At 42.1% G+C, this 72,089-nt stretch overlaps 1 protein-coding gene across 3 annotated transcripts; it reads right to left on the bottom strand.

Moving 5' to 3' along the window:
• Positions 1–24,140: 24,140 nt before the first annotated feature.
• Positions 24,141–71,641, bottom strand: LOC108047641 (B-cell lymphoma/leukemia 11A). Of its 3 annotated transcripts, XM_017127920.2 has the most exons (5): positions 70,455–71,641; positions 47,907–48,020; positions 31,782–32,207; positions 31,132–31,437; positions 24,141–27,202 (listed from the first exon to the last, which is right to left on the bottom strand). In XM_017127920.2, the coding sequence occupies exons 1-5, from the start codon at positions 70,489–70,491 to the stop codon at positions 24,306–24,308; spliced, it is 3,780 nt and encodes a 1,259-aa protein (XP_016983409.1). In that variant the 5' UTR covers positions 70,492–71,641; the 3' UTR covers positions 24,141–24,305. The 3 variants fall into 3 exon arrangements, with proteins under 3 accessions (XP_016983409.1, XP_016983411.1, XP_016983410.1); XM_017127922.2 differs by lacking the exon at positions 47,907–48,020; XM_017127921.2 differs by lacking the exons at positions 47,907–48,020; positions 70,455–71,641 and adding an exon at positions 37,754–38,292.
• Between the last annotated feature and the right edge of the window lie 448 nt (positions 71,642–72,089).

The following is a 72,089-nucleotide window of genomic DNA, read 5'->3' as shown; positions in this document are numbered from 1 at the left end:
ACACATAGCGCACATAGCACACATCACACGTACACACACATGCGCAGACACATCCACACATCCTGCAGGACTTTTGAGCTCCTGAGCTCCGGACTCCCGGTGGTTGCCACTCGTTAAGACGTAAAAAACTATGCAACATTTTTTAGCTGTCAGTACAGTAACCCAACGGATTGTCCTTAAATGTCCTGGAGAATAGAGTGAGTGAGAGCGAGTCCTGTCGCTGGGGGAATTTACTGTTATTAATTAGTGCAAAACGGCCCTTGGGGGCCCCTTTGGGTTTTCTTTCGCTCTGCCATCGGTTTCCTCGGTTTTTGGCTTAGGTTTCGGGTGGCAGTTAGAGATCTTGGCCCAAACCCGTGTCCTGTGGGTTTCCTGATTAAGGACGCAGGAGGTAAAATGATTTTGCGGAATGTCTAGCCGGTCAACGGGGGATATGTGCTGATTCATTCGCGAGGGTTATCTATCCACTTTAGTTGGAGTGCGTCTTGAGCAGATGGGTTCGGCAAATGGCTTGGAAAGTATCGTAACTTATGATAGTTTAATGACAATTTTTAGCCACTTACAGTTTTTTTTAAGCATAATAGAGTTTTTGCCTTTAAAATTATTTAACTGAATTTTTTATGAACTAATTTCTAAGCACGGGAATGCTAAATTTCGCTAAGCAATTTTACACTTTTATAAGTTAATCTTTTGTTAATAATTTTTTTGTATATTTTGTTCGTTAACTTCTAAGGGGGTTTGCCTTAAATATTAATGTCTGCATCAATACAAAAGTTAAAAAATATGTGTAAGGTCAAAATGCTTAAAATAACAATTCAAATGAATAGAGAATAGAGTTTGCCTGTTCTTTTACTTATTAAATTTTATGTTGTATGTTTCATTTGGCTTTTTTGTTCTTATGTTTATTTTATATACGCATTTGACCCATCCTCTCATTAGATTCGACACAAAATCATTTTAGCGTCACTTTCACTTCACTCTCCTTGCCTAAACCCATTCCCCTTCCTCCCCGCTCCTGTTGATTCAGTTCCGTTTGTATTGCGGTGAGTTGAACCAACAAAAAAAAAGCAGAGAATTATTTTAAAAAATTGCCCACCGCCCAGTGACAGGATAAAAGGGAAAAGGACACAGGACACAGGCCAAATGGCAAACAGAGCGCGTAAATTCAATAGGCAGACAACGGGATATCAGTCCGCAGATACATGCCCTTTCACACTCATCCTCGTCCTCGTCCTCCTTTTCGTCCTGAAATCCATCCTGCATCCCTGCACCTCAACTCGCGGATTTTCCGATTTTCCGATTTCCCGACTTTCCCTCGGCACATTAGATCATAAATAAAATTAGAGCGCAGTGTCCATTAGGAGCGCATCGATATCAGATACGCCTGGTGTGCGTGTATCTCTCGAATGGGTTGTGTAATATTGATTAAATTGGTGAAACACTTTTTTTCTCTTTTAAATTACTGTAAAATTTCGCACACTCACTGGGACAGGAGTGGTGGAAATTCGACGGCCATGTATTCTGCACAGCAAGAAAAAAATGCCGGAAAATGTATTTCTGCCTTAGAAACTACTCTATAATTAATTAAACATTTGTTTGGTTGGGATATTATAACAATAAACTTATTTTATGCAAGTTGAAATACTATTTATTTTAAAATACTATTCTTATTTTGTGAATTTAAATTTTAAATATTTAATTAGTCTTTCTTTCATTGAAATAAATTGAATTGTAGTGGGCCGATTTTGTAGAAGGTGGGAAACAAATTTTGACCTATTTGTATTGTTTTCTAAAAACCCCTGTAATGGAAAAATATATATATATTTATACAGACCTAGGGGGACCACTATCTTTTCCCAGTGTATTTTGTAACCCAGTGCCCTGTCACCCTTTCGGCCATTATCCTTTCCATTGCTTGCTTCGGCTGCTGCTAATAATATTGACACAAAGGATACTCTCTGGTCGCGCACTCCACGCAAAAGGTAGGGCGCAAAAAAAAATCGAAAGGACGAAGGACGAAAATGCAGCAGAGCCAGAGGCAGGACGGCTTTGATCGGCGAAGTCAATTGTAACACATCGAATTGTTCGCATTGATAGATTTTGATTTATTTGCAGTTATTTATAGGCTGTGTGCTGGGATTGGTATTGCTATTGGGATTGGGATGGCGATGACGATGACTCGCCGTGAGTGGCAGGATACTTGCGACATTAGATTATCCGTTCTTATCCTCGATTTTCGGTTTGCCTCGGTTTTTACCCATTACCCATTACCCATTACACATTACACATTGGCCCTTCAAGATTCGCACAGTTGCAGTTGGCAGGATGAACGTGCAGAAAGGCTGCAAAAAAGGTTGACAGGACTCGCAGGACTCGCCAAGGTGGTCCACGGTCCACAGATGCTACGTGCTGCACACGGTCCACATGACATCTGCATATATCTCCCTCACATTCTCACATCCCCACATCCTCGTCCTTTTTTCCTTTCTTTCCATATTCCGCATCAACTGCAACTCATTCCATGCACATGACTCGACGTCAGCGAGGGCAGCTCAAAGTTTTTGAATATTTCAGGAAATTATGCAAATATCGTTTCAAATTTTGTGTAAATATTATTTTAATTATCTTTTCAGATTATTAACAATGCAAGCACTGTAAATCAGTTAAAACTATTGAAAGTTACAGACCGAATGTTATCAATATCTTTCAAATAAATTAAACTAATATATGGTTTTCATAACAAACTATTTAATAAATTTGTAATCAGTTTTTGTGGACCTTTTATTCTAATTATGTTAAAACTAACAGGGTGAAATGGTTTAATTTAAAACAACATACAAAATACAACATATTTCGATTGAATTAATTGGATATATACGGTAATAAACATGACGTATTTAAAAATATGAAAAACTTTATTTATCTTTGTTTTCAAAGTATAAAAATACCTAAAATTAAAGTTCCAGTCACAGTGTGCTCAATCTACTTGAACTAACTAGAACATAATTACATAAAATATTTAATGTAATGTTTTGAAAATGGTATTTGTCATTTTGTTTTGTAGGAGTACTAAATGCAGTGCACTTATTTCAGTTGTAGGTAAATGGCCCTCGTTCGGCCTCCGCGTTGTCTGCACTAATTGAAAATGCTCGTGCAGCGCTCAGCGCGGTATCTGTATCTGTGAGATACTTTTTCTGCATCCGTATCTCGCGTATCTTTGTGGCTCCGGCCTTTCATTCAGAGAACCCACCCACAGCCCAGACCCACCGCCCCTTCGGCTGACTTTTACGACTGACTGCTGGGCATGCAATGGGCCAGGATGGCAAGAAGGAAACCAGGGATGTGGAGATGTGGAGATGCGGTGGATCCGGATGGGCTGCAGATGGCAATGGCGATGGTGGATGGGTCGTCGCCTGTCCAGCCTTAAAATGGGTTGCTCCGCCGACGCTGGTTATCTCCACACATCATTCCCAGTTTCCAGCTCCTTGTCTGTATACGTATGTGTGTGTGTGTGTGCTTATTGCATATCCTTAAGGTAATCACATTCACAATATAATAAAACCATGTGGTGGCGTTTCTTTTGCGTTTCAGCTGCCTTTAGCCAGGCGTATCAGTCCGGCAGACATCTCAGCACCCTGCTTTTGGCCAAAGCCATTTGAATAACTCATTTGGATAGTGTAGCTCACATTCTTTCTAATATACTTAAAATATATAACATTTTTAGGCCTGGCCTTTAAAAATATATTTTTAAAGGTTTAAAAAAACCGTAAGATAATGTTTTGAATCTTCAGCATAAAAATCACTTGTGGAAAACCATTGCAATTACTAAGTCAGGTAAGTAAGACATATTTTAAATTTAAGAGGTAGATTTGTCTTAGTTTATTGGAGTTTGTGCTTTGATTAAGGCCTTTTCATAACTTAAATGAAATGCTAAAAAGATGTTCCTCAAAATGATACCGTTGTCATAACTTCAATTAAATGCTAAAAAGATGTTCCTCAAAATGATACCAAATCCAAAAAAAGGACAATGTTATTTCTAAAAAATATATTTTAAATCACAATTTTCACAATTTTTTTTTTGGTCAAGGAAGAGCATCCGCAGGATTCAACCTGGCCGAATGTCCTGGCTGCGCTCCTGGCGACTTCGCATTCTCTTCTGCGTTTCGTTTATTTTTTGAAAAACTTTGTTGGTATCCAGCTACAAGTCCCTTGGGCAGCATTTACCACCCCATTCGCAGGCGGTCCTCGAAGACAACCCACACACGCACAACCGCACACCTCGTTGGAAATTCCTCTTCAAAATGGACATATGGCCACTGGCCCACACTCACACCCCCTTCGCACACCCACACATCCATCAGCATGAGTGTGTGTATGTGTGTGGGTTTTAAAACCTTAAACAATTTTGGCAACGGCTTGCGAATAGACTGTAAATTGGGAAATTAATGGCCCTGTTACAGCTCGTGTATTGTTTTTTAAAGGGTTTTCATTTTTTTTGTCTGTTCTTTGTTTTTTTTTTTTGTGGGTAGTGGGTGGAAAATTGCGGGAGGGATGCATTCCTGTGGCTTCCATTTGAAAATGGGTTTTCTTCTGAACAGACTGTTTTTTATTCAGGCTAAATCATTTCATAGATTTGGCTTCTTCGATTTGTCAAAAGAAATCGTATCCTTTTTAACTTTATATAGCCAACGAAAAGGTTTTTAACAAAACAAAACTATTTTTAAATAAGATATATAATCAAATGTATGTCCATATAAAGATATTTCATACTATTATTTGTATGGCTTAACAACTTATATAGCTTAGCCGCCAGTATGCATAGTTTTTATAAATTTAGTGCAAAATTATTTCTTTTAAATCGAATATTAGAAACATATAATTATATATTTTTTATAGAGATTTTTCCAATTCAAATAAATGCAAATAAATATTCCCAATGACCAAATAAATAAATACAACAAATTTATAAGAACTAAATCATAACTTTCAGATGGGATCTGCATTTTAAAATATCTAAATTGATTTGTGAACCAACACAAACAAATTTCGACTAAACAATGACCAGAAATAACACCTCCGCAAAGGCCAAGAAGCTGTCCGACGAAAAAGTAAGGCCAAAATGGCGATAGCGCAAACAGGAAGGGGCAGACCATATGCAAAAGACAAGCAAAAAACAGAGGACAGTAAAATACGGGAAAAAAAGAAATACAACCGAAAACAGAAATTTAAAATAATAACAACCCAAAGGAAAACAACATTTGCAGATGCGGTGATGTTGGGTTGGAAAACTCTCATTGTGCGGGGTGCGGGGTGCGGGGGGTGGTGGAGAGCCGGAAAAAAGGGGGAAAAGGCGGAAAAGGCCGGACAGGACAGCACAGGACACAGGACACACGCAAACACTAACGCCAACCGAGCGACAAGCAAACAAACAAACGAATGAACAGATATCCCAGCCCCAATACCATAACATTGGCAACATACAAGGCCATAAACTCACCCACACACAAGCACACACACACACACACACACACCCAAAGGACTCCAGGACTATAGATCCTGTCGGGCGATACATATTCGGATGCCCATTTTTGGACCTTCGGGGGGTTGGAAGTTGGAACTTGGAACTCGCCGCCGCGCAGGACGATGCAGGACCTTTTATATTTACATGTCTTAAAATTTTAAAAAGGACTCGCTGGGTAGGGCCCTAGCCGACTGGCGAAGGACCTTGGCATCTACTTTGCATATGTACACCGGGAGAAAAAATATGTTTAGTTACTTACTAAAAAAATTGAGTTCGAGTAGAAACATTCATATTTATTCGTTATTATTATGCTAAGTGTGATTTTTTTTTTAAATGCTTTACATTACGTGCCTAATATTTTATTTATAAATAAGAATAAATTGAACTATATTTCTAGTGAACCAAAGAAACAATATACTTTACATAGTTATAGAGCTGATATTGTATAACAAATAAACATAAATGTATTTCTGTATGGCTGACAATTTCTTGCAGTGTATGCGTGTGGGTTGCCTTTTTTGGGTGTAGTTTTGACAACCAAATTGTTGCTGTTTTTGTTGTTGCCGTGGGCATTGTGTATGCATGTGTTTTGTGGTCCTTTTGGGCGCCGCGTTCCAAAGAGTGTCCCTGGGTTCCATGGTGCCCGGTTCCTGGTTCTCCCTGCCCCCTGCTTCCCGCTCCCCGCTCCCCGCTCCCTACTCCTTTGCTCCTTTCCCGACTCTCGGTTCCGTTTCATTAGTCGGACTCCCATTTGGTTTCGTTTCGTCCTACCTTTCCACACACACATGCATGGGGATCCTTGGATCCTTGGACCCTATATGCCGCCCAATGCCGAATTGGATTTATACGTGTATAATAAAAGTACTTGACGGGAGGGCCAAAACACTAAATGACTATAAAAAGCACTTTGAAGAGGGTCAAATGGAGATAAATTTGTATGTGTGCTGCTTGTGTTGTTGGCAAAGGACATGCGACTGCGGAAAGGATATTTGCTTGTATCTAATGTGTTTTTATTCTTGAGCTCGTTTTCGTCTTACATTTTTACGATTCGGCCGGTCACTTCGGACGGTTTGGACGAGGGATAGACCCGTGAACATATATTTGTACATACATATATAGAGAGGGTTGCTTTGTCACTTCTGGTGGTTGGGGTTCCCTGCGAACATGGGGTATTTTATGGCCACTGTTAAGGCTTTTTGCGGCAACAAGCATTTTTCGGCCTACCACCGCCCACCCCCTGCGCTGTTTGATGTCCCCCCCCACACTCTATGCCATATATACGTATATCCTCCCCCCATCCATCATTCACTTATTTGAATAGTCCCTGCCCCACGTCCATTTCCAATTTTGGGTCTATTCCCGCATATGTCTGGGGGAGATTGAGATTCCAGGCCATTGAATGCCCTAACGGGGTAGCCGGGATATTGGGCTCATTTTGTGATTAACTGAAATTCGATATACGCATTTCAGTTGGCTAACAAGCAGATGTAGCGAAAGTGAATTGATTTCCAGCAAGTGAGATTTACTTTTCATTTTTCTAAAAAAAATACAAAGAATTGTCTTGGCAGGTTTGGATTGTTTAATCTATTTACATTTTTTAATACATTTTATAGGCAATGAAAAAATACATTGCCTTAAAATAATTTTTTGAAAGGATTTTACGGAAAAGTATTTTAAAAAAAGCAAATTAAAATAAACGTTTTCTAATACTTGGGGGCTTTTGATTGATATTTTTTAAAACATTTTATTTAATGCCAATAGGATGTAATATACAAACATTTGCAGTCGAAAGCTATTTTTGCTGTTTTTGACTTTTCAATATCAATTATCCCAAAACCTAATTGAATATTTGAGGAGTCGGTGTCCAAACATCAACCAGCGCTTTGGAAATCCCGGAGGGATCGTTCCCTGACATCCTTAAACTGACCCAGCACTTGGCCCATCCAATTGCTTTTACCAGAAGCCATAAGCCAAATCGACTTTAGCTTTTTGCAACTGTTTTCCAGTTGAGTCCACTCACCCCTAAATAAAAGGTGCAAATTTCTTGTCATTTTTTCCTTCAAATGTAACTCGATACTTTTTGCTACATTGGCCACTGGGCTCTTTGCATCGATTTCTAATTGCGATCTGTCAATTACTGGGAGAGTTATGGCCCAGGAAAGTTTGGGCCCGAACTCCCGGCGGGAATTCGCGGACGTCAAGTGGCCCATCTGGCAAATGGGCAGCCTGCGAATGTGCAATTTCGATGCTTTTTTATGGCTTATAAAAAAGCAATAACAACACTGACAGCAATGGAAACCAGACACCACCGCCTCGTACACTGCCTCCTTTCGAGTCCTTTCTCGTCCTTTCTCGTCCTGCCAAGTCCTTTCGCATTCTGCTCGGCAAGGTCGCGGTGCTGTGAAAGTTTTCCACTTTTGACTGACAAACATGATTAATTTCAGCGCTGATTTCGCTGTCAGTTGTCTTTGGTTTTTCCGAGGCGAATGCGATCAATCATTTTTAAGCATTTTCCGACACTAATGAAAAGCCTAATTGGGGTTCTGACACTTTGACCATTGGTCAACTGGCGGACTGCCGACTGCTATCTCAAGGACCTTCAAGAAGGACCCTCAAGGACCCTCGAACAACCCGTTTCATCGCCTTTCCGAAGCAAGGGTTGCTGGTCGCTGGTCATCTTGGCCCTTGGTCAAGATCCTGGGTCGAGATCTCTGCCACACTGGTCATCTTGATTGCCAGCGACACAGGGTTCAAATTGATTAAGGCGTTGATGGGATAAGAAAATAGGGGTTAACATGGGGTGGCATCTTGTAAAAATAACTGAACGACTTGACCAATGTCAAAAGGAAAATATTCAATTTACATTAACAAATGCCTAAGAAAGATTGTGCTGCCTTGCATATTAATAAGAGTTAATTTTTTTATTGCCAAAGCAAATTCATTTATTTTATTTAATTATATCAAAATAAATATTTCTTGATTCAGCAATTTATAAAAGTAATTCCATGTAAATCAAGAAATCGTTCTCCTTTTTTTTTTCTTCCACCAAATAAATTCATTTATGTTTAGTTTAATGAATATATAATTTATATCACTTATAACACAAGCTTAGAAATGTTGAATTCCAACCATTTTTTAATGTAAATAGTATTAATAGTACACAATTTAAGAATTCGTTTTAAAGGTGTCTCAAAAATGTAGTCCAAAGTTTGGTTATTGCAAAATGGTATTGCATTTAAATAATAGTTACAAATGGAACTTTGTATTCTCAAAAACTTTTTCAGAAATTAACATGATCCAATGAGGTAAATTTATATTACAGAACCAGTTATGATTTCACAAAATGAACCAACAACCGTTTGAATTTGGCGATCCTTGCTTTCCGAATTTTGTATGAAAGAGAACTGCTGACGAAGCAGCTGCTTAGTCCTTCGAGGGAATGTCTACAACTGATGGAGGAACCTAGAGTGCCGAATTCCTGCACGAATCCTTTTTCACAGTCACGTCCCGAATATTGTTCCCTATCCCGCAACTAAAGGTCATACAGAAGTCAACTCCCCGATCTGATCAGAATTTTCAGCGGCCAATCGCTCGTGCTTCCCTAAAAGTTAGGGGTTGCTAGCGATCTTTAGGGCAGATCAACCCCTAGTTTTATAAATTAAAGGAGTAGCACCCAGTTGATGAAGGGAGATGACCATATAGCCGTAGGGGTTGGAAAGGGAAAAAAAATCAGAGTCCATGTAACTTATAGATCTGTAATATAGACAGCAGAAACGTGAGCTTGTTGGTTTATTTACATAATCGGATTAAGTTTCAGCAAGCTTTTCATTTCTGTTTAACAAAAGAATCTGAATCACAGTCTCAAATTTACATTTTGAATTGTTACAACTGTTTTTTGGAGATTGCATCAAAGGGTTAAGTATTCGTTACTTTATAGTTATATGCAGAAAGTACAGATAAATGAATTGAATAGTTTACATGTAGCAGTTCGTAGTTTATTCTTGTGATGTAACCAGTTTTTTTTTAATTTGAATAAATTACAAAAATATCATGTGTTACAAAGATTTTGGTTGTGATGTCTACTTCCTGTTACTTTAAAAACAATTAATTGCTAGAGTAGTTTCTACAGTTGTCGCCACCCTGCTGTTATTATCATAAATGCTCTTAAAAACTTAAAAAATCCAAATATAATATGTTTTTTATTGAGGTAATCATTTATATATTTCCGAGTTAAATCAATAATATTAATGGTTTTATTTTATGTTTGCCTTGCGATTCAGGTAATGAAATTTCAATGCGATACAGTCGGATTTGCTTGATTAGCAAAATTCCATAGCCTACTTTTCAGGGGCGAACAACAGCATTCTCCGTCAAAGAATGTGGCATCAAGAGAAAGTAGTTTCCCAATCCTGCGAGAACCCACCATATTTGACTATCCTTGAAGAGGGCCCATGCCGGGGCATCAAAGTGATTTGAAGTGGATGGGGCAGATGAAATGGGTTGATGGGTTGTCCTGGGATAGAGAGGAAATGGCAAATGTTGTCTAGACCTAAAACAATGAATGAGAAATATCTGTTTGTGATTTGTTTGGAATACTTTTTCCCTCCACCAACACAAACACGAAAACACATACACATGCGTTATTTAAATATTTTTCAAGTAGTCTTAAATTAATTTACACCCACTGCACACACATACAGGCCCCACACACACACACACACATGCCATCAAGTGACAATTAGAAGGCAAAAAAGCCACGCACTCATGAAAGGATGCGCAGGATGTTTCCACCCGTACACACACATACGATATATGGAGACGAAGGATGGCTGGGAAAACAAAAGGTTAAATTCGCTTTCAAATGGTCAGAATCTTTTAATGAGTGTGGGTCCTTTCCTTGGCTTTAACCCCCTGCCGGCCACGAGCCCTTGCGATGGCGGACAGGCAGGCGCACTGAGTGGGTGACCCACACAAAGGCAGCGACTTCTCTATGTGTGCTCGTGAGCTGGAAAAGGGTTAATGCTGCTGGCAAGTAAACACCACCGGCTATGGCCATCCTTCGTGGACAAACGGACACACGGACACACGGACACACGGACACAGCGATACACGGACACACGGACAAAAGGGATATGCGGACACAAGGACTCACGGACAGCGGACCGTCGAGCCGTAAATCCAGAAATCCACCCGCTGCCGCCATTATGCTCCGTCTCACTCTACCGCCTCTTGCCTCTCGCTTCCGCTCACCGAGTTCACCCACTATCCCAGTTGAATGCGTTCCAAGATGTCCGTTGGCCTCGGGATTACCAATAATTAGAAAGCGACTTAGCCACGCCGGCTTGCGATGTACGCATCTCATTTGGGGGCTTACGAGGCAATTGTTCCGATTATATAATCAATTAATAGCCTTGGCTTTTCCTCCTGATGATCCGGAAAGAGCTGGGAAAAATCTTGTGTTTCTCAAACAAATTTGGGATCATGGTAAATCGGGAATTAAAACGTTTAGCAAAATTTTGACCTTGTTCAAAAATGGTATTAGTAACTAAAATGTTAAATTAATTTCAAAACCTTTTTTTTAAGTTGTTTTTTATTAGAAGTTCAGCGATGTATTATATTTCATAATTGAATTTCACAATTCCTTTGCATTGTTATTCAATCAATAATCACGCAAAATCAAAACACGCAAAATCAAAAAGGTCTTGCTTGGCAATATTTTTAAAGTATTTTTTCGAGGTAATTTGGCCAAAATGGTACCCACAACTGAAAAACTGACTATTTTGTAAGTCAGAGGCCCAAGCAGTCGCTTCCTGTTTGATTTGGAGATATATTTTTTTATAGGCAATTTTTGATTTCTTTTACATCATTTTTCGAAACATACAATTTTTTAGCTGTGAATGCCACTCCATTGAACATTTTATAACGAACTCAACAAGGTATGGCATTCCTAGATTCGACCACTATTTCTCTGGGTTTTGATTAAAACAGCGAAAAATCTAGTTAATTTTTACCGGAATTTGGCCATGATTTTTTTGAAAAATAAAAATTATTTAGCTGTGGATGCCACTCGATAGGAAATTATATAACGAATTCAACGAGGTATGACATTCCAACAATTGACTATTATTTGACAGGGTTATGATCAAAAAACGGAAATCAAAGTTAATTCTTTCCGGCGTGTGAATTTTAGGCATTATTAACAGAGTTTAACAACAATAACATTTTTTATAAGGGTTTGGTTGCTTAACTACTTAAATGAACAAATTTTGAAACACAATTCTGTAAGCACGGGTGAAAGAATTTGTTTAAAACTATATTAAAATCTACACATTGCTTAACATTTAATCATATAACAAAATATACTAGTTATTATGTTATAGCTTATAATACTAATTTTTACTGCGTAAGATTATTCTTTCACTATGTTTTGTATTTTAAATCATATTTTATATATTTTTTAGCAATTTGTTATATACTTTTTTTTTCAGTTAAGCTTATTTCATAGAAATAAAAAATAAATTAATTTTGTGACATTGTATTTTTGGGGTTATGAGAAGACACTGATAATCAAAATTAAAAGATAAATTATAAAATATTGTGTTTATTTCCAAAATATAGATTGCAAAAGTAAAACTTATTTCTTCATTATTTTATGTATTGACTTTCAATAATACGTTTAATTTTGTATTACTATCTAGTATTTATTACTTCAAATGAAAACTTAATATGTAAGCAAACAAGTCGCAAGAATTCTTTGGCTATTTGTAAATTATTTAATTCGACGCATTAGGAAAACGAAATAGTTTGGGATTTGAAATCGCAGTTGTTGCCGGGGTTGAATTGCCGAACTTTATAATGAGAGCAAGGAACACACGCGTGCCTCAAAATATTTACACACAACGGGCCAAGGAAGCGCTGGGCGTGGGGTGGTGTCCTGCCCTGTCCTGTCCTGGTTCCGGTGTAGTCCTTTTCGTCCTGGCGGTTCCACGGCAGTTCCAGGGGGTGGTGGGTTGGCCGCTGGTCATCCGCCATGTTGGCCTTTGGTAATTTGCTGAGCTTCAGCTTCAGCTTCAGCTTTGCATTCGACGGCAGGACATTCGACGCTTTTGCAACCCCCGGAGGAAACTCGTTTCTCTAAAAAAAACCCCCCTACCCCCACACACAATATGAAAATTTGAAGGGAGTACTGAGTCTGTCATGGCGGATTCTCGATTGTTTCGAAAACATTTCACGTCTTCAGCTGCCTCGCTACAAATCGGCCTGAAAAAGGACTCGCGATCGGAACAGGAACTTGGGCAAATCGGGCAACTCGGCCACCAAAAAACTGGGAGGCACGCACGCAGAGATTAAAGGTTACCACTCGCGACCTTGCCCAAAAATACAACAAAAATCGGAGGCAAAAAACACGAAATCCGGGAAGCAGCTTGTGGCATGTACGTGCTCGTTGGCCGGAGCCTCGGAATCGCATCGTAAATCATTATGAGCTGCATAAATGCCTACAAAATGTTTCAATGTTTTCGATTATAGTCCGCCGCATCGCGATAAATATTTCGATGAACTTTGATCGCCCAGGGGCAGCTTAGATTTCAAAGATATATATTTTTGCAGAAAAATAAATAAGAAAAACTCGCTTTAAATGGTACCCACTAATCGCACATTTAATTTTGGTCTGTTTTTATTTTAAATTCATAAATATTTAATCATTTCTTCTTAGACTTCATTCCTGCAGTATTTTATATTTACATCAGATCAAAGATTTGTAATAAAATCTGGTTCCATTTTGTTTCTAATAGCAAATGATTATTTGTGTTAACTCGGAGTTCGAAGTTCTGGCGAAATTCATGAATATTCATTAAATTGTTAAAAAAGAAAATTACAAGTAAATGTTTAAAAATCCTTAATTGTTTAACTTGTATTTAGTCACTTTATCTCCGTGTTTTTAAATGCTGCCTGTCTTACAATAGTTTTTCATTAAAATACCATATAGATTTTCTTCTGATAAGTTTTTACTCTAGAAGATGGCCTAAAATTCAGATAGAAATAATTTAATAACAAGGCCATTTTCACCAAGATGAAATTAAATATTGTCCACTCTTATCCTTTAATTGCTATTAAAAATGTTGTATAAAATATTTTTAATTCTTTACTATAGACAGCCATATTGTAGTTTTAAAATAGCTTGAAATTAAGAGCATCTGCTTTAGTGCTCTTGCCTTGTAAGAAATAACTACTCATTTAAATTAATTAAATTGTATTCCCTACTTTTTTCTTCACTTTCTTAATTGTTTATTGTATTATCAACCAATTTTAATTGGCGGACAAGTTCTCAAGCTTAAAGCCGCCAATGGGTCTCACTTTTACGTAACTAAATATATATTTTTTAGCATCTACCGAATTTTCCAATTTCCGTCTGGCCAAGTGTGAGTGCATGTGTGAAAGGGTATTGGGTGTGAGAGTGTGTGGTTCGTCTGGCTGTGTTGGTGAGTGTGGGTTAGTGTGTGTGCTTGTGCCTAGGGGCGCATCGCAGACCTAGTCAAATAAAACACTTTCTAAAATTTGACTTGGGCAGAAACCGCATTCATTACTCTTAGCCAGGAGCCGGCAGCCCTCAGCCAGGAATTTGTCGTTTTTAATCTCATTTCAAAAGTCCCTTCCACACACACACACACACTCACCAACACACATAAGGATGGCACAAGGATGTGTAAATATGAGCATTGGTCCAAAAACTTGGTGATGGAAAAATAAGTTCTGGGCTGTTCGCCGGGGGAGAGATTGAAAATGATGGTCCGACAGATTTTGAAAATTACCAGGCAGCCAGCCGGCGGGCGAATTGCATGTTGCCCGGAGGCCAAGGAACAGGACATCTCCACATCCGCATCCGCATCCACATCCGCATTCGCGTCTGGTTGGCGGAGAGGCAACCGCAGGACCTGAGCCTTGAGCTGGGTAAATATTTGTGGTTACCGAAAGGATACTTTTAGCTATGCGTAAATTCAAAAAGGCAAATTGGCAACTTCTGAGCTCTTTTCCTATGTGGGTGAGTGTGTGTGTGGGCAGGGGCAGGGGCGTTTGGAAAGGGGTGGGACTATGGCGGACACCTCAAGAAAACATGGTAAATATTTAATAATATGTTGAAAAAAAATGTTGTCTCAATTTTAGGAAATACATTTAGTGACTTTTTACTAAAAGCATAAAAACTATTAAAAACATTTTATTTAATTAATTGAGTAGACCCTTTAAATTAAGGGTCATTACTTTTTTTTTTAATAGTTGGTACTATGAACTAATTTTATTAATGAATTTTATTCCTAAAAAGTCAAAATTAATTTTTATACAAATAGACAATTTTAAACAGAATAAAGACTGCAAAAAGCCAAAGCAGCTATAACCTTAAGTTTTCAGTTTGTAAATAGAAATGATTGAACATTTTGGAAAATGGTTCACAAAATTATATCGAATATACCTAAACCTTGTAATTTAATTAATATTTCAAGGGCAGACACTGTTTAAAGTTTATGTTGTAAAATTACATTACCACTATATAACTAATATATTTCTTCTTACACAAGCATACTGCCTTCCCTTTAAAATTACAAATGGACCCCCTTGAAGGACAACCTGCTTATGCCACTGTGTGTGGGTGTGTGGTTTGCCCGAGCGTGTGTATTAATAGGTGTGTGTGTGTGTGAAGATACAATATCTCAGGGCAGTGCGATTGCGTGAGGAATACAAACAAACGGGAGACACATGGGGCATATATGCCCCCTGGGCAGCCCAAAAAAGCAGATTGAAATGGCTTCCGAAATCCGAAATCCACAAAAATCCCCCCTTTTTGCCCTGCTGATTTCATTAAGACGGTGACCAAATAAAATTTATTAATCCTAAGGCTAATAAATAGTGCGACATTAGCACAAAAAGGCATCCAACCGCAGCAGAGAACCGGTCTATGTAGGTCCTTTGGTCCTTTTGGTCCTTTTGGTTCTTTTGGTCCTTTCGGTCCTTCATCCTGCTCCAGGGGTTGCTGCTGTGGCTCATTTGAATGTACTCTGGCTTTTAATGGGGAAAGTGGCAGATTTTTGTAGCTATTTTCTGGTTTTTTTTTCACAGCATATAGCATCCTCATCTCGCAAAAAATAAAGGGGAAGCTGCTGGGTCAGAGGTCAGACCAATTAACCCCACTGATCTCGGAAGCTGGGCCACAGATCACTCTCCAAATGAGCTGGAAAACTAGTTATTTTTCGAAATCATTTTCAGGGGATTTCGCAGGGCCGACTTGTTGACCTTTGGCCGTGCAATTTAGATGGATATACACACAGCATCATCATCATCAGAAAAATACAAAACATCAGGGGTTAGTCAAGTGTGGAATTTAATTAGTGCCCCATGTTCGGGTTGATTTTTCTGTCAGGTGAGAGCGAAAATCGTGATGCCATGCAAATTATGCACTGGGTAAAACATTTTTGGCAGAGTTTAGTTAGTTGTTCTAGAAGTTTGTATAATCATAGTATGCATAATCATTTTAACATTTTAAATATTTGTTTTTAGGCGACTTTCTCTCTATCTTGTATATTTTTTTTTAGAGTTTTTATTTGAACGCTTATGAGTTTTAAATAAATACATATATGATAATTTACCCTCAATAATATTACGCAAAGGCATAATTGAAATTTGTTTATAACTAGAGGCACACAATTTCAATCTTTAAAGTATATTTTTTTGTGGCAAATTAATTTATTAAATAAAACTGATATACAGAAACTAAGCTAAAATACAAATGCTTAAGATAAAATGAAGTGAATAGTTTGCATCTCAGTGCATCGCAACTCTTTTGTTGTCATAAAAATTTCAACATGTGCTCGAGTACCGGATTCTCGAAAGGGTGAAGTGGGTGGGTGTTTACCTCGGGGCAATTGTCATAGGCACGCACCATCTAAATTCTCACTAATCACGCAATTAGAGTTTAATTAAACGCCTAGGACCTTAAAAAGGTGTACTTTTTCCACCATTTCCACAGTTAGACTTGCTTTTATTTTCCATTTTATTTACACAGCATATACATATATATATACACCATTTTTTTTTTAATTTGCCTGCCCATCTATCTCGTCGTTTTCAGCTCTGTAATTGTGCAACAAAGTTTGGTCCAGGTGTTTGCACTGGTGTGTGTGTGTGTCTGTGAGTGTGTTGGTGTGTAGGTGTGTGTGTGTGGGCCAGGTGGACAAATGGATTTTCCAAATAAGAGAAGCGGGAAAATGGGCGGACAACAAAGCCAAAGCCAACTCGGGATTGCATTCGCATTCGCGTTTTTGTTTGAAAGAGTCCCAGGAACAACAAAAACAGTGAAGGGGGGATGGGGGAAGGGGAGGTGGGGAGACACTGGCGGCTGGGGAGGGGGGCGTGGTAAAAGAATGCAAACAACCCAGTGAAAAGTTAGAGAAGTCATTGAATGTCAGCCATGCAAGAGGAGAATAGACCGGGCAACGAGGGGCGGTGTGGAAAAGTTGCACTCTCCACTGGCCAGGTTTTCCAGGGGGTTTTCATGTCCCCTGCCCCCCTCTCTTACACACACACACACACACACACGCCGGCTTAATGATTCTTTTATTCATTATTTCTCTTTTTTTATACTCACTCCAGAGCTCATGGTTTTTTTACACCGCAAGAAAATAAGGATCTTAAATAAAAGCAGGTTGGAAATAACATTTTTAAATAAACAACAAATTTCAGCAAATAATAGGCAAATGAATCAATGCATCTTAAAAATAATAGATTGGCGTCTTTAAGCCTTTGTAAAATATATTCAGAAAATAGAATATTTGACCACCCGAATTAATTAGCTAAAATTAAGTACAATCGTCTGTCAGTAAAAACTGATAAAGCAATTTTGTATTAATTAATTATTAATTCTTGGAGAATCAAAATTGTATGACCAGACATCAGAGTTCATGCAAATATTCTACATTTTCCAAAGTTCCGTATCCTTTGTAAAATTATTCAATGAAAATGCGCAGAGCAATCCTATGAATTCTAATTTTAATGAAGGACTCGAAGTAATAGTAATTTTAAATTTTAGTAATAGTTTAAATATTGATGTTTTTATTAGTTTAAGTTGCGGTGTCTTTTTTATCTGTGCAGGTGTGTGTGAGTGTGTGTGGCCAGTGGCGCAAGTTAGCCAGCGGCGGCAGAGAGGGGGTGGTCACAGGGAGTTGGTGGGGGGTGTGGCATCCTCAGGGGAGGGGGATCCAGGGGGCTGGGGCTTCCCCTTAGGACATCGGGGAATGCCGCCGGAGCTGCGCTTTGGGGCTCTTATTAACGAACCAGCGAGTGCGCGAGCGAGCGTGCCTGGTGTCCTGCCGTGTGTTCACACACTCGCACACTCAGGCACACACACTCACACACACACAAACACACACACACGCCCACACACTATCCCATGGAAAGACAATGTGCACTTGCACTCCACACACACATACGAACACACACAACGCCACTTTCCACCGCACGAAATTTGCTCGCACCAAAAAGGATGCATTGAAAGGACCTCGACCATCCGCTCTCGCACTCCACCCCCCATCCCCCATCCCCCAACCCCCCTCCACTCCCCTTCTTTATGACGCCACAAAGGTTCATGGACAGTATGAGAGTCCTTAGCTGGCACAAAAGAAAGGCTTAAGTTTCCATTTGGTCTCTAGAGCACGATATCCAGCGCCAGGACACTCACTCACACATGCATGTGCACGGGTACATAATGTGCTCATGTGTGCGAGAGGTCCTGCGAGGAGAGTGGGTCCAAAGGGGGTTCCATTGCCCACTGCCCAAGCTAAAGAACTACACTGGGAGCAAAACAGTATGATGGCAAAGCGCTCTAATATAGAGAAGCCATATTTCTTGTTGGGTATCGTGGTAACATCGGCCATATTTAGGGGCCTTCAATTTCCCGTTCATTTAGAAAATATTGACATTAATATAGTTAAAATATTTTTTATTATTATTTTTTTTTTTTAACTTTATCACTATTTGTTGCTGTGCAGAATGGAGCTGCAGAAAGGCAACGAAACGAATGGAATGGTAGTCTGCGCTTCAGATTCAGATTCGGATTCAGTTTCGGTTTTCGTTCCCGTTTTCGGTTGCCTTTTGCTTGTGGTGGCAATGCGCGTGCATCCTTTACGGTTTGTCCCCATACTCTGCAATTTGGGGTGTATTGGCTATCCTGAATAGGAACGGCCTTTAGTAATTAATTTGGAAATAGTGGTCGAGTGTAAGAATGTCATACCTTTTTAAATTCTTAATAAAATTCCCAATCAATTGCCATTCACAGCTAAAAATTATGATGGTACCCTTTATGAAAAATATTTTGTCCAAAATCTTTAAAGAATCAGCTGGATTTTTGGGTTTTTTAATAAAAAGCCCGGGAATGAGTGGCCGAATGTTGAAATGTTAGCCTCGTTTAATTCGTTATAAAATTCCAAATCCAGTGGCATTCACAGCTAAAAAAATGTATTTTTCGAAAAAAATTATTTTTGCATAATCTGTAAAATCAGCTCTATTTTACGGTTTTTTAATCAAAACCCTGGGAAATAGTGGTCTGATGTTGGAATGTCATATCTCTCTGAATTCGTTATAACATTTCCAATCAAGTGGCATTCACAGCTAAAAACTGTAATTTTAGGTTAGATTTCGTATATAAACAATGTGTAAAGTCGGCCAAAAAGTAAATTGTTTGAAAAATGATGGGGATTAAGAAAAAAAAGTCTGTGCTGAGGTCTGTGCGTTATTTTGGCCAAGTTTAAAATTATATTCTGTGTTGGTTTTGGTGAAAGTTAAATTATTAATAGAATTATTTAAATGCATCCTTAATTATTGCAGGTTCCAATTTCTTATTAGCATGTTAAACATATATATAAATTATATATATAAGAGATTTCCCTTTGATTATAGTTTTTACAGGGTATAATCCCGCTTACCAGTCGCTTTTTGGGCAGCCGGCGAATATGAATGTGCTCTGACTTTGGAGCCATAGACATTTGTTCTTTGACTTTCTTTGCTTTCCGGGTGAGACACCCACTCATTTTGCCCGTCCGCCCCCCGCCCTGACCGAAACACCCCTCCCCCGCGAATCGCGTCTGTGCGAGAAGTTTGTGGTATCATTCCATTGGCATTGGGAAGCCAGAAACAGAGACGGAGCCTTTTTATTGTTTTGCCAACGAAAAAAAAAAAGTAAATAAAAAAGAAAGGAGAATCGTCTAAATGATAAAAAACAAAGCGTAAGGAAGTGTAAAAGTTGTACTTTATATATGGGTCTGGGGCCCGGGGATCTCGGAAGATCTGCGTAGTGCCCCGTGAACAACGCCATGTTTGCTCAACGCTGGGCAGAGTCCTTTCGCTGGGTGGTTGTGGGTGGTTTTGGGTGGTTTCGGGCGGTTTTCGGGCTCTGGGCTGTGGGCTGTGGACTGCGGGCTGTGGCAGCCATTCCCGGGCCAGGGTTTCAATTAAAACATCACCCGGCAAAAGGAGCCCCTTCCGCCCGCCACTTTGAAATTATTCAAGTGGTCAGATGGTGTTGTTCATTATTCCTGTAGTTGTTTTTGTAATTGTGCACACTCGATGGGGTTGAAATGCACACACACACACATACACACTAGTACTCGTACCCGTGCCCGTATATATATGTTGGCATATCCTGGCAGACTCCGGTCACAGACACAGATACACGCTACATCCGCTCACATTGGTAGCTCGCAAGGCGAGTGCTTCAATTCGAACATAATAAATTAATTTATCATCAGAAAAGAATCTCTGCCAGCTAACTGTAAAAGTTTCACCCTTATAGAGAGAGCTACCCGCCATGTGAATAATACACACATACTTGAATTAGTCGCTGCACGAACAAATGTCGCCTACACATCCTTCCAGCTTTATATTCCCCATGTCCTTCCCCCATCCCCCATTCCCCCTCCCCTATCCACGCCTTCAGAAAGTAAAGCCACAGACCGAATCGCAGTCCTTGTATCCGCTTTGAGTTTGCGGGGTTAGGGGAGGGACAGGGGGGGGGCGGAGAAGAGGGGCTGGGGTGGACCAAAACCAAGGACCAAAGGACCCCATGCAAATGGAGAATGAATAATGCGCACCAAGTGGGGTCCACATATTCGGCAGGGCCCTGTTATTAATTGCCCACCTTCAACCGCGGCACGCCACTTATCCGGCAAAAAGCAGTCCGATGGAAACTATTAGGCATATAGAGTGAATACATGTGGTCCGGTCTGGGAAATATAGATTCTCTGGATATGTATTAAGGCGAAATATAAGAATTATTAGTTCACCAAATAAGGAAAAGTCTTATATAGTTTCTACACTTAGCGTATCATGGCAACTCCTAGTTGATTATATAAAAAAAAGTCTAATAAAATTTCTAAACCAGTAAATTAACTCAGTTATAATAAACTAATTGGACTAATATAAGTACATATATTATCTAGTACAACAGAAAATCCGTCAACGAGTTATAACTGCATTAAAAATAAATATAAATCGATTGAAACATTAAATGTACACTAATTTCTTTAGTTTTGGATAAGTAAAGGTTGATAAAATTGGTATAAGACGTGTTCTAGCTTATGCTAATAAAACATATGCAAAAAACAAAAACAACTAGGTATATACAACATAACTTACAGGAAATGAAAGCTGGAAAAATGAAACAAGTTAACAGCACTTTTCTACTGTCACCTTTTGTAATTAAATATTTATATTTAACCAGTTATGATAATAAGAGACAAGAACTCCAAATGTCAATAACAAATAAATGTCGAATTAAATAATATAATACCTACAAGTACAAACGCATGTTTGTTATTATAAAATAAATTGTTCTTGTTTGTGAATGAATACAAACTAATGTTTCTGTAACTGTTGGAAAAGAATCATTAACATTTATATCATTTTTGAGAACATCCGTTTCTTTAATAACTAGTTTCACTCATTTAAGAACCTAATATATTATCAGAAAAGGAGTAACAAAGGATAATTCTTGACTGTTATCAGGTAGAAATATGCATATATAGCTTTTCCGGTTACTGGCGGAAAAGTCTGCGTCCCGCAAGGATTTCCCCGCAAGCCATTCGATGTCCGTTTACAACCACCGGAGAGTTGGAAGCGTCGAGCATGTTCGACTGCGAGCAGGTTCGAACTGGCCAGTGGGCGTTGGTGGGTGGTGAGTGTTGGGTGGTTCAGGGGTCGCTGCCGCAGTCGACGGCGACTGCGCTGCCGGCGTCGCATGTGTGAGGTTCGCTTCGCTTTCCAGTTGCCAGATGCCAATTGAAGTTTCCGCACATGACAATTGGGGCGGCCAGTGGCGCTTGGATTGGTCACTGGCTGGTCGAGTGGTCACGGGGGGCCGGGGGACGGCCAATGGGGGTCGCTCTCTCGTTTGTTCTCACTTTCCTTTCATTTTCCTCCCTCTTTTCTCCCCCTTTCCGTTCCTATACGGCAAGCGGATGTGAGGAGCGCCACCTGGTGGCTGCCTTCACCAGCCCTTAAATGCACGCAACACTTTTGCACTGCACGATCGTTTCCGATTGTTTATGGTTGCCTACTTTTAGGGTGCGTGATGTCGTAGGTTCCGTCTTGCTATAAAAATCCTTTATGGCAAATAAAAGTCGCTCTCGCTCTCTTACAGTTTTTCAATTGTATTTTTATATTTTTTGTATTTTCGTAACACAGACAACTATCTTTTAATTATTAATTTTTAAATTTGTTGGTTTTTTTTGTTTTCCATTCGTATTTTCGTTATTGTTACTTTCAAAAAATTACACACATTTGAAAAATATTTTTGGTTTCTTATCGTTTTGTTTTTGTTTTCTTTCTTAATCCGCCTTTCCTTGCTATTGCTCTCGGCCAAATGAGACAATGTCCTGGTTTATTTGTTTTAGTATAAAGTTTTCTTTTGTTTTTATAGCTACAATTAATTTTCTAAGATTTAATGATAGTTTTAGTTTGCTTCGTTTCGTTTCGGTTTCGGTTTCCGTTCGCTTCTGCTCTCTGCTTTTTGTGGAAGAAATAAACTTTGTAAATTGGTAACCGAAAATATTTGCCAAATAAAACATAACTCGTGTGGGTTTTTTTTTAATAATTTTCATGGATTTTTGTTTATTCAGTTTTTGCTTTTATATATATGTTCTATATATGTGAAACACAATGCATTAAAACCTCATTCTTAAATTTAGTACATGTCGAATTCCATAAATTATGCACGGTAAACTTCGTCGATAAAAACGGAGGAAATCGCCCGTATTAAGGCAATTTGTGAATCAACTGCTTTAGTAGGGGGATTTCCAGGTGGGATTTTAGGGGACTCGAAACAAAACAAGGTTTAAACTAATGTTGCGCCTTTGAATTTTGCTCACAAAAAGGTATTTTTACTACAAAAACAAACAATTAAATATTAATCAAAATTTGGATCTCAATCTTTTGTTTTAGTTTCAATCAAATAACGAAAATCAACAGCAAAAAAACAATTTATAAAAAAATGCACTCTCTCGTGTCCTTTCTTCCTTTTCGTCCTATTCATTGTCCGTTTTCCAGCTCTCTTTCGTCTTTCGTCGTTTTACTTCTGTCTTTTATTTTGTAATAGCAAGAAAACAAATTTCGTTCTCAGTTCTTCAGTCTTCTAAATCTAGTTTTTGTTGTTTTGTTTGTTTGTTGTTGTTGTTTCGGTATTTTCTCGTTAATTGCTTTCTTATATTTCACTTGAAGTTTTACGTACAAATTTGCATCTTCGTCTTTTCTCAATTTGCCTTCTGCCTCAATTTTTATGCATGATTTTCCTTTTCAGCTTAGACTAAAATTGTTTAAAAAAAATTTGTGTTTTACATTTATATTTATTTATGTATGTAAAAAAATTTGATTATTTTTCGTTTTTCTTTCATTTAAATTACATTTAATAATAGAATTATGTCTAGGCAAAAAAAATAGAGAAGGAGAGGAAATAAATCAAGGGGAAATCGAATGAAACGAATACATATACGATAATTATAATTAGAGTTAGGATTTTTACAAGTGTTCGTCTTTAGTGCTAGGGATCTAGATTTACTAAAAAATGTACATCGATGAAAAAAATATTCATTCACTCGCCCATATCGATAATATTCATATAGTTATGCGTTTAAGTTTAGAGTATAATTTTGCTTATTTTTGTGGCTCACTGGGAGCAGAATTTTTTTTTCATATTTTTTTTTTCTTTACGTTTAGTTGTAGTAGGTTTCTTTTTTCATAATATACAAATCCTTTGTTTTTGGTTTACTTAGACCTAGGAAATACACTGGAAAATGTGTGTCCACACAATTACTCTCTAAGCGATTATATTATTACATTTACGTATATTTATATTCTATATTTATATATATATATATATATAAATTACAAGCACGAAAAAAAATGTTGGAAAAAAATAAGTTGTGTGTGTGTGTGTTTTCAGTTTCAAAAAAAAAGGCTCGAATCTTTAAAATTATATTACATAACGGTTATTGCTTTGGTATTAAATGCCTCTGGTCGTTTTTTTTTCGTCGCTTGGAAGGAGCTGGAGGGGGCTTTTTTCAAAAAGTCATATTTACAGGGGGGGGGGGTGTTGGGTGGGTTGAGGGTACGGGTTGTATCTTTAGAAGATGCGCGACATGATGCGACTGCGACTGTTCTGCTGCTGCTGCTGCGACTGCGACTGCTGTTGCTGCTGCTGCTGCTGCAGGGGCGGTGGTGGCGCCAGCGGCACTGGGAAGCCACTGAAAAGTCATGCCTCCTCCTTCAGGGAAATGGGATGGACGCCGGTCAGACTGGAGGAGGCATTGGAGTCATTGTCACCACTCACGCTGCCCGGCAGTGAGAGATTGTGGCCACCGACGAACTGGGGCGGGTAGCCGACCACGCCCATGGGCGACAGCTGCTGCTGCTGCTGCTGCTGGGCCGCCTGGGCCTGCACCGCCTGGGCCTGGACCGCCTGGGCCTGCTGGGCGGCCGCCTGGATGTGCTGGGCGGCGGCTTGGGCAGCCTGGGCAGCGGCCACCGCGTTCGCCGCGGCCGCCGCCTTGCCCTGATTGACGACGCACTTGCGCATGTGCTTCTCCAGCGTCGAGGGCACGCTGAAGGGCATGTCGCAGAAGCGGCAGCGGTACACATCCTTGCCGGTCCGCCCGTGGGTCTTCATGTGCCGCGTCAGCTTGGAGCTCTGGGCGCAGGCGTAGGAGCAGAGCTCGCACTTGTACGGCTTCTCGCCGGTGTGGCTGCGCCGGTGCACGGTCAGGTTGGAGCAGTTCTTGAACACCTTGCCGCAGAATTCGCAGGTGTCGTTGCGCTGACGGCTCTCCTTCTTCAGCAGCGGCCCCTGGATCAGCGAGTTGGCCCCGCCCAGGCCCAGTGGCTTCAGCTTGAGGTTCTCAAAGAGGGCCTCGTTGCGGTGGAGGGCCTGGGACATGCCCCACCAGTCGCCGCCGTCCATCTTCATCCGCTTGCTCAGCTCGAAGGGATTGGGGAAGGGATTGAAGAGGGGCACCTGCGAGGGGGCGCCGCCGTCCTGCGGCTGCGGCTGGAACATGTTGCAATTCTTGGCAAACTCATCTCGCAGACGCAGTGCAGCCACGGGCAGGCCGTTCAGCTTGTCACTCAGTGGGGCACCCGCTCCACCGCGATTGTTGTTGTCCGCTGCGGCGGCGGCGGCTGCTGCTGCTGCGGCTGCCGCCTCCTTGCGGCCCGACTCCTGCAGCGCCTGCTTGTAGGCCTCACTGTACTGGGCGATGTTGGAGAGGCCGAACTTGTCCATCAGCTCGCCCACCAGCGAGGTGGCCCCCGAACTGGTCGTCTTGGGACTCTGGCTCTTGCCGTCGATGCGATTGCTCACACTGAGGTCCTCCGCCTTGTAGTCCATGTCCTCGCACTCCTCCAGCTCGTCCTCGTCCTCATCCTCGCCATCCAGGTCGCCATCGCCGTCCGGATCGTTGTCACCGTCGCCCAACTCCTCCTCCGACTCATCGGGATTGGGGTCCTCGTCGTTGTCGGCCTCGTTCGTCTCCAGCGAGTCGGCATTGCTGCCGTCGTCCTGGTTGTCCTGGTTGTCCTGCTCGTCCGCCGGACTGCGGTGCACCCGCATGTGCTTCATCAGCTTCTGGATGTGCGAGCACTCGAAGTCGCAGGCGGTGCACTTGTACGGCTTCTCGCCGGTGTGGGTCCTTTGGTGGATGATCAGGTTGTTCTCGAAGCGGAACTTCTTGTCGCAGTAGCTGCACGCGTAGCAGTTGTTGCTGGCCTCCTGCAGCGACACGTCGCCCGTTTTCGAGGGCGGCGTGCTGGCGGAGCGCGGAGTGCTGGCCAGGATCAGGCCCAGGCTGCCATTCTCGGAGCCACCCTCTCCCAGTTTCTCGGGCGGAGTCAGGGAATGGGGTCGCGGGATGGCCGTCAGTTGCTGTTGTTGCTGCTGCTGCTGCTGCTGCTGATGTTGCTGCTGCTGCGAGGGCGAGGGGCTCGCGAAGTGCGGCGATTGCTTCTGTCGAGGACTCGGCGAGCTCGAGTTAACAGTGCTGCCAGCTCCAGGGCTTGTTGTGCCCGCAAGCTGACGCAATCGCTGCGAGTAAAAATCCATCTGCTGCGGTTCCAGTTTCAGGGAGCCACCTGCTCCTCCCACCAGACCGGGCGTGATCTGCTGCTGCTGCTGCGCCTGCTGCACGGACTGCTGTTGCTGCTGCTGTTGCTGCTGTGCGGATTGCTGCTGTTGCACGGACTGCTGCTGCTGTTGCTGCTGCTGCTGCTGCTGTTGCTGTTGTTGCTGCTGCTGCTGGGAGCTCAGGGATGGTGGCGGCAGGGAGGCCGGGGGCACCGAGCCCCGCTGGCTGCCACTGCTGCTGGAGGAGGGCGGACGCGGCTCACCCGATCCCCCGGCACCCACCACCTGGCCGTTCGCATTGAACTGCGCCTGGGCTGCGGCGGCGGCGGCGGCCAGGTTGAAGCCGTGGTGGCGAAACTGCTCGCTGACCAGCTGCTCCATGCGGTAGTGGTCGGCGGGCGAGGGGCGTCCGAAGAGCGGCGCCACCGTAGGAACTACGTTTCCGGCCTGGGCAAGCGCCGGCGGCAGTGGCATGCGCAGCAGCTGGAAGGGATTGGCATGCATCGCCTCTGGCGGCGGCAGCAGCGGATGGTGCCGCATACCGGCGGCCATGGCGGAGGCCAGATTCTCCCGCTGTTGCTGATGCACACGCTGCTGTTGCTGCTGTGCCTGCTGCTGCTGCTGCTGCTGCTGCAGCTGCAACTGTTGCTGCTGCTGTTGCTGCTGCGGCGAGCCAATGCTGCTGGTGTTGCTGATGCTGCCACCGCTGGTGTTCACCAGCGAGTTGGAGCAACTGGAGCTGACCGAGGTGGAGAGGATGGCCACCGGACTGCTGCGCTTGGCGGCAGGATTCGGGCTGACCGCTGGCTGCGGACTCGCCAAACCGGAAGCGGATGCTGCGGCGGCGGCGGCGGCCAGGGCCAGAGCACTGTTGTTGAGGGCGGCGGGCGTGGCCACCGTCAGGGTGGCGCCTCCCACTCCCCCGGGACTCTCCACGTAGATCTTCACGCCGTGCGAGTGCTGCACGTGCTGGATGAGGCGCCAGGCGGAGGTGTAGCGGGTTTTGCACGTGGAGCACGTGTAGTTGCTGGGCTCTGCAAATAGAAGAGGAGGATTCACGTTGAGTACAAGGTTAGGTCAAGGTTTAGGTCATAATGATTGGAGGAGGGTATCAGTATAAGGGCAAGTCAAGGGATTCCAGTCAAGCATTATTGGCCATATAAAATAATTGTTTTGATATTCACATATTGTTCTACAAAAGCGCAAATTAAATAGTTCAATAAGACAAGTTATTAAAAGAGCTAATTGTTTCAAAAGCTATATTTTAGATCCCCACAATTCCCAATGTGTTAACTATTAAATTTCCAAATTTTCCAGTGCAGCTCTTAAAGCTATAAATTGCATTACCAGCTTAGCTAGACTTTTGCCCGTGTAAATTCAGGTTGCCTGGCAATTTCGTTATTAATTATTAATGAGCATTTTGCGGAGGAAGGGAGAACCGCGGATCCTAGCCAGTATTTATTTATTTATTGATTTTGCAGCGCGGTTGGCATGCCAAAATGCGCCAGGACACGCATGAAACCCCGGACGGAGATTGCCAATATTGCGAAGGATATTGCCCTATGCTAAAGCACACACACACACACACAGGCACATGTGTGTCCTTTAGTTTGTTGCGGTTTTGTCGCGACATTTGTTAATTTGCCATGGCGGAAATGGCAGCCCTAAAAACCACCCACCCGAATGTCCTGCATCCCGTGTCCTGCGACACATGTGCCGCCGCCCCGCGCAACAGATGTAAAATTGGAAAATTTATGAAAAATGTGCAAAGAAGACACTTTTCGTTTTCGTGTTCGTTTTTCTTTTTTTCATTTTTTTTTTTTGCGCCGCCACTAAAACGAAAATTTGTAATAAATAAAAATTGAAAGCCAAGGCGAAAAAGGCGAAGACGACGCAGGCTGGCCACATGTCGCCACCGAGGACAACAAGGTGTTAATGCCATCGAAATGGAAACTATGGGGAACGCAGTGAACTACCCCCGAGATGAGGACGCTCCCTGCATTTAAATGACGCCTTTAAAACGCACGAAATGAAAATTTCCCAAAATTATCCATAAAAAAGAATGGAAATGGAAAGGCACGAGACAGGACACGCATTCTCCACACTTTTCCTTTTTTTTTTTTTTTTGTATTACTATACATTTTATGGGAATCCACATTAAACTTGTGCAGGGGAAACTGAAAATGAAACAGCTTCCTGGCGCTGTCAAAGGTGAGTCGTGTTTAACATGATTTCGTCGCGACCCTTTGGCAGCGGGGTTCAGGATCAGCCTTCAGAGCCCAGGATCCAGGATCCTGAGATCAGGGATCGCCGGCCCGCATGCCACAGGAAATGCAAATGAATCTGACAGATAATACGTTCGCAATGCCTCATCCCCGTGGAAAACACAAGGAGCAACCCTTGAATACTGGCGGAAAGGGTTGGGCCCGATCCTCAAAGTACATAAAAAAAGAGGTAAAAGTTGTCGAAAAACATCAGGCATTATTTGTCTGATCCTTGATCGCAGCTCGCGATGCGCACGCGCTTCAAAATAATTATTTAGATAAAAAAAATGGGCAGAGGAACGGGTAAAACACAAAAGGCGCGGGTTTGGCACGTTCTGATTCTGTCAGCTGTCGAATGCGGGAAGATCCGACACGGCAAATAAATTTAAATATTATTTACTCTTCAGTTAAACAAAAAAATAGGAAAAGGTCTCATTAATACATTTTTTGTGTATTAGGAAAATACCTATTAGGCTGAGGAATATTTATAATAAAAACATATTCAAGTCATATACAAAATTTTTCTTTCTATCAGCTGCTGTTTCAATGCAAAAAAAACTCATTTAAATATTATTTATTTTTCAGATCAAAAAAAAGAGGCTTAAGCTGGGTTTTTGTTTTTAGTGTTTCAGTTTTGTAAAAGGATACCTTATTTACATTTATTTTTATTTACATATATGAAAAATCATTTCTAATTGTTAAATCAAGCAATCTGTCCTAATAGTATTTATATTTATTTTTCTCTCTGCACTCCTTGAACGCAAGGAGCGGATGTGCTGGCACCGGAAATGGCAAATTGACCGCCAGGAAGTGCAGTCGTCTCACAGTGCGTATGAGCGATGCCAGCGGGTGGCGAAACAGAATAAAAGGGTTGCGCGCGTAATGGGATAATTGTTGCAGCTTCGCCAACTGTCAGCATCCTAAGCCAGTCCGTATCCTTTTCCGGCATTTTCCGCACAAAGGACACCGGGCGCAGGACATCTAATCCTGCTCGCAGGACGTGGAATTGCATGAACCCAAGGCATTAGCCATTGATTTCGACCATTCGACCGCTTCGAGTGGGGAGTTTTTTACACTCGGCTTTACATTTTGTTTTTCCTTTTTTTTTTTTGGCTTAGTGCCAGCATGAGTCAATAATTGCGGTCTGAGCCTTAACCCCATACCGCCCAACGCCCACGTGACCCTTAACCCTTAACCCTCTTGATGGGGTTTCATTGTCGCTGCGGTCGCGACATGCTGAGCCTCGAAATTGATAATTAACACGGCTGGGCTGACAGGTGAAAAGTCGTCCTGTGGCAAGGACATGTTGCATTTACATTTTTGCAACAAATATCCATTTTGTTGACAGTTGGCTTTCTTTTATTCAGCGAGCACGGGCACTGGTTGCCATGGCGTATTTATAATTACCAAATGGCCAACAATGGCCCAAAAGGAAGGAGTTAGGTTGGACAGCCACTGAAGTAAAGTACAGAGTCGAACGGGGGGAAAAAAAATAGGGAAAAAGGCAGAACAATGCGTAATTAACGCAGCTCTGTGCGATGTATCTGTAGCTGTATCTGTATCTGTATCTGCGGATGTATCTGTAGCTCTGGTCGTGTATCTGTGCATCTGTGTATCTGCGTCTTGTCAGTTGGCATTGTCAGAGTCAAACAACTTTTTGCCGTATTGTCAGTGACTTTTGTTGTTCGCTGTTCGTGTCAAAAGCGCAAAAGTTCAAGGGTTAAATGGCGTATGTGTAGCTGGTTTCTCCCCTTGAAATTCTGTATCTGTATCTCGGCATCCCGATATACCATTTTTAAGGCCAATTTTATGTTGTAAGTCAATCGCTTTTTGGCTGACACGCGACCTTCGCGATGTGTTATTTTTTTATTTTTTGATTTTTTCTACCTATGCTTCTGACCTCTCTGGAAAACAACGGGCACCTCTTTCAGCGGGTTCAAGTTGCGAGGAATTTTGTTCTCATATTTTTTGTATTTTTATATTTTTGAAATATCCCTTGTTTTTGGCCAGCTTTTGTGCGTGTGTCAAGTCCAGTGCGATGTCCTTTGTCCAGTCAAGTGGCCTTTCACCCCCTTTGGCATTCCTTAGCTGTTTTTGAGGCATTCAAATTACCCTCGAGGGCAGCTTCTGAGCTTCTGAGCTTCGGCTTTATTGTCCTGCCTGGCTGTTGGTTACCCCTAACCGTTGCCATAGTCCTGCTGCCACTGCTTTTTCTGCCTTTTCTGCTCTTTGTTTTTGTTTTTGTATTGCTGTCTTTGGCTTTTCATCATCATTTGCATTGAAATGTCAAAGTCAAAGGCCAGAGAGCCGGGGTTTCGATTGTCGCGCTCGCTGTCCGAGTGTCCTTTTTCGTCCTGCTGCAGTTTATCAGCATTGAGAGCTGCGCTTTGAAGTCCACAGTCCGCAGTCCGCAGTTCGTGGTCCATGGTCCATGGTCCGTATTATGTAGTCCACAGCCCGCAGTGTCCGCGCTTTTTTCCCCGTATCATTATTGCGTTGTGTACGTTTTTTCTTAGGGTTTTTTTTGGATTTAATGCAGCTGCAGCTTATCGCCGAGGGCCCGCGGCCCGATCATCACATCAAACACATTTTTTATTCGACGCTGCTTTGGAGGGAATTTTAATTTTGCCACCCAAAAATGCGTCCTGCTATTTTGTAGTGGAGGATGGGCAACCCATGGGACTCGTGGGAGGACTCACCTGTGTGGACTGTGTTGGCCTCGGCATCGACCAGCTCCATTTTGGGCCGCTTGGCCAGCGAGCGCTCCTCCTCCTCCTCCTCCTCCTCGTTGTCATCCTCCATCTGGTGGTGGTGATTGGCGCCCTCCTCCTCGAACGGCTCCTGCTTGACCTTGGCCTGCCGATCCTGCCGATCCTGCTCCTCCAGCTCGCAGCTGCTGTCGCCCGAGGATTGGCGCTCTATGGCCGCCGGACTGGAGGGGGCGGCATTCGAGTCGAGGGTGGTGGCGCCCGTCTCGCTGTCCTTGGGCGTGGTATTGTCGTTCTCTGCGGGGGGATCGAGGGGTGGTGGCATTAGTACACCGACAGAAAACAATGTCACTTGTGACTAAATAAAACTCAGCTTGCTTGAAGGCTGACAATGTAAGCCAAGGCTTGCTTATCTCCTTTTTTCTCTCTTTCTTTCTAATTAATATTTATTTAAGCTGTTCATTGTTAATAATCATTTCTGATGACAAGAAATCTAAGTTTATCTTGTTGATGATTTTAAAATTATTACTAAATTTTCATTTGTTTAATACCAATTAATGTAATTGCATTTATTGGTATTCCAATTCTTTTAATTTCTATCCTTGCTGAAATATCCTTAAATGGGAAATAGGAAAACTCACCGTCTACTAGACGCTTGGGCGTGCTACTAGCTCCATCGGCCAGGAGGTCCGCCGGACTCGGTGGTGGTGTGTGGATCCTGGAGCCGCTGGCCGTGCTGCTGGCCGCCGCCGCCGCTGCTGCCGCCGCTGCTGCTGCCGCTGCCGCTGCGACCGCCGCTGCTGCCGAGGCGGGAGCGGACTTGCGGCCGGAAATGGGGGCGGAGATCGAGGGGCGGCGGTTGACGAGGCTGAGCGGACGACCCTCCTCCGCGTCGCGGTCCATCTGCGGATTCTGGGTGGCGCACTGGCCGTAGTTCTCCTTGTTGCACTGCAGCACCTTGTGCTGGATGAACTTGACAATGTCCGAGAGGGCGAACGCCTTCTGGCAGGCGCCGCACGTGAGGATGTCCTGTGTGGCCACGGCATCGTTCTCTGTGGAGTCGGAATCTGTGGATGCGAAATAGAAGATGGCACTCCTTTAGTTGGCAGTTCATAAATCTGGCAGGGGCCACTCATTTAGCCCGACTGTTTTATGGCCATGCCGAGTCGGCTTCATTAATTGTTCCCAGTGTAAATGTGAAAATCCCCTATTTACATATGGCCAGATAAGCAAATATGCCCGCCGCGAATGCCAATCTCCCCGTGCACTTTAATTTATTTGCCAAATGCCGGGGAAACAACAATAAAAATAGCCCAACAACCGCCCCCTTTTTCCCGCGCCAGTATTTGCATATGTGGGTGTGAGAAGGAGATTCAGGATTTCGGTTTTGGTTTGGGTTTGGAATTGGGTTTGGGTTTGGGTTTCGGTTTGGGCTTCGGTGGTGGATTGATTGTGTGTGCATGACCATAAATTCCAGTAGCTGTGCAATTAATTCGGCTGCTGCTTTTTGCCATCGCCCCATACATTTACTCGCATATAGTATCTGCGGTTGTCATGGCTTATCTGGCCCAGAAATTAGCAACACCAGCGAGCGTACATATAAACCAAACGAACAAGAACTGGAACACCCAGCTGAACTTAAGCGCCCCGAAGGCAGTTAAACTTTTGTTTTCGATTCCATCGACAGGACTTGATTGACCAGAATGGCTGGGAAATGAATAAGGAGGAGGACGTGAAGGAGGGAAAGGAAAATGGAAGGGGACTCCTTCGCCGCAGGACACTCGGGGGAAAAAGTTGAAATCGAAAATGCACAAGTTTTCGGTCAAGCGAAACTTTTTGTCTCATATTTATTTATTTTGCATCCCTTTTTTTTTACGAACTATAACAATACACTGCTTTATGATTTACAATACTAGAATCACAGAATTTATAAAATTTAATTTCCGTAAGCATTTATCTGAAAACTATAATCACACAACTAATGCTAGTCTTTTTATCACAGATTTTCCTTGCTTATTTTTTATCCATCAATTGTGTGACTTTAATCGAAGACATCATCCTCAATTACAGGACATCCCCGCCCAATTCCACACACAGTTGTCAATTAGGAAATAGATATATGAATTATTGACTCCCTGTCGCTTTGCCACTTGTCCTTTATATTTTTTTATGTCCATTCCGGGGGCAGTTCGAACAATTTGCGGTTTGCCCTGGGTCCAAACAATAACTAATGCGCCCTAAGCGGGGATATTCCGACCGCCCTTCCAATTGTCCTGCCAGGAGCTACGCTTTTTTATCAATTGATTGTCCTGCGAGGGGGTGACATTCACATGTGTCCTTGTAATTTCTGCTGATTGCCTGGGTGGGCCACGCTCAATTTTCGCTTATTTTTTTATATACGCTATTTTTGTTCCCAAAAAAATATGTTTTTCTCTGCATCCCCCGATTGACCTTTTTTTTTTGGGTATTTTCCAGCTGATTAGTAGTGTATTTATTGATTGGCCAGCATGCAATTGGCCAGGGCCAAAAAAGCAGGTAAAATAAGAGTCAAGATGAACGGTGCTCTGCTGTTTTACCTGCTGTCTTTTTGAAAATGGGGGCGTGGTCGAGCGGGAAATGGCCGGGGGCGTTGCCCGATGATATTTGCCTAAGCGATTAGATTAGATGTTTGCTCACAAGATTAGCAGACAGACAGACAGACACAGACTGCAAGTTACGATTATGAAAAGGAAAACTTATTGACAGCATGCACAATATTGCGCCAGCTGAAGAGGGTTAATATTTAGGGGAACGGTGGGAAGGGGGGTTGGACAACAAAAAAAAAAATAAAAGGTGAAAGGGTGTGAAGCTGTCAAGCGTGTCAGTCCGCCTGACAAGTGTCAACAGAGTCCTTGCCAAATAGATTTCATAAAAGTGCCAGCTTATCGAGACCGAAAAGTCATAAATTGCATTAACCCTTTCGACAGTGACCAAATCGAATGCGATTAAAGCAGATCAAATAGTGAATATAGAGAGCATTGTTCAATTAATATTTAATGCCATAACTTTATTCTGTGTCTTTGATTTGAACTAAACTCCCAAAACATATTTATATTTTCCACAACCATCCAGCATACAATTAACGAATAATTTGCTATGCATTCGCAATCTCTTAATAAAGTGCTACACTTCTTTTTCCGCCTTTGGAAATCAGAATTTATTAGCTGATGTGTGATGTCATTGGCATCTTTTACCCTCTTGCCTTGCAAATATGCGTAATTAATTCAGCCGTTTTCCCCCTCGAAGAAAAAATAAATAAATTGAAGTGCGTCGATTTGTTAACCGCGCAGCTTAAGCCAAATATTTACGAGCTGCGACTTTGGCCTAAAGCACTCCTGGCCATTTAATGCAAGCCTCCGGCCATTAATATCTCCCCTTTATATATCTAGGATATGTCTGCGATACTTTCGGGCGGGGGGAGGGGGGGTTAGCCAAGTGGGACAATTAAGAATTAACATATTAATAGAAGTTTTGCGCAAATTATCAGGACAAGAAAATATGAAATTCGTTCGGCTCCTTGTATTTTTGTTATTTATAACGCTCTCGTGTTATTGACTGCCCAGGGTTGGGGGCGTGGCAGGCGAAAACAATACGTTGATTGTGCTAATTTATGCCCCCATCCTGGCAGGAACACACACACACACATATGGACACACAGACTCAGGCAAGGAGTCGAAGGATTCGAAGTATTCGGTTTTATGGCCCAAAGGTTATGGGTGGGTTGCTCTATCTGTGGGGATGCCATAAAAACCAGGCTGAGAGCGCCACATGGTCGTCCTCGTCGGCTGTTTTTAGGTGCTCACTTTCGCAGGACGAAGGACACAGGACGCAGGACGCAGGACCCCAAATGAAAAATGGCGTCAGCCGAAAAAGCCAGGTCACGAAAAACTGGACCAACTTTTGGCGGAGAATTGGCGAAACTTAGGCCTCTTTAAGACCTCTCAATTGAATAAAAAACTATTGGTTTAAGAAAGTAAGTAATCTTCCTTAAATATATTTCTAATATATACAATCAATTTATAAATAAAAATCCTTTCATTTATGCTGCAAAAATCGAAGACTAAAGACAACTGAGTGGGTATTCAATTATAATAGCTCCAAGTGCTCCACTTTGTTGACGTGTGGTTAAATAAAAAATAAGAAAAAACAACGCAGAAATAATAATAACGTACGCCCTGAAAATGCTGAGTAAATATTTAAAGACAACACTTTTTTTTTCTTTTTTTGTTTTGTTGGACTTGTAGTATTGTTTTTTTGGCCAACTCATTTAAAAGTTTTAACAACAACGAAAGAAAAGGGTTAAACAAATTCGAAATTCTTTTTGTGGCAGGCGATAACAGTCGGCGGGGGCGTTATAGTATATAGTATATATGTTGTGTCCAACAGGCGGTTTTTTTTGTTGTTTTTGTTTTTTTATTATTTTTTTTTTTTTGGCTGACAGTGACAAAGCGACGTCAGCAGCTGAAAAACTCAAAATCAACTGGAGCCGAGCGGCCCCCGACTTAATTTGTTTAAACAAATTACGTGTGGATAACACAGCGATACGGATACATGGAAAGGTGTTTAGCAGCTGAAACTATAACAAACAGTGCGGTGTGGTATATAGTATATATATATATATATATATATATATATATATAGTATATATAGTGCCGCCTGGATTCACAATGATTTCTGTTGTGCGGGGGCGCAACAATATCGAAGCCCCGAAGCCTTATCACACGGGTCGCCTTCGCAAAGTGTTTTAGCATACAAAAATTTGGTTTTATTTGCCTACTGGCCCCTCTATCCCCCCAATAGACCCCGTTTTCTGGGGGTTGGTTTTTGTGGGGGTGGTGGGGGGTAACAACAAAAAAAAAAAAAACGAGGAAAAGAAGCGGTTAGCCAAAAGCTAGCGCGGCCTGCTGATAACACCCGCATATGGCGGCAAGGTAAGCGACTGGATATCTGGACAAACAAATGAGCAAACAAATGGAAACCCGACCGGAGACCACAGACCAGGTTCGAGAGACCAGAGACCAGAGACCAGAGACCACAGACCCGTAGACGGACGATTCGAAACCCGCCAGGTTGAGTGAATGAGCCATATGCAAATATGGTCGCGGCTCGGAATCGGGCATTAACATGTAGTCCACGTGTGCCCCTGTCTGTGTGTTAAGGCTGGACACACATGGCGACTGATAAGCCCAAAGGAAATGGGCACAAGGCATGGGTTCAACGGAAAAGAAGAGCATTCAACCAAAGGGGCACATACATATACATGGCAATTAATATGTGAAAACCCAAAAGCCAGGTGAAAAACTTAAATAAATACTTTACTTTTAGTCTCAATAAATTTCCTTGAAATTTATTTTAAGAAACGAAAGCCTTGTTAATGCCACATAAAACAAATTAGACGAGGCGGTAGAATATTAAACATGATAAGAGCAAAAAATAGCTATAGTACATAATAAATATTGATTGTTTAAATACTTTGTTATACGGTTAAATAAATTAATTGTAATTATCAAGTAAAAAAGTATACAACAGTGATAGTGAAAGTGATTATGATGCGCTCTAAGCTATTCATAGTGTTAATAGATCATCAATGTACTTTCGAAGAACCCAGCTAACTGTACTTCCGGTTGGCTAAAATCCAATTGGTCTTTTGAAGTCGAGCGTTGTTTGAACATCCGTTTGTAATCGAAATGTAAGTTTAAGGTGGACCGCTCTATTTGCTCAGAGCCAATGAAATGTTCCCATTGTTGTTCCCTGCTCACATCTTTTGATAAGACATATGTGGCTTGTAAGTTTTACTTTTCATTTTCAGGTCGTTGTTTTTTCACTCTCCTCTTGTTTTGTTTTTGTTTTTTGTCGCTAAAATATTTGTATTTGTATTGTGAGCAAGGTGCAGAGAGGCGATATAGAGAAGTTTGTTTTATTTCCCGAAAGTCAACGACAGCCACGACGGACATATGTAAATATAGCTGCGATCCATATAGGTAGGTAAGTAGGTTGCCCCCTCTATATGGAGTCTATACCCTCTGTACCCCTAAGTACACATGTGTGTGTGTGTGTGTGTGGGTGCGGGCGTTGGCTTATTGCCGTTGTAATTGTTGTTCTGGTTCTGGTTGTTGTTACCGTTTCTTGTTGTTGCTGTCTTCCCAGTACAACGCGCTTATCAAAAATTGTCCGCACATTTGCCTGTGTTTTGTATCTATTTGGGGGACAAAACAGAACGACAACGGCGAATGATTAAAGAGACACCCATGAAAACCATGGAAGAAAGAAGTACCGCACCAGAACAGGAAGAGCTGTTATAGGAATTGCTGGGAAGTTCCAAGAAACTCTGCGGTTATCTCAGTCCAAGATACATGAATCTGGGCAATTGCTTATTGGGAAATATTGGACATACTTTTGGTCTTTCCTGATTTGTCAAAGTGTTTCAAGGGAGTTTATAATTACAACTTAAGATATCACAGGAAAATCAATTAAAAAACAATTAAAAAATGTACCGACCCAAGTCTAATTGAAAGGATGACTATTGGCAATTAACACCCACATTTACAAGGGCTTTTTTGATTGGGAAACTTACGGCTCAGCGAACGGAATCCATGATCCTCACTGATCGACAGCATTTTGTTGTACATCTTAAGTTTGGTATAAAAAAAATGGTTTGGGGTTGTCTGTGTTTTTTTCTATATGTTATATGTTTTGTACTTTTAACACATCACAAGTTTTTGTTGTTTTTGTGGGTTTTGGGTTTAAAAAAAATAGTTTTTGTAAAAAAAAAAAGCGGAAGGCACGAAAAGATTTAAGTGACAGACACACGATCGTAGGTAATCCAATTGTCCTGCGTGTGGTTGTCCCAGAATGTTTGTTTATTTTCGTTTGTTTGGTTTTTGTAGGATTTTAGCACTTTCACAAGACACGAAGCGGTAACGGTTAACGGTTAAGTATCGGTTGCGTATCGGTTAAACCGTTTCGAGTGATTGTGGGAATGCGAGGTAATGGTAAATCGACGTGTTTTTGCCGAAGGATCTGATCTGATCGGAGGTCGTGTGTAGTGTGTTGTTGACCCCTCGGAGGCTTCACGTGGACTGACAGCTAGTTGGCTTCCTGGGACGCTCGAGGGTCGACGGTCGTCGGTCGTTCAGTCTCAGTCCTGCCGCTGAGGCTGTGCGGTCGCAGTCGACGTCGACCGAGGCAGCGCCAGTATTTTTTACTCACACACCGCTCATCTTTCCCTTTGACCCTCGAGGGTCGGGGCTAAAAAAAAAAATATGTAGAAAAAAACGTGTGTAGTCACCACTACACACACATGCAGGGGTTGCTACGCTGTCTCCCTCACTCTCTCCCTCTCTCCCTCGCACATGTTCGAGTTGCGAGTGGACCATAGGAAAAATGAGAAAAGGGGGATGAATTCATCTGCGGACGGCTGTCCGTCGCTGCCTGCGTCGACGGCGGCAGAGGCAGCGACGGAGACTGCGACTGTAACTGCTCCCCCCCAGACCCCCCCTCTGGAAGAAAATCTCTCCTCACATGGGAAATGGGAAATGGAAAAGCGACGACTGTCCGCCGCTAATCGCTGCCCAAATTGAGTTGTTAGGCGGCAGAGGGTTAAAATTGGGAACGAAGGAGTGAAACTATAACTATGTCACGGACATACAGATGGGAAAGGGGGGGATGGGGAGGGGGTGGATAGAGCGAACGAGTTAGATACCAGCGACCAATTGACCAATGGCATTGGTTTCACCTCGGGTTGGCCATGCGAGGGATCCTAACTAAAGATAACCCATGATTTTGGGTTCTGTTACAATTTACAGATCTTGAGGAAATCGATTTAAGAGGTATTCTAACTCATGTCACCTTAAGAAATCCCTAAAAAACTAATTAAGGTTTCATATTTATAAGTCGATAGTAGTTCCCATTAACATCATATATTGTCTAATATCCATTCATTTTCTAATAACTATAAAATCTTTAAATCAAATATATTTGCTTATAATTTTGTAATATCATTCATACTTGTAATATATTTTTTTTCTATAATGCATTAAAACATGTAAATTTAATAAATGCTATATTCTTATTGGTAAGTTTTTCTATGAATATTTTCAATGCTCAATGCTATTTTCTTAAGTGGATAGATTATAGAGTTCTGTGTTAGTAAAAATCATATTCGAAATATAGTTAATTTAAATGTTTTTAAATACAATTTTAAGATACATATTCCAAACCTTAGATGGTTTGCTATAAGATAGCACTAGTTTTGGATAGTTCTTAATTTTTGGAGATCATGTTTAGCAGGCAGAACTAATTAAGTTCGTTTGTGAGGAGGGATCATATGTAGAAAGGGAGATGCTGGAGTTCTGTTTCAGTTGAGTGAGCTATTTATGGAGACAATGCTCCACAGATCCTGGCAACGTCGGAGTACCTTGAACTCTCTTTCTCTCTCCTTCGGAATCTCTCTAAATCTCTGTATCGCGTATCCCAGCATGGGATGTGCGCAGTTCTCTATGGAGTTCCCATCGCGGAAGCTGCGCAATAAGTGTGGCGACCAGCCCCGATCTCGAAATCCCCTTCCTCCGGAATATATCTAATAATAGAGGACGCAATGCCAGCGGGGAGAGGGGAGGCGATTCGGGGAAGGAGATGGAGATGGACAGGCGGATGCGTAACATTTTCTAAGATTTTTGGTTCTTCTTCTGCCTCGCTGCTTAATCCTTTCCCTTTGTCAGGGGGTAAACGATTTTTTTTGTTCCTCATGTGTGTTGTTTTTTGTTTTTTTTTACTTTACTATACTATGCCTGCCAATGCCATAACGAACCCTGTTTTTTGCGCGCGCATTTAATTTTGTACCCCTCGGCAGGACGAAGACGCGGCGGCGCCTGCGCAGATGCGAGATGCCTTGTAAAAGGATGCTGCTAATGTCCTGGAACGCTAAGAAAAAAAACTCGTCACTCGTCCTTTGTGCGCTTTAATCAACGCAAGCGGGCAGGGAGCAAGGGGAAGGGGCAAGAGGCAAGAGGGGAGGACATAGGACATCCAGCCCGCGTCCTGTCGCCTTGCAATTATTTTTTATGCAATTTTTACCGATCGCCGCCTGCTTTCCTTAAAGTTTCCTTTTGTATTTATTTCGTTTTCCTTTGTCCCGCGGGGTAGTGTGATTTTTTGCTTGGTCCTTTTTGCAACCCCCGAAGGATCTGCAGGGAGTTGCGAATTCAGTGAGTCCTGCGAGTCCTGTGAGTCCTGCGAGTCCAGGTAGCGCCGTGTGTGTGTGTAACGGCATTTTTTGTTCTATGCAAATTTTTTCCTTCCCCGATATTAATTTTTTATGCCCCTCGTGCGTGTCCTTATTGTTTTTTTTCCACGTCCTCCCGATTCGCGTGTGTGTGTGTGTGTGTGTAAGCGCCTTGGGTTTCCTTTTTTTTATTTTTGGGTGGTGGCCAAGATTTTCCCAAGATATGAATCGCGAGGGGTGGGGTGGCGTTTGTGTCACATGTGAGGCAGGCAAAGGTTTTTTCTCCTGATTTAGATAGAGGGTCCTGGACGAGGACAAGGACGAAACAGCCGGCGCAGCTTCGCATTGATTACCGTCGCTTTTTTAATTCAATTCAAACAATGATAAAAAGGAAGATGGTCTTGGGTTCCGTCGTGGGTCTCTCACCCTAAGATGGGCAATTGTCGTCTCCCCTCGGTTACTTTGATTTTTTACCTTTACTTCTTTTTTTTTCATTTTGCTGTCATTCTTTTGGATAATTTTCCCTTGATATTCACGTTTTCCTGCGCTAGCTTCGGTTTAAATGAGCAAATCTCACTGGAAATGCATTCGTTTTTAACGGAAAATTTATGGCCCACAGGAAGGGTGACCGGTTTTCGGGGCTCCTTTTTTTTTGGTTTCTTGGTTTTTTGGTTTTCTGGGTTGGCTGGTTCCTGCGTGTTGCAGATAGAAATCCTGCGGCAAGAACTTTGCATTTTTTTAAGCAAAAAAGTCTTAGAATGAGTATGGAAATTGGATCGGTTTGTAACGGTTTCGATGATCAGTTAACAAAAGAAGGATATTAAAAAAAAGAGCTAACGAAGCATTATTTAAGTGCAACAAAAAAATTTCTTAGGTGTTTGAAAAACATTTTTTTTGGTTATAACATAATTTTTTCATTCTATCTGCGTAACTTGAAATTATGAATTATATTGAAGAATGTGCTGTTTATAAGACATAGTTGATATACGTTTTGGTGTCTCTGGGTATACTTCAAACAATATTGCTTTTAATCCTCTGCCATTACTTTTATTTATAGCACTTGCACTTTCCCTTTTGCATTACTTATTTTCCTAGCAAGACTTGCACTTTCTTGTGACCATAAACCAGTTCCACTTTGATAGGTTTTGGGTGCAACTGTTCGTTATCTTTCCTTTGGTATCACATTCTTGACCCTCAACCTGCTGCTGTCCTCGTTGAGAAACTCGCAGGACTCCTTTGTTGTTGTGATTGGATTTGTCATCTTCACGCATCGTGTTGGCCGGTCAAATCAATCAGTTCCCTGGGATCTCCACATAGATATTTTCCAATATTTTCAACCTTTGTTTGTGGAAACGGTTGAGTGGCCCTGGGAGACGTTTTGCTAATTCCCAAAAATAAGGTGAAACACGTCACTCTGCATAATGGCCCAAAAAAGGTGAAAAAGATAGAGAGAGAGTGAAACTCCGAAATTATGATTATTTCTGTCCCAGTGACAATTATTGTTCGTTGTTCGAGGTGCTCCTTTCACGATCATCACGACGATGATGAAATGTTGTCGGCGGACGTGGACACAGGTCGCTTCGGTCCCAAAAGACCGCTCAGACCCACACACATGCGATATGCTATACGGTATATATCAGATACAAAACACGCAGCGTTACAGATACAGATGCGGATACAAAGATACAAAGGCGCTGCCCAGATGCGAATGCCGAGATATGGAAACTTTGCGGGGGCGAGGGACAAAGCCACTAAATAGCTGCACGTTGGACAACATCGCATCTTGGACATGCCAAACGATCGGCGGAGGAGGAGGAGAAGGCGGAGGAACTGGAACTCGGGTCTTGGGACTTGGGGTTTCTCTGGGGAGCAGCGTCATCATTGACACGCAGATTGTGCAACTACAAAGGCGCATTTCAGGCCAACGAATGTCCAACGTCCGAGGCGAAAATACACTGGCGAAAACACATTGGGTTATATAAGCAATGTCAAATACAAAATCAAAATTGTGTTTATTTAACCATCAAAAATAGCATTGGATATTTGTTATATATTTTATATTAAAATAGGAGTTTAATTAGAAATCATTTTTGGGCGATTATTACAAGTGTATTGTAAAGGCAAGAAATGCAGATACTATTTTTGGATTTCGTTAGATATTAAATTCTGTTCTAAAGTTATATTAATTAATTATTGATTAACAATTTGTCTGCTAGTTTCTTCCTCTGTAAACGCACACATGGAAAACTTTCTTCGCAGACGCCTTTTGTGTGGCAGGTAATGAAAATAGGAAAATAAGCTGAGCGGCGAGCGTATGACGACAATTACTCAAGTGACATCTCCATCAGCGAACGGAGATCTCTTGGCCGCCGGACGTGGACGTGCCCATCTTTTGGCCTCGACTTTGGGCCCTGGTCAAAAGGGGTCTTAACTGAATGGCTGATGTTGCTGCCGTAGGTGTTGTAGTTGCCATTGCCGTTGCCATTGCCCCATTTCGGATTTACAGACTGAACCTGAACCGCAGCCTCAATGCGGCTGTTCCCACTGTACGTGTCTCGCATATTGAACGACCATATATATATATATCCATAGAGAGAGATATCCCCACCCGAAACTGGCAACCAAAAGCCTCAGAAACGAGGAATGCGGTGGCTATATGCCACAGCGAATGGTCCACGAAATCGATATTTATGGAGTAATCAGAGACTTCGATTTATGCGATGGCTCAAAGTTGGTAAGTGGGTATCGAAGCGATAGAACGCAACCCAAATTCTCGAGCTATAAGTTTTGAAAAAAAAACTATTTTTATCACAGAAGCATTCTCCTTTGCAAAAACTAAGCAGAAAAGATTATTGTACTTCAAAACAGTTGACAATAAATGAACTATTTGTGTTAACATAAAAACTTTAAAGGGTATTCTGATAAATATAGATAGAAAATAGCCATGAAAATGTAAAATAATGCAACACGAGATAGAAAATCACCAAATAATTAGATTCCAATAACACAAACTCAAAAGTAGAACGAACATCTGGTAGCCTGTGGAGATCCTGTGCATCGCATCCTTTATCCCATTGCCGCATCTCCTGATGGGCTAATGGGCGTGTCATTGCCCTAAACACCCACAAATATCCCTCGCTCAACGAGATGATTTATCCGCAATAAAATCGAGGACAACAGGAGTAAATGTTTTCGAAATAAACACTGACGCACAAACGCTGTGCAAACGGCGGCAACCTGGCGAGTTACTGACCATTTCGGGATTGTCCTGGCAGGACAATAGCGGCAAAATAACAGGACAACGCCCACGGTAGCAATAGCAGTGCGTTTGGACCACAGATGGACATTCGGGGATATGTGGAAGGATGTGTCCACCAGTCACAACAACAGGCACGCACTCACAGTGGCAATCATAAATAAATCGCACGGGGTTAAGACCACACTGCGGCCATCATCAAACTGGAAAAGCCGACAGGCAGTATAACCCTCTAGGACCCAGAGGGATAAACCCCGGACAAGTGGCGCCTCGGAAGGTAAATTCATAAGTTGTTTGTGCTAAAATCAAATCTAAGCTTAGCTAAGTGATTTCCATTTATTATAACTTATGTTATATGTACAAACTAAAAAGATGTTTATATTTCTTCAGCACTTTTTTGATTTATTACTGAAGTTCTCTTTACTTTTAAAAACCAAATAAGAAAACTATTTGGATATAACAAAATTAGTTAAGTAAATCGAATTAATATGATATCTGAGCAGCTAAAAAAACCCAGTAAAAGAAAAATTGATTACATCAGTACAAATAAAAACTTATATTAATTTAAAATGCAACAAATCTTAACAGCTCATTTAATCCATATTCAAGCCCAACGTTTTTAATTGTATGAAATTCCAGATAAACCCTTTAAAATCTCCACGAACCCCAAGCCGACATCATTAATCAAACTATTTGCAACTGATAATCGAGCATAGATCGAGTGCAACGGCATATCGAATTGCCTGGCCGATCTGATGCATTATTATGTCAGTCTCGTAATGCGGGCGTAGCGCACCAAAGGGTTAAGCCGAATCGCACTCCACAAATTATCTAAGCTAATTTCGTTTTACAATTTAATTAGTTTGAATTTCCACATGTCCCGCATATGACCGAATTTATTAGCAACGGGCTGCGCATGCGTCTCGCCCCCCATTTTTTTTTGTTTTTTCTTCGGGTTTTTAGTATTTTGGGCTTGGCCGAAGGTCCGGGGTCTTATCGCCGTCTCCGGCTGGATGATTCAGTCAAGGTAAGGCCCGCAATTGGGTCAGGGAGCCACAAAACTGGGCCCCAAAAATAAAAAAGAGCCAAAGAAATGTACGAGTATGTTTGTACAAACCCAAAAAAAAAAAGTAAAACAGAAACCAGACTGTTTGTCATGCGTGAGTGGGGCGAACTCACTTCCGGCCTTTTTCTTATAGTTTTTCACTCATATTTCACGGCTGATTGAGGTGGAAAAATCGGCCGGGAAACAGCGCTCTATAAAGTTCAAGAGAGTCTCCTCTAAGCATGCTAATATAATTCCACAGAGTACCTACAGTTCTCCACAAAATAATAGTACTTTCTTCAAACAATTCTAAAGTTGGCTGTGCAAATTCATTCCTAAAGTCACAATCTTCTCTCTCTAATAATCACAAAATGATCGAAAAACTTACGTCTTGGTTGAGAAACGAACTTGGCTGTATCAACTGTCGTCTGGAGAATGGAATTGGTCTAATCGGCATCGGTGCTTTTCTGTTCATCCAATCGAAGAAGTGCCCAAAACGCCTGGATAATTACGGAATCAAAAGCTTGGCTCTAGCCTTTGGACTAATGGGCATGGCCCGTCTGGCAGATGTTAGTTTCCCGAAGCAGAAACCGAAGGATCAGGACACTCCGACTTTAAGGACCACGGAAGATCATGAGTTCTTCAACAGCCGTTAATTGCATTTGAATTTTTTAATTTATATTTTTCCAAAATTGTTAATGTAAACAAAAAATACCAATAATAATACCCTTTAATGTTTAATAAAATTTTTTGTATATATATATATTGGGTGCTAGAACTATTACTGTGCTAGTACTAGCTGCCATTGAATATTTATAATAAAAACTTAATAAATGATGAAAAACAGCATCTTTAGTACTTTTTGGTTTGCCCTTTTCAAAAGCAAGAAACTGCTACTATTATTTTGAACGCGGCTGTGTTTTGGGGGGCAAGAAAGAGCGCAGGCTTGTCTAAATTTGGCATTAATTGCTTGGAAAATGTCGCTCTGCCTGGAAAAAGGGGGCGGCGAGTGGGTGGTGGGGGTGGTCAGGGGGCAGGGGGCAGGGGCAGAGGTGGGGACTGTGCTGCTCGTGCAGCTTGCCAGTTGCAATTCCAGGTTGCCAGCGTCTTCGCCGTCTCCTCTTGAGGACAATAAAAGTTCGTGAGAACTTGATGCTTATCGAACTGAACTTGCAGACAATGCCGCAGTGGGCAGCGGGATCCAGTCGGAAAATTGGCCAGGAAAATGGCCGGGAAAGGGGGGCTTTGATTAGCCTGAAATGGATCAAAATCAGACACCGATGCTCGCTAGCAGAATTTCCCACAGTCGCCAACAGCCAACAGCTGTCCCTTTTCTTTTCTTTGTCGCCAAAAACCTAGAGACCCTCTCTTCTATTTTCCACTAGTTTTGCACACATCTACCTCTTTCACGTGACAGTTTTCGTCCTGCAAATGTGTGTCCTCCTTAATCCTTTTTCTCACGCACCAAAAAACATTTAATAAAAAGAGAGCGCTGAGGTTCTCAAGCATCCTTCGATCGATGACACGTCGCAAATATTGGACAGCCTGCAAAATGCGCACTCATTGTCCTGGCGATTTCGCTACAACTGCCCCTGTCCTGAATTCTGAATTCTAAGTTCTGAACTCTGCGTCCAGAGTCCTGGGCCCTCGTCCTTGTTCCCTGCTTGCTTCCCTTCAGGTAGCGAGCTATCATAATGATCGTGGCTGCATCTGCATCCTCATCGATCGACAATGGCCACAAATCCGAATCACGATCAATTCAATTACCAACTCCCCAAGCAGGATCTCGCAGGATCTGCCCAGAATCGCAAGAGGAGCCAGCTCACCTGCTCGTCTTTCCCATGACACATACTGCCGGGATTTTTGGGTTCTATTTTTGCAACTTTTCCGCTATTCGCGATCTGTCTGCACTGGCAAAAACAGTAGTTTTTAAAATTTAATTTTCGAATAATTTGAAACCTTGATTTAAAAAATGTATCTTTCCTTTTTTGGACATTTTTAATATTTATTGAAATCGTTTGAGACAAGTTATTAAATTGAAGCTATTAGTCAAAGACTGGAAGTTAGGACTTAATAGAATAAAAAGATTTTTTAAAGATGATTTAATATTTTTCTCCCGTTTCTAATATTAAACAATATATTCCCAAGAATTTGTCCAACTTTCTTGGAGAGTACACATATTTTCTTTCCATGTAGGGGCTAATCAAGTGGCAGCGGGACTGCGCGAAGGACATTGTCCCAGGATCTTTTCGCATTTCCACCGGCGCTGCTTTGTCTGCGTCTTTTCTGCTTTTCTGCTGAAACATGAAGCGGCCAACAAGTGTTTGGGCCTCAGGATGCAGGACCCAGAATCCAGCCTTCAGGACTCAAGACCCCGACCCCAGGACACAGGACTCCTGCATATGCGCTTAGTGTAATGGGATAAGCTGAAGGCCCGCTCTTTATTTTATTTCCCTTCCCGTCTTGCAAGTGCGCGATAATGAAATTTTATACTTGTTCCTGCCACTGGGCATTTCGATGGTACTTTGCTGGGAAATTGTGGGAAAATCTTTGTTAATCCCCGCCTGATGAATTGTTCGATCGATTGCAGGTGCAGCCCCATTGTTCGATCGCAAAACGAGATCGGTTCGCTGGTGTGAGGGCTAAGCCGGGGTTTCTGGTCTCGATTTGCACAATTACGATCGGCGATCAGCGATCAGTGATCTGCGATCGAGGATCTCTGGTGGATCGGTGGGGAAAATAAAAAGTTGCCCAAAGACATTGCACATGGTCAAAAATTGTCATTGGTTACATTTTTTTCTAAACAGCAATTCGTTTTTAATAAGACCACGCATTAGGTATGTTTAAGAAACAATTTATAGTATACAAAAATAAGCTTTTGAAAACAACTTTAATTTTGTAAACCCAAAACAAAACATTTATTTGTTGTATCAAAAGGTTAAATTTATCCAAAAGGCTAATATAGTTGAAAATACGAAGAGATAAAATGACGTTTAAGCTGTTTAAAAAATAGCGAAAAGATTAAAAATTTCCAAAATAAAACACTAATTGCCCAATGGACTAAACCGAAATTCTTTAGGTGAAATCTACTTTATACTCAAAGTATAATTTCCATAGGAAGGTATCCCCTCTGTTTGTTCAATTGATTTCCTTTCCCCGGCATTTAAATCACTGCCAATTAGATGCAGTCGCTCATTACTCACTGGCTCTTGGACTGATCATGTTGCCTGGGAACATTTGGTGGACGCACAATGTGGTGCTAGTGGTGCTGGTGGTGCCAGTGGTGCTGGTGGTGCTGCCATTACCGTTAGACTCACCTGCAAAGAGAAAAGCCGAGCATAAATTATTAATTAAGAAGTGGGGGAAGTACTATACAACAGCGGCGGATTCCAGTGCAAATAAATTAGTGGAGAGGTGGGAACTGCCACGTGTGGTGCACGCAAGAACCGTTCTTTCACCCACCAAACAACAACAGCAACAACAACAACAACAGCCGTAACAACTAAAACAACCGGTGACCAGTAATGACCTCTAGAGTAAAGGGCCGCCACCGATTCCATGTGAATGCCAAATGCGGAATCTTTTCACACTGCACTTGGGAAGACAAAAGAAGTTCGCATAACTGGAATTAAAGCAGCGCCAGCGGTAAACAGTAGTGCTAAATGGGCCAAGAAGAGGGCCTCCACCGCCGCCGCCGATCCTCGCATGCAATCGAAGTGGACAGCCCACTCCAAAACCCGAGTCAGTCACCCCGAAAAAAATAAAATAAAAAGCGGAAAAAAAGCAGAAGAAATAGAGGAGCTGTGGAGCCTCATCAGCGGAGACAATGGTGGGAATATTCTCATATTAAGAAATCGCGCGATCTTCAGCGCCAGATGTGTCCGTGTCCGTAAGTGTGTGTTTGTATTTAGTGCAACGCCAGGTCAGTACACCACCCAACCGCCCAGCCGCCCAGCCACCCACTACCATTGCCTTCACCTCCACCCACTTGCAACGGGCACAGGCAGCTTCCCCGCAGCAACAAGCAACTTGCAGCAGAAGCAGCAGCAGCGGCAACAGCAACTTGCAACAGCAGCAACTGCAACTGCAATGTTCATGGCAAATTCGCAACGTGTCGTGGTCGTGTCTTTGTTGTCATGTCCGAGAGTGTAACAAAGACCTCGACGGAGTGCCCCGCCCACTCCCTGCCTCCCTTTCCACACACCCCTCCCCCACCACCAAAAACGCCCCCGCCAAAGTAGCGCGAATAAACATTCAAGCGGCAGCAACAACAATAATTGCATTACACATAAAAATAAATTGTAATGAACTAAAGGAAGAGACTGCTGCAGCGGCAGCAAAAGAAGAAGAAGTAGCCAATGTGAAAATCGATGCGGAAGCAGCAACACAGAAAGGGCATTGCAGCAACATCAAAAGCAGCAGCAGCAGCAACAGCAGAAACTTGCAACTGCAACACATTTACCCTAGCTACTTTGTTTTACTCTTTCGGCTGAGGAATTTCCTACAATTCGTCTAACTGTAATTTTGTGCCGGGCTCTCTACCTGTTTTAAATATATTTAAATAACACGCCATCAACATGAGCAACAGCAACACAACAGCAGCAACATCAGGAACACAGCGGCAACAATGAGCGATATTAGAAAATTAAGAAGGGGGGAAAACTACAGGATACTTTTTAGAAAAAGCTTAGGATAAAGTGGTACAAAACTTTTTTGAGACAACGAAATTTTTTTTTTAATTTTTTGTGTTTTCAGAATAGATTAAATAAGTAAATTTATATTTGATTAAACATCTATAGTTATGGGGCCTAGAACTCTTTGAATTGTGCACATATCATTAGTTTTCTGATTTCATTTTAAAGTTGCTTGTTAAGAAACCCCGTATTTTGAGCTAGGCATTTGACAAAGCATGAAAAATATATACATAATACATTTACTAAGAAATTCACACACACTTCTCAATGCAATTTTTAAATTTTTTTGTATTTTCTATTCAAAATGAAAGTTTTGGTATGTAATCGATTTTATTTGGTTAACAATAAAACGTTTACCAGATTAAGGACCAAATCTAAGGTGATTCATAAAGTTGTCAAGGCGAAGAAGTCCTTGCCCACAGAAAATCACACGGGCAACTTGAAACACATGTGCCCTTGCATATGTATTTGTTTGTTGGACAATTAATTAGCCATGATTCTCACGACCTCAAATTAAGAGAAAAGCCATATCAAATACTAAATGGAAACGGCAGCAACATTAGCAGCAGCAATTGCTGCCACAGCAGCAACATCAAGAGCACAGCAGCAGCATTGAAACGGACAATGGACAACGGACAATGCAATGGCCCTAAGAGCTGGCTTCCAAGACTATTTGGGGAAGAGTTGCAAGTTGCTCATAGCGAGTTGCTAGTTGCCGGTTGCTGGTTGCAAGTTGCTGGTTGCTGGTTGCTGGTGGCAAGCGCCAGGCATTCGGGATTTTTTGGGGAATGTCAAGCGGCCTTTTGGAGGCGGCGTTGGTGGAGAGTTCGTCGAGAGCATGTTGCTAGATCTGATTTAAAGCGAAATTAGGAATAATGGCTATGGCCTGCACATGACAAACACACATATATATATATATATGCACTGGGCGAAAAAGAGCAGGGCCGAAGGGGGGGCATTAAAGGGAGGCGTTGACAGGCAGCAAATGCGAACAAGACAGCGTTTTTTTTTTTTGGTTTTGGTTACCCAGTCGAAGAGAAAAAGAAATTATCTCACGGATAATCCGAACAACACGTTCAAACTTTTTTCCACCAGCTTTTCCTCTCTTTTCATCTGCTTTTCGTTTCGTTTGCTGGCTTTTCTTCTCGGGCTGCCGTTTCTCGGGCGGATTCCGCCGTGGGTGGAAATCGGAGGATGGAGGCTGGGGGATGGCTGGGGGGATCAGGGTGGGCAGGTGATGGGGTCTCACCCTTTTGGGACGGCCGAAGGCATTGACAGTGCGGGGGCGCCTCGAAGCCCGGCTGAAACAATGGCAAACTCAACTCAAATGCACCTGACGGTCGCTCTGTCCAGGCAGCAAAGTCGACCGCAGCTGGAGTACACTGAGCGAAAATATGACCTAAAGTAAATCAAGAAATTAGCAGAATATCGAATGAACACATGTGGCCTATCAGAATGTGTATGACTATTTAAGAATTTTAAAACCTTTATTTTCTCTTGATTCAAACATGCATTTTTAGAAGGGCTTTTGTTAAAAGTATTTAGTACTTGGCAAGCCGTAGAAATATTGATGATAATCTCAAAACGGCATGAAAATATTTTAATCAACTACATAAAACTGAACAAAATTTTTTTGGGATCATTTTAACTTTATCATCTTTTTTTTTATTGAATAAAACAGTTTGTTGGAGCCAATTCAAAGATCTGTTTGAAATACTATGTATATTTAAAATATTTGAATACACTTTTCTTAAAGTGTGCATACTGGAAAGTGTTTGGATGTCAGATCGGGCTCTGTGGTTGGTCGTCGCTCATTGTTGTTGCAGAAAGCCATTTCGTATTTGCTTAGTTGCGATGAGAGAAAGGGTAACAGATTCCCACAGTCGGCGAGACAACGGTACTCGGTGCTCGGTGCTTGGTGCTCGGCCAGCAGCAACATCTCCCGCCAGCCCAAGAGCAGCATCTAGCCAGCAGCAACATCACAGCAGCAGCAACAGCAACAGCAGCAGCAGCAACAACCAGCCGTTGACAACTCGCAGGCCATTGTGCCCATGAATGAAAAGAAGCCAGAGTGTTTCTGTTTCTGTATTTTTCCTCCTTTTTTGTTTTTTTTGGGCTCGCTGATTGATGAATGTCAGCCGAAAGTGTGAGGGCAGGGCAGGTGTCATGGGAACCTGTCGGGTGGGAGTGTGGAACAGGGGGGACCGCTGAAGGTCACCCAACGTGAGAATCGAAAATGTGGCACACTCTCCCGCATCTTTAGTGTTTGCCCAGCTTCTGGCCGAAAGAGCTGAGAGCTCCACTCGAAGCCTTCAATTCCTTCAATTCGAATTTCGAACGGCAGCAAACAAAGGCCCAAGTGACGTGCGACCCACGAGCAACCAGCAACCAGCAACCGACAACCTGCAACATGCCTCGAGCAACATGCAACAGTTGCGGCACACTAACGGATTGCGGACTTAAGCAGTCTAACCTACAAATCATAAAAATGAACAGAGACACCCGAAAAGGGAATAAATAAACAAGTCAAAAGTAAATTCGCATGGTTGCAAAGTTGAAAGTTGAAGTCGAAGTCGAGTTGAAGTCGACACTTGAACGGAAAGCCTTGTATCTGAAAGATACTCGTACTTGAAACGATGCGCACTCTGCTCCGCGTGATCGACCGACTGTCGAAGGGGCTTACAAACTGGCGGACAAGCGGACAAACTTACGGACAAGCGAACAAACGGACGGACAGAGCGACCTAGGTGCCAGCCATAGGGCATCCATATGGATGAGCTGTTTGTATTACGTTTGAAAGTCATGTTGCAGATACTTTTCGTATATCTGCATATCTCCGGGCACCTGCTTGCCACCCGCCGACGCTGATGTTGCTGCTGGGATGTTGCTGTTGCTGCTGCAACGTTGCCGTTACCATCGCCGCTGTCGTCACTTGCATATCAATGTGGCCGAAAATAAAATGTGACGTCTCGAGGTGCACGATTAAGAGACTGCAGCATGAGCAAAAGGCACAAGTGCAGATGCAGCTCGGATTCAGATGCATCTCAGAGTCGCCCAGTGCGTCGCTTGTCGGCCTGTGACGCAATGCAAGACGGGACTGCACTATAGAATAAACAAAGCAGCTATCAGGTCACTGTGAGAAATGATATGCCTAGCAACCAATGCAAATATTTAAAATTCTAGCCGTGAATATTGTGAAGGACTTGAGTTTTTGAGTAACACATATTTAGTACAGGTAAAAGGTAATTCTTTAAAGCGTAGTACTACTTGCTTTGATTGAAGATATTTTTTCTGTTAGAAAAAAGAAATACGTATGTACTAAAAAGTACACTTCAACGCAGCGATTTTAAGGACACTCACCATAAAAACCAAATGGCAGCGCCAACAAATATTGAAACTAACTCAATACAATTTTTTAACGTAGTTAGTACTAGAAGAGTATTAATAAAGTTTAAAAAATGAATAAGAATATATTGTTTTGACTCACACTTGATAAACCGTTACCCATTTTCAATCCTGCACTAATTACCCAAAATATGTAAACACTTTTTTTTGCAGTGCCCCCATAAACTGGCAGATTGCTTGTGGTAACATTGAAAGTGCAGCGTCGATGGCGTCGTGTTAGTTTAGTTTGTTGTTTCGGTTTTGTCTGCTGTGCTCTCTGGCATGGGTTTCTTCTATTTTATTTTATTTTTTATCTTATTTTTACCCAGTGCCATTTGCTATTTGCTTGGGCCTGGGCCTGGGCCTGGGTCCATCCACCAGGTCCATCCGACGACTCTTGCCGTCTGCGGTCGTCGGCAATTGAATTCATTGAATGCCCGACTTGAGAGTCAACCGCAGAGGCAATAGTTACAACAGCCAGCACAGCGAAACATCAACCGATGTTGAACAGACCAAAAGCTGAGCCCCCTGGTCGCGGTTACTTTTGCAATTTGTATTAAGGATTTGCAGCTGAATGGGGCAGGGACAGCAAATAGGGACACGTCTGCGGTCTGGACGAACATAGCGCATTTAACTAAGTCCTCCCCGCTTGTCCGCGCTGCCAATCCAATTTTCGGCTGAGCATTGGCAACATTTGCATTTACATTTACACGCACTTGCCGCAAGTTGGACATGCCGCAGTCCGCACACATGAACACACAGACACACCCACAGGACAATCAGGACAAAGGGTTTCCAGCTCATCCTCGCCGCGGGTATCAATCGGATTTGAGCTTTCAAAGCTGCCCAAGGACAATGGCTCAAATGACAGGGTGAGTGGGTTAAGTCCTGCGGTCCATTGTCCACCGAAAGAGGCTTGAATTAGGGATGGCAGGGACTAAAGCGGCATTTGATTCGATTCGGTTATCGATACACTATCTATGATACATATGTCTAATACATCTATTTTACTTTAATTTCTTCTCGTTTAAAATTCAGTTGATTAGCCAAAGACTATTAAACGGCTAAAATTATTAACAGTAATCGTAAGCTGAAAACAAAGGTTTCGAATTGCTAACAACTTCACCATTGAATTAAAATGATGTCGACTGTTTTTGAGATAATAATTCTTTAAAAAAACAACGAATTTTTGTGAAACTAAAAATGTTTTTACTAAATATGTTTCCAAATACAACGTTAATATTTGTAATGTATTTACAAGAGTTACTTAACAGGTAAATTGACAAGTAATAAATATTTGATTGTCATATCGCTTTTCCAGTCTCACACCAATTGAATATTAAGCCAAATCGGCATAAATTATTGGTCAACAATAAGCTGCCGACTGAATCGAGCATTTATGGGGCTTTGAAATGGCGTTGGTTATGGTTTTCACCCACCCACCGACTATTTGGCACATACTCGTATATTTTGCACATTTTCAAACTCCAAACGCACAAGCTTAACCCATGGCAGCCCCCCATTTACCCAGCTGACAACTTCTCGCCCTGCATTGACACCTTCCAATAATTTCGGGGGGAGGATGGGTGGTGCAGTGGGTGCTTTTGTGGGTGGTGCAGGTGGCGGAGTGTGTGGCATGCAGGTAGCTGCGATGCAGCTGCGATTTGTTTCACTTAGTTTTCGCCCTCGTCGCCAACGTCGGAAAATTTGCGTACGGCGTCGCTGGGATTTGGATTGTGTAAGACATGCACGCAACATTACCGCTACTCCCGCCCATTTCCCACCATTTTCCATCTGCTCGGATGTCGTGTAAGTAAGCCGATGGCAAACAGAGTACACGGCGACAAACGACTCCTTAAATGCTATATCTCATATCGGGATATTTTTAAAACCAGTTTTAATATTTAAATCAGTCCTCCTAATGATACAGTATCATTGGCATTACATTTAATTTAATTTAATTTTATGTGTTGAAACTTTTTAATCATTTCTAGATCTGCAATTTTCTTTTAATTACGTTTTTATAGTGAGCTGCTTAAATATAAAAACATATGTTTCACCATAAAAATGTGATTTTTATATTTTTACATTGAAAATAAACCTCAAACTATTTTTCGCTGAGTGCGAAAGACTAGTACATTCAGTTGGCTGGCAGTTGGATTTTCGGGCAGGTTGAATGCCATTCTACGTCCAACTGAGGCCGCAACTCGTCCACCCATCATTCCATCCATCCGTAGATCCATCCATCTATCAGTCAGCCAGTCAAGGCCACTAATTAGGTGTAGTACCCACCTCTCCATCCCATTCCATCCCACTGGCCACAACTTTTCCGATGCTAATTAAGCGACGATGCATCAAAGTTGTTCTGGAAAATCCTGCGTTTCGCTGCACGAAAATTCCGATCGGTTCCCAGCAGCAAAAGCAAAAGCAATGGCAAAATCGGGAACACGAACAACCGAACCAGTGAACCAGCGAACTACCTGACATCCTCCTCGGACATTGACAATGCGCCCTCTGAGGTTTTGACATGGCTGCTCCATGGTATTGAGATGTCATCGGGATTCAAACACACCGACCCGGCCAACAAGCTAACGAGTCCCGGCTATTGGCTTTTAGCTTTTAGCTTTTGGTTTTGGACTTACATAATTAGAGGCAACAAGTCGGGCCAACAGGCCCAGAGTTAAACCAGAGTTAAGCTGCAGTTTGCCCAGACCAGACGATTACACGCGCTGCCCATGTAATGGGGCCATGTTCGGGCTCATCTGATTGAAATGCCAAAACAACTGACACAGCGACAGCGGCCAAGGACCCCAAATATACTTAATACTCAGCCCATGACATCCACATCCACAGCCACGAAAATGCTGCAAAGCTGGGGGGTTTTCCTCAAGAGCAACTCACCTGAAAATACAAAAAGGAGGGAGAATGTTTAATATTAGTACAGGGTTATGGTATATAATTTAATAATAATAGCATACTAATCTTAATATATTACAAAAGTGTAAGCTTATGATGAGGATTTATTAAATAATTTAAATGTAGAATTCTAAAGCCTTACTTTTAATTCTAGTTAAAAAAAACAGCAAAGAACAATACCATTAAGATAGCATCTTATCTTATTATATCAACTTGTTTATTATATTAATAATAAAACCAGCATAGTATACAATAAAGTCACAAGGGTAACTTGCTAACATCAATTGTAATATCTGACTAAGTGGGTAGTCTCTAAACAATTTAAGGCCAAGGTTTAGAAAATAATGCATAATGTTTAATAGTCATTCTTTGTTACAAATCCCATTTGGTTGTGCAGCAGGGAAAGAGTGGCGAACTTTTACTCGGACCACAGGGCTGGAAAGGTTTTGGCACCTGGATAACCTGGAGGGCCCAAGGCTCAGGTGTGTGTCATTAAGATTCTCCCACGCATTCAGTGTCAGGTCTGAAGTGGCCGCCTGGCCAAGATCTCAAGCCCCCAGTTGGCCCCTAAAAGCAGAACAACAACACAAAAAACAAGAGCAGCAAAACAAAGGCAATTGGACCTGGTCTGGTTCAGTTCAGTTCAGTTCGTTTTGGTTTTGGTTTTGGTTTGGTTTTGGTTTGCTTGGGTTTACTTCACCTTAGAGTTCTGCTTTAAGACCGGTTCTGCGGTTCTTGCGGCTCTTGTCGCTGCCGCTCTGCTGTTTGTTTGTTTGTTGCAATAAAATGAAACGTAAATGAAATCTATTGTATTCCATATGAATAATGAGACAATTTTAATAATTTATAGACAACTTTCGGTTAACCGCAATAAGCCAAAGCCAAGCTGCGAGACTCTAGGTGAGACAATGGCTGAGGATTCCGATTCCGATTCCGCATCCCCACCGCAGAAGTTCGATGATCCTACAACTCGGATATGGATATACATATATATATAATCGTGTGTATATATATAGGGTTTCTCAATCTGCTTTCGCTCTATGCAGTCCATCGTTAGCCGTGATAACAAATCGCGATTGGCATCGCTTCCGATCGATCGCACAGACAAAGGTGAGAAAACTTTGGCCCTGAGTCTGGTTTCTGTAGTCAGTAGTCACTAGTCTGTAGCCGGTAGTCAGCAGTCTGTAGTCTGTAGTCTGTAGTCTGGGGTCTGTAGTCTTGGGTCTGGAATATGGATATGGAGTCTGGAGTCTGGAGAGTGTGGACCATTCATTCATTCATCCAGCCATCCAGCCATTCATTCATTGACCGCAAGACCCGCAGGCCGGTCCATATAGCCCATCGTTTGTAATTGTATCTGTCGCAGCAATAAGTCAAAGTTGTCCCAACTTGGTGGCTCCTCCAGAGGAGATGATGCCAACGTGAAATGTGTGGCCCGTGGTCCAGGGTCTCAGTTACATTTCGGTTACACGATCCCCGCCTCGATTTGCCTTCTGGTATTGTTTTATGGCTTGGCTATTAGCCGAGGAAGAGCTAATCTCCGCCAGCCACAGGTCGAATGGTCAGGAGTTTCGGTTCCGTCTAGTGGCAATTAAATGGCTTCAGGGCACGGGCGATGCCACGGGCACAGGTGAGACGAAGGGGAAGAGGTGGCCCTTTATTTATAGGATGCATTGCGGTTAATATCTGGTATTCGTAGCAAATAATGCATCCTTGGTAGAGTTGCTGTAATTGATTTATAATTATGATAATGGATAAATGATTACAAATCCCATCGCAAGTGGAAAATCAAAGCTTCCTTCATTAATGTATATTTTTTAACCATTTATTGGCACCTTAAAAAATATGCGATTTAAAAGGAGTTAAACAGTTCTCTGTTTTTTGTTTATCTAGTATAAAATATAAATCAAAATATTAATATATCGCTTTAATTGTTGTAATTTGGAGAACTTCATTACGATTCTGGATAAGAAATGTTCATCAGTCTGTTTTAAGTAATCCAAAATTAGTTTTATAAAGTGCAAAAATAATATGTTACCTAAAAATAGAAATAAATTCCTGACCACATTCCATGCTTTGGCCAAAACACTCAAGACATGGTTTTTCGTTTACCAAAATTGCGAAATGGGCGGAGTCTTAAACCGGACCCACATACGCACTCATATATACAAGTCCCCATATATGTGTGTGTACACACATCCCCACTGACCGCACACGCCCATTCGTCCAGTTCCAGTTCCATTTCCACTTCCATCCGAAACTGCAGCTCCATCGCCAGGAGTCCCTGGATTTTTGTGTCCCAACCCCCGGGGGCGTTCTTCGCATCCCTTGTGGACAACACTCAAAGCCAGCCAAAATCAATAGCGCCCCAATGTCGGGTTATGTTTGCGCCAAGGGGGTTTGCGGTGGGGTGTTTTGGGGGCTCGTTCGGTGGGTTTGGTCCTTCGAAAGATGGAGCAGCGCAGGTCCTTTCGTTCGGACTCGAACTCCAAGTGGAAGTTGAAGTCGAACTCGGACAGCCGGATGCGACACTTAAACGATGTGCAATGCCGATGAAGATGAGGCAAAGTGGGTGGTGCTTCAAGGGTGGTTCACCGCCTCTCCTACTGCTCCTTCTGCTTCTGGTGAAACCGAGAACCCCGCCAGGGACAGACGCCGACCAAATGTGGCCGATGACGTTGATAGTACACGTTCCAGATACACACATAGCTAGCCATCTCCCCCTTCCACCAAAGATACGGATACATATGTGCAGCAGGCGAATCCTTCGAATCCTTCCTCCCCAAGGCAACAATAAAAACTTGAATTTTGTTGATTTTATTTGCCGGCTAGGAGTTTTTGGTATCCAGCTACGTAGGACACAGCTCCTCATCCCTCGAAGGATGCCGCCTGGCAACGGTTCTCCGGGAATCGCCCAACTTGAACTTTATGCGCTGCGGCTGAGTGATTCGTGTTGGAGTCGAGTCGAGTCTCCTCTTCGCTCCCGAGTCCCGTCTCCCCAAACTTGTATCCACACGAAAGTGGACCTTGGACGTTGTCTGTCTGGCGGAGAGAAATCGACTACGGACTCCAGGACTCCGTTTCCATTCCCATTCCCATTCCGGGAACCATCGCCCATCGAACGCCCAACTCCATCTGCAGATGACTAGATAGCACGCGTCGTTTTTGCCACTTATTGGACAGTCTCCAGTATCCTGGATTCAGGATCCGAGACTCAGACCCAGACCCAGACCCAGACTCAGGACCAGACTCCTCCCTTTTGTCCACCCCCTCCCCCACGAGGATGTTATGTATTTGCTGGCCATGTTCCCTCACCGGGTTTCAAACCAAAAAAGGGGGTTTATAGCCAGACTGCTGACTGCAATTTGGAGAACTTAACCGCAACTGGCAGCTGAAAGGGGGGTTAAAAGGGGGAAAGGGTGGGATCGGGAGGAACAGGACACCGCAGGGCAGGACACAAATTGCGAACAAATGAAAGTAGCGAAAATGTTCGACTAGAGCGGCGAATTCGCTGCACAGCAAAGAATTTCAGCTTAATAACTTTAAGTTTTGTGAATGAAAGAGAGCTTAAGTGTTATTTCTAACATAACTTAAAAAGTTTTTTATTTAAATAACTATTTTCAGTAAAAAAAATGAGGCAAAAATAAAAACAATTACCCATATTTAACTAGGCTTTGATTTTTAGACAATTGAAAGTTTATGGAAAATTCTATACTCTAGTTAACCACTGTTTTATGTGGAAATTTTAAAAAATTGTATGATAACATAACAATATACTTTTCTTGCAGTGCCTTTTTGGCTGTACATGTGTACTTCTGCTCTGGGTCTTAGTCCTGCTCCTGTTTCTGTTGCAGTTTCTGTTTCAGCTGCCTTCAACTCCCGCCTTCACCTCCTATTTTCAATCTTCCGCCATCATCGAGCTTCGTTTTTTCGGCAGTTTAACTGGAGGTCAAGAGAGCACTGAAAGCCATGAATCCCACCAATCTGCTGACGCATCCTTATGGTTTTCTGGGATGGAATACTCTGCTATAGGTCCTGGTCTATCTTGTTATATATTTTTCTTATTTACTTTCAAAATACTCAACCGGACCTTATTTTTGCACTTAAAAAAACCAGCCTAGAAAGCGCCATTTGGTTATACAACATATTTTGTAACATAACATCGAATAACTTATTTATATATAATTTATAATAATTGAAAAGTTTTTGAGAATCGTCGGGTTTATAACCCATGGACCAAATATGAAATTCAAGACCTTTAAGTTTCAGTTGGGACATTAGCTATTTGCCTCCATGGCCCACACCTAACCCCCCGCCGGTCTTGCCTTTTAAGCCAGTCACAGCTGCCATATTCAAATATGCGGTTTGGCACTCTTCAATTTACAACAAATCGTTCAAAACAACAGCAACAACACCATAAATCACACACAAGGCACACATACTGGCATGTGTGTGGATAAATGCATACATGTAAATACAGTGAGTTGGATCCTCCGCTTGCATTTTCTTACACACAATTGTCTCTTTTCTTTGGCCTCGCACAATGCAAAAGTGGGTGGTGCTTTTTGCTTTGGTAGGTGAGTTTGTGGGTGGGTGCTTTTGGCCTTTTGTGAATTGGTGTCCAAGCGTTTTATGTTTCAATTATGCGCAACTTGCGACCAACAATGGTGCTGCCTTTGCCGCTTTTCCCTTCAAATGAGGCTGTAAAAGGACCAAGAGACCGAAAGGATTCACCACCACCACCTCCTTTTCGCCTTCTTTTCCCTTTGGCTTTCCCTTGGCTTTCCGTCTTTCTCTGCATTTGTGTCTGTAGCTGTCTGTGTGTTTGTTGATGCATAAACTCTTTCCACATATGCAGCCACATCACTCATACGCACACGCACACATACACACATGTGATTGTTCGTCCTGCTGAATGTTTCCCATGTGCAATTTTCGCAGCCTGGAGAGGCCTTTGCACTTTGTGGCCCGTGCTAACTTGGAAACTGGCCAGAACTGGCGGCTAAGTTGGCAACTGTTCGCCAGTCCAACTGGGAATTCAATTAGGAACCTCTTGACTTCCCGAGGTCAGCTCAACCCATCCATTTTTGCTCTGGATCGTCCTTTTTTATACAGTCAATGAAAGGACCTTAATCTTTGATAAATTTACCAAAGATATCAAACAACAGAGTTTTATTATTATATAGTTGACATTCTTGCAATCAAAACAAACTGACTTATCGATTTGCACTTAACAATGTAACAAAATAGCAAATTTTTTCAATTCTTAAAATGTATAAAAATTTCACACAAACAAATTACAAATTTGTTTTTATTTTAAAGCTTACCTCTAAGAAAGTTTTAAAAAAATGTCTATCCTTTGTAAAACAAATGATTGTTGTTCGTCAAAATTAGGCATTAAAAAAAAAGATCAATGAGTTCTTAAGCGATCTCTAGACCCAAACCATTTTCTTTCCCGTTCCGCTCCTGACCAGTCTACCCCTTATTTCTTCAGCCAATGGAGTTAAGAGACTTCAAGCTGTGAGTGGAACTTAAAGATGTAATTTTCTGAATATTGTTGAATTATGAATTTCTTATGGGCATTTCAAAATGGCGTCTCGAGAGCTGTGAGTGTGTGTGGGGCAGAGCAAGCTGCGCAGTCGCAATAGCCAAATCGCGAAATCTCGATCGGAAATCGCAGACGATGACGATGCTGTGGCCAAGCCCAGAGCGAGATGGAGCTATCGGACACGAGTGGGTGCGAGCGGGACAGCGGACGAGAGACCGCTGGGCTTGGCCCGAGTTTTATATATTTTTTTCTTTTTTTTTCATTTTACGTTGGCTTTATCAAGGTCTGGCCAATCAAAAAGTCCAACGACACAGACGCACACGCCAAATGGAGAAAGAGTGGGCAGATCTCCAGAAAGAGAGGGCCATATGGCGAGGGAAAAAGACGGGGAGTGAGGGAGGAAGAGCGAGAGGGGGACAGCGGCGATCGACAAACAGACAGGTGTGAAGCAGTTTTAGCTTTTGCAGCCGAGACAATAACAAATATCGTAATACAGTTGCAGATAAGGCAGTATTAGGGTACAACAACATAAAGGGGTAGGGGTACAACAAAACCTGTTGTTATTGTTGTTGTTCCCCCCCACCACTCCACATTCTCTCTCACGCTCGCACACCCGATCGCCAACGAAGACGACACCGAATAAAAGCACGAAGGCGAATCGGGCCCCAACCGGTACGGGCCGAAACGGTCCAGGGCAGGGCCAAATTCAGCGACAGCAACAGCAACAGCAAAAGCCAAAGCTAAAGCCCCAAAGCCACCGGAGTAAATAAGTTATCAGGCGGAATTGTAACTGGAAACTGAATGAATAAATAAAAAAAGGGGAGGCGTCAACAAAAGCAAAAGCAAAAGCAAAATACGGATAATAAAGATCAGAGCGCGTCTTTGGAAATTGAGGAGAGAATCTACAGAGAGCGAATAAGATCATTTTTGAATCCAGCTTAAGGCAGATTTTTTCCTCAAAATCAAAGATCTTCATTTATCTTGTGATTCTCAATAAAATATTATTGTTAAGTAAAATAGACATTTTGTTGATATATATTCTTATCATATATTACATTTCATAATTTTGAAATCGATTTTATTATTTTTCATTCAATGTATCAAAAAAAACAATATTAAATAAACTGTTTTATAATAAGATAACAAAAATTTATAATATATCAGATCATTAGTAATAAACCTAAATCTCTTTATAGAATAATTTTCTAACAGCAAACTTGTTTATTGTAATGTTTTGATATTTATTGTTGTTGAAATGTGTTAAACGTTGTTTTCTGTGCAGAGACTGTAGACTGGAGACTTCAGAGAGCCACTTACGCACACCAATGGAGAGTGGGCTGAGAAAAGGTGGGGAAGAGGTGGGGAAAAGTTGGGAAGGAGGAGGAGAAAAGGTGGAGAAGAGGTGGGGAAGCGCAGCGAATGGCGAGCGAGCAAATCGAGAATCGAGAAACGAGGCAATTGAAACGCAGCGAAACGAACGCGTGCCCATAGAAAATGAAGCCAAGACGCATTTATGTATGGGGATGGGCAAAAAATCAGATATTTACTTTTAGCTATACAGCAATACATGTATAAAGAAAATGCTTTAGCTGGAAATGCGGATTGGAAAGAATTAAAACTTAAGAGATCTCAAGACACAGATTGCACTCACTAAACTCACGATGCGGTAAAGCTTATAAATAATAAATTATGCAACTCGATAACTAAGTAACAAAAAAAAATGTAATGAACTATTTTCTCATTAAATTGTATTAGTAAAACAACCATAAGACACTTACTGCGAACTAAAAGAACAACCGAAATATCAACCCTAATTAAATGCCTACCATTTGTACAAGCTTGTACAAATATTTCAAGATCGTGCAAATCCATAATTTAGATATATTTTTATACAAATATATTAAATGATGGCATACTTTATTTATTCGGTTCTTGATATGCATACTTCAATTATAATATTTATGAAGACTACACCCTTTAATATGCATCGAAACGAGGTAAGCAATTTGTAAGAAGAGCTCCGCATCACCCACTTCCTCCCACAGGAAAAAGTCGATAGTCCCTCCACAACTCCTCCTTCACCATTTCTCCCCTGCTGCTCCCCCTATTTTTTGCCGGGTGACGGATATCATACAGCATCATCCAACGCATCGCAGCCATCCCAGCTGCATGTCCCCTTCGATGACTCTGGATGCAGCTCCACTTTAAGGTGTGCAATGCAATGTGACAATGGCATCTTAATGATAATAATTATGCTGATAAGATGCGTGGGGCTCAGGGAGAGAAAGATGATGGGGGTATCGGGATCGGAGAATGGGGCATCCATCCAAGCGCTGATATAAATCGCTGGCAAACGGAAATGGGGAGTGCCGTGGACCCAAAGAACCATCGCATGCATTTGAGGTGGGGTCCCCCTGAAACCTCTGAAAACTTCCCTCTTCGAAAGCTCCCCTCAAAATCCAAAATCCCTCCAGAGACCTCAATCTTTACGTTCAGAGGTCTTTGATTGATTTATTTATTTGTGCTGGGGCAACGCACATACGGTTTTTGGATTTGGATTCACATCTTGGTTTCGTTTTAAATCGGTAATCATTGAATTAAATTATGCCGGGCGACGAGGGATGGGAGATGGGGGACAAAGATCCATCCATCCATCTGAAGGTATATTCGTCCAAGCCTTTTGGCCGCACCCACACCCACAACCTGGAGTACGACAGCAATCATCGAGGAGGAGTTGGTCACATGCCAAAATCATCCAGAAACAACAGCAACCCAGCCACCATCTCCATCTCCATCTCCAGCTCATTGGCTGTGAAGTTTTTATTGAATTCGCTGCCAAAACACCCACATGGCCCACGGTGAAGAATCCGAAATCCCGAGATCCGAAATCCAAATCCGAAAATTGTTAACAATATACGAGGCTACAGTGCGTTATGAAATTATTAAATGTACTAGAAAAAAATCAATTGCTCTTATTTACCACACTATAAAATAATTTAATTTTAGCAGTCTAAATAGAAAATAAGGTGGATTATTAAAATTATTAAGGAGTCTATAATAGTCTATAAACTCGTTAAAAAAATTTGAGCTCAAAGTGGTTATTGTTAAAAATGTTTTTTTTCTTTACCAACAAATTAAACAATTTTTTTAAAGGATAAAATGGCACGACAAATTACTCTTTTAATAATTTCTAATTAATAATTTGTGACTTGTGGACCTGACAAGGTCCACATTTGCGGGACGCACTGTACTCAGACTTTTAGCTGGGTGTGTGCACCGACTGGGTTCGACTTTGACTTCTCGGGGGATCGGATCGGATCGGAGGTTTCGGAGGTCCGGCAAACGAACGGATTGCGTGGGCTTTGCATTTCCAATCGGCTCTTTGGTCGCCGAAGCTATTTATAAACGCAATGAATGAGCAAACGGATCAATGAATGAGCGAGTGCGCTGAGCCAGCGAAATAATAATTGCTTGGCTCAATTAAAAACAAAGAGAAGAAAGACCCATGAAGACCCCATGCCGAACCTAGCTTGAACGACCACGAAAGACAAAAGCCCGTCAACAGCTTTGGAGGCTTCTTCTCGCTTCCTTCCTCTTGTGGTCTTTGGGTTTCTTTAAGTTTCCTCAGATGTCTTCGGATTTCTTCAGGTTTCTTCAGATTTCTTGGGGTCTCTTCAGGTTTCTTTAGATTTCTTTGCGTTTTCTTGACACTGCGTAGGCGCTGCCAAGCCCATGGATCTTAATGAATGACTGCCACGGCCCGAAACTAATCACACTGCAGCTTCTCTTCGAAAGACCCCGCCCATCTTTTGCGCAGCTGAGTTATTTGATCTTGGCCTAATTTATGCAAAATAATTATTATTTCTTCCCAGCCGTAAATTTGTAATAGTCTTGTCGATTTTTTCCCAGTTTTATTTATTTATTTTTTTTTGCTAAACGGGGATCTTCCGCATTTCCGGTTCGCTTTTGGCACGTGCTTTAAGGGGATGAGAGCCCAGCACATCTGCTGAAAAATAGTAAACAAAAACAGGAAAAAAAGACTTAGGAAAACCCATTGAAATTTTCGTTCGCGCCTAGGCAAATTTGTAGCGCGTGCGCAGGCCAAAAAGGGGGCGGCGGGGGCGTGGCAGGATACTCCACCCATCATCACTCACCACAGTCAGATGTTCGCCTTCGAACATTTTGCGGTTTGTTTTGCTCGCCGGCTACGCGCTTAAAAACAGAAAAAGTAGCAAAAAAATATATAAAAGAAAAGCGAGAAAAAGAAATTGTGTTTGCAGAGACACAAAAGGGGGGAAATTGGGGGTGGCGATGGTGCTCTAACTATGACAAAGGTGCCAAGTTCTGATGCACCCCACCCAACCAGCCCCCGTTCGCCGTTGAAAGTGAAAAGTTTGCCAAAGTGCGGGGCGGGACATCATAAAGTAAAAAAAAAATGAAAAAAGAAAAGCCGGCACACCAAAAATTGAGAAAAACCTTAAGAAAATGCGCGTCAAAACAAACGCAGGCAAAAGAGTAAAAGATTCATTAACTTGTTAGCTTCTGTTTCAGGTCATTTGCTGGGATTCCCCGTCGTTGGGGTTTTTCTTCTTATTTATTCTTGACAGAGGTTAAGTATACGCCAAGTTGGCTGTCCAAATAAAATAATAACAAGTGTGCTAACGAGAGTTATTGCTTGCTATTTGCTCTTGAATATCTTTATAACATTATTACTTCCTCTAATTTTTTAAAATTGAGTTAGAAACAGCCCGATTTAATTTTACTCCATCTAAAAGCATTTTCTTACTTTTTTTTCTGTTTATAAAGTAAATGAGTATTACAAAAAAAATATATCCTTATAGTTTAACAGTTGAGTATTTAAATATATCATAAATTAGTAAATATTTCAAATTCGGTGGTCAGTAAATAAAAAATAATTATTTCATGGCTTTCAACTGCTTATTCGGGCTTATTCATTGTGTTTCCCCTGGTCATAAAATAAAAACCCAAATCAGAAAAGCGAAGCTGGTTAATAAAAGTCAGCGAATAATACCCAAAGCGTTCACACTTATTCGCTTCATGCGCGCTTTTTGTGCCAGTGAAAAACTTTAAAAATTAAAAAAGTCGGCAAACAAAACCGAACAAAGGCCGAAAAGCGAGTGGAAAACAAAGGCGGGTGCAAAACAATTCAGAAAAATATGAAAGCTAAAGGGGAGAACGGGTGGCACTCCCAGGACTCTGACGACTCCCAGGACATGCAGGGCTGGCCAAAACGGATGCACCTAGCGAGACAGTTTGGACCTCTGTTTTTAGTTTTAGTCTCCGTCTGATTCTCAGACTCGCCGCAGCGGAAGTAACTCGCTGAGCGCTGTTGTGGCTGATTATGCTGCCAGTGGCAGTGCCAGTGGGAAAAAAGGGCTCGAAAAGGGGGTTAAAGGGGGGCTGCAGGGGGTCAACAGGGGGCTTCATGGGTGGAACGGGGGACCGGTGTCTGGACCATGTGAGCGGCGCTGGCGTCTCTCCCGCTGAGCAGCCCAGAACGGGCCAGTTTCAATTTATATCCGCCATGTCCTTGCCCCCCGCGAGCATTCAAATGCAGCAGTTCCCCTTCCTACACCGAAAGAAAAATTAACAGACCCTTGAAGTATTTTAGAAATCTAAAAGCTCTTAAGGGCAATGGAATAATATTTTTTTTACTATGTTTACAGCTGAAAAGGTAATATAGTTATATCGATCTATGATAAAACCATACGTTTTAATTACTAGCCCTTATAAGGTGATTATATACCACATTTTGAATTGAGGAAATTATTTCTTGGACTATTTATAAGAAAATCAGTACTGCTAAAACGTTTAGAATTGTTATCAGTTAAAAATTTGTATATTCATATGTAGTAGCAATCAGCTCTTTTTACAATAACTGAGCTAAGAACTTAATAACTACTTTAAACAATTGGAATGCTAGTTAATGATTATATTTAATTGGTTTTGAAACTTTTAAGTTAACTAGTCAAATCTCAAAACTAGTGAATGTTTTTGGGCAATTGTTTTTAGCATAAAATGACTCGCCAATTTTTCGCCTATGCAGGCGTATTTTTGAGCCGTTTAATTATACATAAATACGAGAGTTGGCATTCAGCCCAGAGATTCCGATTCCCCTGCGTCCTTTTGGGACCCACCATCCGACAGCCAACATCCAACATCCAAAACTGTGGCCGCAGCTGGACAAAAGTTTGACGTCCACATGACGACACGTTGACACTGCGGGTGCAGGACTCTCGGGGAGTGGGCGTTTCGGGGGGCGGAGTGGCAGAGGGGCTGGGGCAGGGGCACCGCTGTTATTTGTTATAACAATTGCAAAAGCTGAAAACGCGAGGAGGACGTTGCCATGGCGAGCAGGAGCAGGATAACAAAAAAGGCGGCAGCGGTCGCCTGGTCGGTCGGTCGCTCATTTAATGGACACTGTTTGGTCGATAATCAAATTAAAAGAAAACCAAGGTACAAAAAAGGCAAAAGCTAAAAAAGCTGCAAAAAAAAGGAGCCAAGGAAAACAAGAGCAGGCGCTAGGACGACCGTGAGATGTCCAACCAACGTCGGGCAAAAACAAACCCCCCGGTCAGTCAGTCAGTCAGGTGGGTCAATGAAGGGTTAAGGGGCCAACAGCGGGCTAAGTGTGGGCACGTGCAGGTGCAATCGGTGGACCCAGAAGCGTGCCGCTCGATTAACGCTGACCATATAGAATCGAACCCTATACCGAATCCCCGTCAGGATGTTTGTTCACTCAAGCTCAACGGCATGCAGGATATGCAGGAATTAACTGGCCGGCAGCTGAAATTTTTTTGTTTAATCGAATATTTTAATTGCTTACAAATTCATTGATTAGTTGGCTGTTTTTTAGCTGGCTTAAAGTTTTATATAAATGTATATATTTTAATTTAGAAAAATAAATAATTAAAAAAATTATATACAAATGTCGCTATTTATTATTTAGATGATTTTTTTTATAAATATTATTTCTTCATAACGAATATAAATTGAAGTATCGAAAGTTAAAAGCTGTAAATTAGAATATATTGCATTGGCTAAAGGCCGATTCCAATTAAACCGTTAAGTTCGCAAGATCCCCCGCCCTCAAAAAGCGATATGTTTCTTCCTGAAAATGGGGGTGAATGCTTTCCCACCCCCTCGATTTTCACTTCTCCCATCCACTTTAGGCACTCTCAATAACTTGTCGTACATGAACATTGCGACTTGTTCTCGGAAATTACTCATCAGGCCCATTGTCCCCCCGCGGCCACCCCTTTTAACCCATGTTCCCGATAAGAAGAGCACCCATGGGCGGCATGACGAAATGCTGTAAGACTCATATTGTTTTTGTTGCTGTCGGAGATCAAAAAGATTCCCACTACAAGAAAAATGTCAACAAGCGAAAAAGACGAATACAAAAAAAAAGAATTGTGAGGGTTGGGGGAAAAAAAAAAGAATCGAAATTGAAATTGTAGCAATTAATTATGATAGAATGGATATGGTGGCAGGGTGGGGGGAAATGAAAGAGGCTAACAACAGCAATTTTGGGGACAGCAGATATCGATAAGGATGGGTACCAGTGCTCCAGGTCCGATGCTCTCCATCTGAAAACACGTCCAAGCTCCGATCGTCAGCAATTAGGCCTCCTCTTATCACAACCACTATATTACCTGGAAAAAAAGACGACCGAGGGACAGGTGCAGCCACCCCGCTTTGTTGATTTTGATTTGTAAGACAAATAGACCGAAAACGAAAAAGAAAAAAAAAACCAGAACAGCAAACAACTTTGCGAGCAATTAAAATTGTTTGACGACATGGGGATGGGATCGAGAAGGGCTCCAAATAGCGGGTAAATTACTTGGGAGTGGGCAACTGGCCGAGTCAAGTGCGTCACTGTCCACTCGCTCTGTATCGCTATCTAGATAAGATTGATAACACTGCTTGCTCACTCGGCAAATGGAAAATCTGTGCAAAAAAAGCAGCTCCAACCGGGCCCCAAAAAACGAGCGAAAATAATTATGGCTTTATGGCGGGGGACAATCCATATATTATGACAACGATATGGCCAAGGCATACGAATGTGGCCCGCTATCCAAGCTTTATGACTTTACGGCCCTGATTTCCCTTTGAACTAAGCCGTTTTCCGACTCGTCTCTCGTCCCAAAAATCGCCAACTCGGTAAGGAAATTCCACGGAATGTCCGAGTGGAATATAAAATAAAGCAATCTCCAGGAACAACGATTGTACAAATGTGAAACGAGTAAAAAAAAATCTGAAAAATCATTGTGAACACACCTAGGCGAGCTCTGATTTAGGCATGGCGATATCGCAGCGATAACTCGACTAGATACAAAACAAAAAAAAAAGCGAGCAGAAGGAGACCTTCCATATGGCGCAAAGGGGTGCGGGTATACGGTGAAGGTGTGACATGGTCGACTGATATGGCCTGACCATAGGCGCACGTTAACACATCCTAAATTCCACTGAAAGTATGGAGCTGGTGACCCCAATATTAATAGAACTGTTTAGTTATATAATCACTATCTATTCACAATGTTTACATTTGTATTACTTTCATAACCAAAACGGCTAACATAAGCCTATTGCTAAAAGAAATAGGTTAATGAGTGATGTTAACGATATTGGTCAGTTATGAAATTGTCCCATATGGAAAGGTGAGACTGTTTTTTTTTATAACAGGTTGCAAATATTTTGCATCTATTCATATTTATCAGTTGGCTTATTCATTTATAAGAGGACAATGATTATTTTAAAATGTGATAAAACAATTTTTAGAATAGAGTAAAAAACTTTTTAAAATATTTGACAAAAATAATAATAAGCATTCAGATGTCAATCCTTTTAAAATATTTACTAATAGTATAGTATAGTTTTATTCCACCATATGTATCTTATTGCCAGGCTTCTTAAATAATATCTTTATATGAATAATCTAATTTAAATAGGCTTTAAATTCTTATCTTACAACATATAATTTTTTTGTTAAACACTATCTAGTTCTAACACTCAGTTTAAGGCTCCTTAAAAATAATCCATTTCCCACGTTCTTAAGACCATAAAAATTTCATCAGCACCTGACAAAAACTTCCATCAGCTGTTTGCGCTACGTCGTAAAAGAACAGCCCAATTGGGATATCCCAGCTGGAAAAGTTTACCCCCATCCCAATTGCAATCTCACTTACCTTGTGCAATTCGAACCGCGGGCATTTTAATTCTCATTTTTGTTTCCAGTTTCCGAAGGTGTTTCAAAACTTCGCAGACACAGGCACACAAACCCAGCGAAGGGCAATGTCCTGCCGATCTCCCAATTCCAACTGGGGTGCCAACTTCCAATTGGCTTTCTATTGTAAAGTTCTATAATTTATTGTTTTTTTTAGCTTAGGCCTACTCTCCTTTATTTATTTATATTGCACGTTCCTCTGTTTTTTGGCTTAAAAAAAATCACACATACACTAATTGGAATCTCTAGCTTTTAAATTTTCTAATCAGACAGCTTCAGTTTGGTTTTTGGGGGCTTTTCTAGGGCTGCCATTTTCCAAAAAAAAATTATGTTTTAGTAATACACTTGTCACTTGTTTTTTGTATGACTTTTGTGATCTGTGCTTCTATTTTTCTTGTAGTATAGGAACCTTTTGCACGGGGGCTCTATTTTTTAAAGGATTTGTTGTTTGTTTGGCAGTTTTGTTGTTGTCACATACGCACGCGGCTTCATTTGTGTAGAAAGAAAACCAATTGGTTTTTTGTAGGCTGCTTGCTGTATGTATGTGTATGTAACCAATTGGATTTTGTATTTTTTGTTGATAACACACGCCGAGACACTTGAAAAAAATTGCACAAAGTGTGTATTTTTGATTTTGTTTTGTATTTCGGTTTTTATTTTTCGTTTTAATTTTTCTATATTTATTTATTTTGTTTTTGTTTTGGGAGTTAGTTATTGCCGCGACGGCTAACGGTAAATCGGTAAAAAGCGGTGTTTTTTATGTGTTTTGGCGGCGGTTAGCAGCTCCGTTTTGTGTGGTGTGTGGTGCTAACGGTAACGACGGAAGTACGCGACTACTTGCGACGTTTTAGCGGCGAGCGCGTCTTCGCTGCCGCTGCTCTCGGCGGCGTCGCTGTTGCAGCGCCGCAGCTTTTGTCCAGCTAGGCAGAAATAACAACAAGACACGGTGCGACAAAGCACAAACACACTGAAGCACCAAGCTCAGCCCACACAAGCGAACTTGAGCGAACACGAACGAACGCGAACGAGCCCGAGCGAACGCGTTGCAAGCGAGACGAAAGCTTGCGAGCGGGAGAGAGCGTCACAGACAGAGAGATAGAGAGCAAGAGAGAGCGGGAGCTTAGGCGAACATGTCCGAACGCGACGATGTCCTGCGAGCGACTGCAGATAATTCAATTTTATTTCAGGCTTTTGCACTTTAATGCCAATCTGGCAATTTGATTTTCGGTCGACGTCAACGCCGACGCAACGTCGACGCCAACGCAGCCCTTTCTTAACGGTGTTTTTTTATTTTGTTTCGGGTGGTGCGGTGGTGGGTTGCCTTGCTGTTGTTGTTGTTGTTGGGTGGCAACGGGCGTTTGTTTATTTGCCGCCGGTCATGTGTGTGTGCGTATGTGGGGGTGGACAGCGAAACACCCGCTCGCGTGCTAGAGCGGGACAACACATGCTAGTCGAATCGCAAGGGGTGGTGCCGTTTAAACTGGTCACTCTGGTCAATCGACGGATTTACATACAGATTTGTGTGCTCGCCTTGAAACAGGCTTTTGCAACCCTCTTGCCGGCAGGACACAAACAGGATAACAACAAATAACCACAA

Source organism: Drosophila rhopaloa, unplaced genomic scaffold (assembly GCF_018152115.1).
Source record: "Drosophila rhopaloa isolate 14029-0021.01 unplaced genomic scaffold, ASM1815211v1 contig_3, whole genome shotgun sequence".
Classification (NCBI taxonomy): domain Eukaryota; kingdom Metazoa; phylum Arthropoda; class Insecta; order Diptera; family Drosophilidae; genus Drosophila; species Drosophila rhopaloa.
Note: the sequence above shows the minus strand (reverse complement) of the source record. Positions and strands in the feature narration are given on the sequence as shown.

Bases quoted from the DNA above. Each gene is read 5' to 3' on its own strand.
- LOC108047641 (XM_017127920.2), bottom strand. From the start codon at position 70,491: ATGAGAATTAAAATGCCCGCGGTTCGAATTGCACAAG. The intron at 32,208-47,906 runs GTGAGTAATGAG...TCGCATCCACAG, and splicing joins CATGATCAGTCCAAGAGCCA to ATTCCGACTCCACAGAGAAC. The intron at 27,203-31,131 runs GTGAGTCCTCCC...TTCTATTTGCAG, and splicing joins GGCCAACACAGTCCACACAG to AGCCCAGCAACTACACGTGC.